This window comes from Bufo bufo, chromosome 8, assembly GCF_905171765.1.
Source record: "Bufo bufo chromosome 8, aBufBuf1.1, whole genome shotgun sequence".
In the NCBI taxonomy this organism is placed as follows: Eukaryota; Metazoa; Chordata; class Amphibia; order Anura; family Bufonidae; genus Bufo; species Bufo bufo.
Window position 1 is genome coordinate 19,136,560 of NC_053396.1, and position 72,089 is coordinate 19,208,648.

Consider the following 72,089-nt stretch of genomic DNA (forward strand, 5'->3'; position numbering starts at 1 on the left):
AACGTCCGTTTTTGACGCCGCTGCAGCAGTGACCTAGTCTCCTTGCACCAAGTGACCATTTGACATGATGGATGGGGGAGCAAGGTCACAAGTTTACATACTGGGAGCCCTATATTTACCGCCAATTGCACCACCGCCGCCGAATAGAGGCCAACTGCAAGGAGGACTATTCGGGACATTTTGATGAGGCGACATTTTAATTGCACCAATTAAAAGTGAAATGTCCATGGCGAGAATAAATTTAAATTTTCTGTCGAAAAATAAAAATCATCTGCAGAAAACAAACAGTTGAGGGGTCCTGATCCGGATGTGACGCAATCGAGCATCTAGCCGGCCTGTGTGCAAAGAAATAGGTTTGGCAAAGCGGACCCTCGAAGGCCATAGCCCTGCACGAGCCGCTTGGTAAAAGGGCGTTTAAAGCAACAGGGTCCATATCTCCGCGAAAAGACAAAAAAAAAAAACTTCTAGTGCAAAGCAAGAGGGAAGAGATAAGCAGGAAGGTATCTGCAGAGCACAATGTGGGCTGGCGCAGCGGGCACCCTACTATCTAGGACTTGCAGCTGAGCAGTTACTGGTCCGCAGATACAACCCAAGTCCTTAAAGGGGAAGTCCATTCAATGGTGAACGTAGTAGACTGCCTCTCATTTCCAGAATGGCAGGGCTCTATAGTGATCGGCACTGATCAGAGGTTTCTGCGCCTGGACTATTCTGGAGACTCTGATACCACCACAGAACCCTTTCAATCCAGATATCGGTGGTCCGAGATCACCAATATCACCTTCTCGCTTGGATCTATGAAACATGAGAAGATCATTAAGACTATAGAGTTCCCTTTCAAGTCAAAAAATGTAGCCTGGAACAAGGGCCCGCACCTATCTCTAGAAAGGGGGCCTCCAAAGTGAACGAGGGCGCACCCTGCAAGCATGGCCACCCTCCAGTCACTTCTCTAGAAGTTCTGAAAATGGAGAGGTGGGCGCTCGCCATTCACTGCTAAGGGAGTTCTGGAAATAGCCGAGCGCCCCTGCTTGGCTCTTTTTGGAACTGCCACAGAATTGCATGCAGGGTGCCCTCTCCTTCGCTTTGGGGGGGGGGGGGGGGGTCTCATTCTAGAGCCAGGTGCAGGTTTAGAGGTGGGACTCTTACCCATCAGACATAGGCGGTCCCATTTGGGACATTTATGGCCTCCTCCACAGCTCTGGGACCTGTTCCTATCTCCAGAGTGGTGCCCTGTCGTGGCCCCTCCGGGAATGAAGAGGTGGCTGCGCATGCGCGGTTCTCTTCAATAGCAATGGCCACATCTCCAGACCCAGCCAGGAGCTACAGGGTCCCGTTCTGGAGACAGGAGTGTGTCCTGGAGGTATCCCATGGATAGGCCACGAATGTCCCAGATGGGTCAACCCTTTTAGAGAGTACCTATCCTTTTCTTGAACTCTTTAACATGTCAGAGGTATGGATCAGTGGGGGTCAAGGTCCAACAAGCATTGCTCAGCCATGTCCTTTCAGCTTCGAGGGGAACCGAGCATGCGGTGCACAGACTTTCTATGGATCCCTGCACGGCTTGTTCACTTCTCCTAGCAAAGGAGAGCTGATCACTCAGCTTCTACCCCCTCGTTTTAGTAGTCATTGACCATCTGTCAGCAGTTTTTTACCTATGACTCTGGCTGACCTGTTACATGCGCGCTTGGCAGCTGAAGGCATCTGTGTTGGTCCCATGTTCATATGTGCCCGCATTGTGGAGAAAAACGATGTTTTAATATATGCAAATGAGCCTCTAGGAGCAATGGGGGCGTTACCGTTACTCCTAGAAGCTCTGCTCTCTGTGCAACTCCCGCGCCCTCTCCACTTTGACAGGGCTAGGCAGTGAAAACATGATCAAACCCGGTTCTGTCAAAGTGGAGAGTGCAGCAATGGCAGAGAGAGCAGAGCCTCTAGGTGCAATGGCAACGCCCCCGTTGCTCCTAGAGGCTCATTTGCATATAGTAAAACATAATTTTTCTCTGCAATGTGGGCGCATATGAACATGGGACCAACACAGATGCCTTCAGCTGCCAAGTGCAGATGTAACAGGTCATAGGTAAAAAATCTGCTGACAGATGCCCTTTAAGCCAGCCACAACATAAACGGGCAAAAAGTTGCAACTTTTTGCTGCCACCTTAATGAATTTCCCCCCCAGTGTCCCTCGATTCTCACGCAGCTAAAAGGCAATGTGCGTGTTGCGGCCTCTGCACTTGGGCAATATTCCCAGGCTTTGGCAAAGTGGTCCACGTTAACAAGCAGCTTGACAGGAGTGATGGTAACACTTAAGGCTCTGTAGGGATCGGGGGTCTGCCCCTTTGTCATGCTAAAAATAAAAATCCAAGATAATAAAATCTAAAGCAAATAAAAAGACTGATGGAGAAGATAAAAGCACATCAAAGAAATTCATTAGGAGTCCTCCCTAAAAATAGCAGAAGAGGAACAAGCACGGGACGACGTTCACGAAGCTGTCCGTCTGGAGATGGTCTGCACAACAGGAACGGGTGGCGGCCTTCCTTCCCTTCCAGGGTCCTCCAGTATGTGGACCTCATAGGAAAGGCCGGGAGAACGTCAGGGAATTTTGTTCGGCGCTCATTGGGACAATTCGTGGTCCACTTTTGGGAGTTTAGAATAAGCAGATGTTCCCCATGTTCTAGGAGAGGGGTCACCAATAGGAAATGACTTGCTCAGCAAGATTGAGTCTTCCTCACACTGGTTCCTTGTCCGCTCTGGTTAATTTCTCCTTAACTTCCAGAGGCAAAGTGTTAAACAAGTCCTCCTCCACCACTAGTCCGCTGCGTTTTAGGAGGTAACAATCCCCTAGCTCCACAGGGAGACACTCCAGTCTGTTGCCTCGCAGCTCCATTTGGGCCAGGTTGGTCAGCTCGCCCACTCTGGAAGGGAGAGACTGCAGGGCGTTGTTCCCTAGATTCAGAGTACGAAGTTTCTTGCACTGGAAAAGCTCCGGAGGCAGGTTCTCAATCTATGGAGAAGCAAAGACAACCGGATTAAAGGAGGTCCCCGTCTTGGACAATCCCTGCTTGCCACATGGGACCCTTGTTAATAATAAAGTGTCCCTGAGCTGGTACTCCCAGCTGTACTCTGTGGTAATACCCGGTAGTAGGTGTTCAGTTTGCCTGCAGCGCCCCTACGGGAGAGAAGTGGTATTACACAATTCAATGTATTGCCTGGGCAATACAGGACAAGACAGTCAAATGTTCTGAATATTATCGCCCTATTTCGGGGAAGGTCACATGGGACATGTAAAATAAAGTAACCTACTCTGCTTTAAAGGAATTGTCCCATTGCAAGAACTTATCCCCTATGCACAAGTGCCAAGTGTGTAACCGCTCGGCTCCTCACCGATCACAACAATGGGCGCCGGTGTTCCCCCCATCCACCACTTCATTCACCTCTAAGCGCAGGGCCGGCGTCATAACCCGGCATCCCCGGGCAAGTGCCGGGGCCCAATGCTCCTGGGGGGGCCCACTGAGCTGCTATGAGCACTTCCATCAATACAGATGGGAGCTCTCACTGCTGTCCTTTCACATACGCAGTACCCCTCTGGTGGGCCCTCTGAGCTGCAGAGACTCAGGACACGCCCCCTCTACACAGGACACGCCCCCTCTACACAGGACACACGCTGCCTGAGGAGACTGGAGAGAGACCGCACGGCTGGAGCTGGAGCAGAGAAGTGTGGAGACAGTCTGTGAGTCTGCACTGTGACTGTCTCTTCTCTGTGGGACAGAAGGAAAGGGGGGGACGCTGCTGCTTCATTCTATTTAGTTGTGTTACTGTTTTATTAAGCTGATTGTCTCCATGACACCTGCCCCCCCCCCATATCCTGTCCTATATCACCCTCATGTAGCCCCTGCTGTCTCCTTTCCTCCCTCATGTATCCAGAGCTCCTGTTTCACCCTCCTGTCTCCCATTGCTGCCCTGCACAGACCTCCTGCCACTACTTGTTGTATGAATCCCCCTCAGAGCCCCTTCAACCTACTTGCTGTGTCCACCCCTCCTGTCCATCCAGGGCCCCGGGCCCCTGTCTCACTCCTCTGCCTCTCATTATGGTGGCATCTGAACCGCATTCACCATAAGGACCTTCTAACATCACAGGGTCATGTGACTGTGCCCCCCACCCCGTACTGTGCCCCTTTATACCCTGCATTGTGCCCTCTTACCACACTCTGTGCAGTGCCCATAGTCATTCCCTGTACTATGCCCTCATATACCCTTTTATCCGGTCACTGTATGGTGGTTTTATCCTTGTATGGCGGTGTTATCACTATATGGCGGTGTTATCACTATATGGCGGTGTTATCACTATATGGCGGTGTTATCACTATATGGCGGTGGTATCCAATAACTGCATGGCCATAACTGTATCCCTTTCTGCCCACACCACTTTTTTTAGACCTGGCATGAGCGGGAAAAGATACAGATTGCGGTGTTAAGGACCTTTGCGCCACATCTGTGTCAGAAATACGCCTAATATAGACGTATTTCTATATAATAAATGACCCCCTAATCGTATGATTATTCGGGGGGTGGGGCTAATATCTTTATAGTATATAGATTCTAGTGTATTATACTGTGCCCTGTATTTTCCAGTAGAAAATGATCCTTGGGAAGCACAGTCCTCATCCCTGACCACCAGGACCAGGTAGCGCTCTGTCAGTACATGGCGGCCTCCCCTCTCCGCCATGCTGCTCCGCTGTGTACTGGGGCTTATTCTGACACTAGGGCTGGGTTCACATCACATTTTTGCCATCCATTTAATGCATACTGAAAATGTATGCGTTAACAGATGCCTCAGACTGATGCCGTACAGTGGCGTCCGTTCACCATACAGTTCCATGGTAAAAAAACATATACGTTAATGTATGCATTTTTTACTTGACTCTGCAGGATACAAAAACGTGGAGTGCTGCACATGTGTATACATCAAACCGATAGGAAAAACGTAATGTGAACACACATTGGGGGGGAGGGGGGCGTACTAAATTTCGCTGTGGGGCCCAGTCAGTTCTAGCTCCATCACTGCACATCTCCTTCTCTCCTCCAGGCCTGGCTCACTGCTGCAGCGGAGGAGAGAAGGAGCGCAGGGAGCTGCGGTTAGTGAATGACAGGACCACCAGCTCCCCTGCAATGATAGGTATGTGAGGGGGCCACTGGGGGGTCATTCATCACACTGTGAGGGTCCCTTACACAGTATAATGACTCCCAGTGCCCCCCATTTAGTATAATGATCCCCATTGACCCTCCATTTAGCATAATGACCACCAGATCCCCCATTAAATATAATAACCCCTCGTGCCCCCTCCATACAGTATAACCCCCAGTGTGGGGGCGACTGGGGGTCATCATTCAGGGCCGGCTCCAGGTTCATGTGGAGAGCTGGGAGCTGCGGTTAGTGAATGACAGGACCACCAGCTCCCCTGCAATGATAGGTATGTGAGGGGGCCACTGGGGGGTCATTCATCACACTGTGAGGGTCCCTTACACAGTATAATGACTCCCAGTGCCCCCCATTTAGCATAATGACCACCAGAGCCCCTATTAAATATAATAACCCCTCGTGCCCCCTCCATACAGTATAACCCCCAGTGTGGGGGCGACTGGGGGTCATTATTCTGAATGGAGGGCCACTGTGGGGTCATTATACTGTGAGGGCCCTTTACATAGTATAATGACCCCCAGTGTCCCCCATTTAGTAATGATCACCAATGACCCTCCATTCAGTATAAATACCCCCAGAGCCCCCTCCATACAGTATTCCCCCAGTGGGGGCTACTGGGGGTCATTATTCTAAATGGGGGCGACTGGGGGTTATTATTCTGAATGCAGGGCCACAAGTGGTCATTATACAGTGGGGGGGGGGAATTGGGGGTTCATTATACTGTGTGAAGGGCCACTAGTAGTCATTATACTGTATAGGGGCCACTGGGGGTCATTATACCGTGTAGGAGCCACAGGGGGACATGTCAATATAAAAAAATGCCTCATGGGGGCCCACTGGGATTTATCGCCCAAGGGCCCACATGAACCTGGAGCCGGCCCTGTCTAAGCGCTCTGCTACCTCCAGCAGTCCGATACAGTTGAATGGAGCATCCAACGGGGTAACATGGCTCCTTATGTTGCGATAGGGGATAAGCTCTTGTAATATAGGACAACCCCTATAGGGCCAATACTGTATTTTCAGCCAAACCCACCATTTTTGGAGGGATCGGCCAACAATCTAATAAGATTGGGGAGCTCCTGACAGATTACGTCGGGGGAGAGAAGGATCGGGTCTGATGAGCATTAGACTTATGTTATACACTGAATCTGCTATGAGGCTATTGGTGTGAATATGGGCCACGTAGACCACAGAAGGATAGGTCTACATCTAGGACAGGGGTCAGCAACCTTCGGCACTCCAGCTGCTGTAAAACTACAATTCCCAGCATGCTCCATTCATTTCTATGGGAGTTTGGAGAAAAGCAGAGTACGTATGCATGCTGGGAGTTGTAGTTTCACAACAGCTGGAGGTTGCCTACCTTTGATCTAGGAGGAAGTAGTCCTCAGCTAGTCTGATCCTTGGTCGAGCAGATCCGCTCCCCTAACTACTTACCAGTTAATTAGAAACTATTGTATAACCTGCAGTAAAGCAGCCTGCTGTAAAACGTTCAGCCTGCCTGTAGAGCAGCGGCCACCGACGTGCAGCTCTTTAGCTGCTGAAAAACTACAAGTCCAAGCATGCCCTGACCATGCTGGGAGTTGTAGTTTTCTAACAGCTGGAGAGCCCGACCGGAGTGCCCCCTTTGATTCACAAGCGGGACCCGCAGCTTCACGTCTCAATATAGAGAAAACAACCAGACAAAAAAAATAAATAATTAAACCTCCCTTTTCCGTCCATCTCCGGGAGAACAGGTTATCCATCGACTGCGGCTTCATTAGAAGTAACAAGATATTGAACGTCTTTAATAATTAAAAAGCCATTTACAGAAAACGCTCCAGCTCATAAAAATAGGCAAATAATGCAACGATGACAAAGCAGCAGCAGCAGCAGCGGTATTAACAGCTCATCCCGTTAAGCCGTTCGTGGCCGGGGGGGCACTCGGAAAGGCACCATGCCTTTCAGTGATGCTTAGATGAGCAGGTCCACATTTTTTGTCTGCATGTGATGGTGGGAGTTGTGGTTCTACAACAGGCATGCTCAACCTGCGGCCCTCCAGCTGTTGTAAAACTACAACTCCCACAATGCCCTGCTATAGGCTGTTCAGGCATGCTGGGAGTTGTAGTTTTGCAACAGCTGGAGGGCCGCAGGTTGAGCATGCCTGCACTACAAGAACTGGAGAGTCACAGGTCGTATATCAGCATGGATAAAACCAAGGCCTGCGATAAGCATCACTAAGGCCCTATTCACATCTCATTTTTGGCTACATGGGAGGGACAAATTGGGTCCGTCGTGTCCATAGGCCCCTTCGCGTCCACGGTAGGCCAAAAGATCTACAGTCACTGGACAGGAAAGTAATTGTATACCTCTTGGTATGCCTTTTTTTTTCTATGGCTGACATATGCCCATTGTGCAGCATCATACATGGAAGGCTTCTCTCCAAGGTATTCTTCCAACGTAGCCAAAAACAAGGTGTGAACAGAACCCAACGCGGGTCCCATCATGCCCTACTGTAGGCTGATAGCTGTGGACTGTCGAGGCATGCTGGGAGTTGTAATTTTGCAACAGCTGGAGGGGCCGCAGGTTGGGAATCTCCGACTATATAAGAGTATAGAACCTGTGACTTCATAGCGGTCTTGCAGCCTGCAAGTGATGGTGGGAGCCACAGGTCACATACCCCTGGTGAGTAGCATGGATAAGACCTGTAATAAGTAATTAGTACTGTGGAATATACTAGTACCACAGTAATAAACCTGTATGGCAAGAAGTGAGGAGCTAACCCCCACCCGCCTATCATATCAGCAGGGGGTCACATATTTATTCAACAGTAAGTAAAGTACTCACGTGATTGGCAGTTACAGCGAAATACTGCAAGTTCTGTAGTTGCCCGATCTCCGCTGGGATGCTAGTTAGGGTATTGTGGCTCAGGTCAAGATGGCGGAGCTTTCGACATAAGCATAGCTGGACTGGTATTTTGTCGATCTTGTTGCGGTTAAGATACAGGCGCTCCAGGCTGGCCAGATTGCCAATCTGAATTGGTATGTAGGCGATATGGTTGTACCAGAGCTTCAGGCAGGTCAGTCTGTGCAGGTGCTGGAAGCTAATAATCTCTTCGATGGTCTTCAAATTATTGTCCTTCAAATCTATCTCCTGAAGGTTGTGAAGACTGAAGATGGAGTGAGGGATCCTCTCCAGATCACAGCGCACCAGCTCCAGTTCTGTAAGGTTCAACATCTTTTTAAGACTGTTGAGGACCATCAGTTTGGTGCCCTCATTGTTGACGGAGAGCTTCTGTAGGTGAATGCCGACATCGGTCACCACCTGGGGCAGTTTAGTCAGGTTACTCTTCAGCCTCAACACTTTCAACCTCTTCAGCTCGCGTAGACCATCGATGACTATATATCTGTTGTTCTCCGCGCTCAGGTTACCGGTCAAGTGCAGCTCCTCCAAGTTTTTCAGACTGTAGATCCACAGAGGAATCTCCTTGATGTCTGTAAATTTGATGTGCAGCGACTTCAGATTCTCTCTGAGGAAGGCCAAAGCTGGTGCCTCGATTTTAGCTGCTGTGTGGTACAACCAGAGCTCCTTTAGACCTGTGAGCTGGGCAATGCTTGGAGGGATGGTGACATCTGGTATCAGTTCCAGTTTAAGGACTTCCAGCTCGACAAGGTCAAACACTGTGTCGGGGATACCGCTCAACATGAAGAGGTGCAGCTCGAGCTTGTCCTGAGAGTTCTTGGTGATCCTCTGGCGTAACTTGTCCAAGGTCCACTCGTGGTTGAGGTTAAGCTGTCTCAGTTTGTTCTCGCTGACTTCTGACAAAAAGACGGCGAATCGCTTGGAGTAGAGCGGATCGTACTGGTCTATGAGATGTAGCATGAACGCAAAGTCGTTCTTCACGTCTGGGATGTCGCTGTAGCTGCTTTCCTCTCGGATGGACTCGAAGGAATATTTTTTCAAGGATCTTCTCAGCATCCACCACAGAGTGTATACGCAGATGAGGCCGTAAAAGCCCACGAGGCTGATGTAGAAAGAAGCTAAGATTTTGAAGAGAGTGGCCAGCGGATGAGCACACCGATACATGCGATAGCCAGTCAGGCTTTCGATGTCCACCTTGCAGTCCACATCGAACGTAATGCTACTGACGTAATACACAGTGTAGCAGAGTATCAGGATGAACTTAATGACTTTGATGATTGTCTGGCGCATATAAAGCCTGTAGACTATATCTCCTTCTTCCACGTGAGTCCTGAACTTTTTCACCTTCTCGAACAAGGCCTTGGCTTGCTCGCCCTCCTTTTTATCCAGGACTCCGGTTTCAGACCTGTCGACGATCCCCTGCTCCACCCTGGACTTACTCCTCTGGAGCATGGGCACAGTTGCTTCCACATCGTCGCTAGCCGTAGAAGACTTCTTGTCCACCGAGCCGTTCATCTTTGCTCCAGTGGGCTTGGTGTCGCTTTCTTCCACCACAGTCTCAGACAAGGCTCGGGTAGTCCACGGTGAATCGAAGCACTTGAGCAGGATGGATACGAAATGCTCCAGTTTGGAGCTGGTGCGGGGAAACTTAAACCAGAAGTTACTACAGGCCAAGAAGATCAACGTGTGCAACAGGACGAGGTAAGGAAAGTACTTTGCGAACCAGTGCAGCCGGTTCTCATAGCACACTGCATCCACGTAGTTATACTGATGTCTGTCCAAGTCGTATTTTATACCCGTGGGACCAAGTCCAGGTGGAGGCCCCAGGCTATTGTTGGTGTACTCCATTTCTGCAGGTGTCCAGCCACGGTAGGAATCGTTACAGCTGTCATGGGTGACCCATTTACAAGGCAGGCAGATCATCTTGTCCTGTGTGACCTGCAGGGTGCCTCCAAACACCGCTATCATGAGCATGACAATGGAGATGTAGTCCGTGAAGACGTCCCACCATGGCTTCAAGATGCGATAAGCCGGTTGCGTGTCGGCAAAATAGCGCAGCTCTGTGACGGGAATCATGGCTCACCTGGAAACGAGCAAACAGAACAGGGTTTTAGTACAAAGCAAGATCCCAGAGCAGACACACTATTTATACCAACGGGGACAGGTAAGGACAGCCGCACAGAGATCAGACAGGAGGAAGGGATTAGAAATCATACAATGCAACTGCAATGCAAGGACTGGAGCGTAAAAACTGCTGCTTCCCACCCTTTAGGGAATTTTAGTGACGTCGGAGACCTTGACTTCATACTAAAAACGCGTCGAGGACTACTCTGATCTCATATAGCTCCTTCTATCAGGGACTTTAAACAAATTAAAATTCAAGCCTAGCGTCTCCACAAAGTAATAAAACGACACAGGCGGAGGGAATGGACAGTAAACCGCACACACCGGGGCTGGAGAATATTGTCAGGGGACGCTCGTCTTAACCGCTGCATTACCGGTGTGTCCTTGAAGACGCCCGCCCAATCTTAATGGAATACTACGAATGATCTGGGGGAAAATGGGCTAACCAGAAGTCTCAGCATGCAGATAGATCAAATCTCTATTCACTCGATTTAGGGCTCATGCACACGGGCGTTCTGGGAACTGCTGTCCCCAATGCGCAGGCAACATCCATGCGGATTCCGCAGACGGATCCGACACATTCGACTTTAAAGGGTCCGTGATCCGTCCGCACTGCAAAGAAGGAGGCACGGAGAGAAACTACGGAGTGCTTCCATGGGTTTCCGCACCGCACCTTCTGGATTGCAGACCCATTCAAGTGAGTACACGGACGCTGCCGGGGCCGCAGTATGGGCATGGCCGTGTGCATGAGCCCTTAAGGAAATCATGGATGCATCATGTTGTGTTCTACTGATGCTTGGTTCGCAAATAAAATAAAAAGTGAGCAAGTTAAAGGGGCACTCCCCATCTCCTGAGTTGATGGCGTATCGCTAGTGTATGCCACCATTTTACAATCGGTGTGGGTTCCACTTATGGGAAGCCTACTGATTCTGAGAATGGAGGGTCCACAGAGTTGTGTCCCCTTTCACAGTCTCTCCCTGCAGAGCAGCACCCCGACCACCCACAGTGCTGGGAAACTGCGGCACGTCAATGGGGCCAGCTGCAGCTCCCTGGGGTGGCCGGGGATGCCCATGTGTAAGGAAACAAAAGGCGGAGATCATTCTCAGGATCATGCTTGTCCCTAAAGCGACTGCATATTCCAGCGATGAGCCCCTTTAAATTTAAGGGGGTTATCCAATAGCAGGAGAGCGGATCTGCTTATTTTCTCCTTTCAAGTGAAATGTGCTGACCCGCAATACCAGAGACCGCCCATGGACAGATGGGGCGCTGTTTCTCAAAAAATAAAAATGGACAACCTCTTTACTAGTAAAGACATGCTTGTATTTGCAGTTCACCAGCTGAAAAGCCCGCTGCCAGAGGCAAGGTAATAGAAAACTCTGCACGTCGCTCATTAACCCTCGTGGGATCCATTGGCTCCAGATATCAGGATGATTCAGGAGCTCAGTAAAGTGCAGGCCTGGGTTAATAGGCACGCTTCCCACACGCCTGCTGAATCAGTCCATTACAGAAGGTCACCTTCCACAAGGCCACGCCACCGATGGCTGAAATAGTGCGGGCATCCTCAGAATACATTTACAAGCATCACCCATCACAGCGTCTACAAACACAAAATGGAAAATCCCCTTTAAGAAACTATTGCTCATTTATTGTTTGTTTGGATCAGTCTTAGGCGAACGATTGAGTCACAAATTGTTGCGACACAAAACCGTAAAACCGCCATCTACAGTATGCCATGGCCCCACCCTGCGAATTTGTAAGGAAAAATTAATTTTGTATTATGGAAGCAACAGACACTGGCACCATTCCTTCCAGGGGTGAACACAGAGTCTCGGGGAGGCACAAGGGGCGCCTGCAGGTCCTAAAACAGACCTATGCCCCCCATGTGCCAGGATTGCTGTGTGCATCAGGCCACCATAGCGCAGCAGCATCTGCTTGACTGCGCCCCCAAATTCCCTTCTAGGTGCTATCCTAAAATGCGTGTCGTAGCTCAACTATGGCGTCTCGGGCAAAAGGAAAAGTGTGGTTGTGGCATCAGAGTTTGTGCTGAACGAGAGAGGGGGGTCAGGGACGAGCCTCCCTAGCATTGCGGGTGACGATAGGGAGGCTCGTCCCCATCACCTTCACCACCTGCCATTGGCTGCTCCCCCCCGAAACCGGATGTTATCATTCTCACACAGGGAAAAGCAGCAGCGGCGGTGCGGGGACCAGGAGTGGGGTAAGTATATTCCCTGTGAGGGGCCCGGCACATGGAGGGGGGGCAGTTTATAATATTGAATAACCCCTTTAAAAGGGGGCATTCCCATCTGAAAATGTAAGGCATATATAGATGGGATACGCCGTAAAGACCTCTAGGACCCACTCCTGTGTCAAGAACAGGGCTCCCCATTTAAACGGACAGCAAGCCGCATGCGTGCATGTCTTTCCCCACTCACTGCCGTTCTTGAGACAGGAGTGAGTCCCAAAGGTGGGACCTGCACTATTCGGACATTTTTTACCTATTTTATTGGCCATTAAAATCCAGATGGGAATACCCCTTTAAAGGGGGTTTCCAGAATTTAAATTTTGAAGCTCTATCTATCCTTCGGACGGGCCATCAATATTGAATAGTTCAGGATCTGACTCTTGACACCAGTTCGACCAGCTACTTGGTGGGTGCGGAGAATTGGATCCCTAATAATCTAATAGGCCATACGTTTTAAAAACCTTTATAAAAAGTTGGACAGGGAACCAAAAAAAAAAAGAGATGGGGCTTCCTTATGGGTTATCGCAGCCGGTAGGTCATTGTGCCTGTGATAGATCCCAGATCTCTAATTTCGGGATGGGTATCTGGCTTCATTATTATACTCTTAGATGATGGAGTCAAACAATAATGCCGAGGTGGTAACATGGCAGAGCGCTAACAAGAACAGTATGGGCTCAGCTTTCTCAGACCTGAACCTTGGCAGCCAAAACTAGTCACAAAACACAACCTAAAGTGACGCAGGGTAAAAACACATCAAAGTCCACTCACAATAAGACGTCTTCCAGCCCTGGGCCGGCGGCCAAGAATTCTTCTCTCGTAAACCATTGCTTACAACACACCCTACGCTGAGGGCAGGAGGCTCCACGAGGAGACCAAAAATGGCATACATCTGACTGTGCAAACCAAGGGGAGTATGGACCTGTTAGCACAAACCCATAGGGTCCTGGGTAGGATGGAGTCCAAAAAGAACACACTTTTGGTCTCCGTCTATATATCATAAGGCTTCGTTCACATCACTGTTCGGCCTTTCCGTTCTCCTGCCCCGTTTAGGACGGAAAGGATGGATTTGGCACATAACTGTGCCGAACGGAGCCCTTAGGACCCCATAGACTATAATGGGGTCCGTTAGGTTTCCGCTCAGAAGAAGATTTTTGAAGCGGAGACAAAAGTCCTGCATGTACAACCAGTACATCATCTTTGAGCGGAAACCTAACGGACCCCATTATAGTCTAAGGGAGCCGTGGGCTCCGTTCGGCACAGTTATGTGCCGAATGCGTCCTTTCCGTTTTCCTGCCCCTACATGGGCCAGGAGAACGGAAGGGCTGATCGGTGATGTGAACGAAGCCTAATCCTATGGACATGATAAGTCTGAACGCCTAAAGCTTTCCCACCATACACGAATAACAAAAGCTGGGTAAAATGTAATGGCGGCCATTAGTGGTTGTCACCTTGGAAATCTAGCACACTGTGGTGTCTACAATGATATCGGCCCTCCACACAGGAATGAAACAAAACTGGGGCGTCTTTGAAGGGGGTTCTCCATTTTATTAACTCCTTCCCTTGTGTCTGAGGTAAACAAGAGCTGGGTGACAACTAAGTGGGAAATGTAAGAAATGTAATGGCAGCCATTAGAGGCCATCACCTTGGAAACCTAGTGTTTTTTAGCATCTACAATGATATCGGCCCTCCACACAGGCATTAAACACAACTGGGCCGTCCTTCAAGGAGGTTCTCCATTTTATTAACTTTCTTCCTTATGGCTGAGGTAAACCCCCTTCCCCCGCATCAGTTCCACATAGGTCCAGTGGAAAATATGTATCGCACCGTGTACGGTCACCTTCATTCATACTCTCCATTTTTGACTGGAATATTAGTGGGGACAGGACTTGGTGGAAGGCAGCCATCTCAAAGCAACCTATGCCTGATTCGGACGGCCATATTTGCTTTCTGTGTGCGCAACGGACTCCTAAACGTCAATAGTGCAATAGTCTTCTCTCTTCTTCCACATGGACCAGAACCTCTATACTATGGCCCCTGTCCTGTGCGGACGTACGGACCTCGCGGCCTAGTCCTGACTGGTTGCCATGGGCAACAAGGCCAGATTTTCTCTTCGACGGTGCTGAGAAAGGAGGCCCAATTGTACATAAAACTTGGTAGACAACCCCGTTGTCCATAGCAACCACTGAAATCACTTCTTTTCGTTGCGTTGGAAAAACAAAAGAAGGCATTTGATTGGTTGCCATGGACAATTCTGACAACTTTGCATTTTTTTTTTCCATTTCTCTAAGTGTGAGTGGGACACAACATAAATTCCTGTGGGGGCAAACAGGAGAGTCCCACCCCGCTGTATGTAGGAGTGGTGGTATGGCAGGAGAAGAGATGACCGATTTAAGTATCTGTGATCTGCCAGATGACAGCCTACTTAAAGGGGGAGTCCAGATCAGAAAAAAACATTGCTGCTTTCTTACAAAAACCGCGCCACAGGCTGTGCGTAATACTGAAGCTCAGCTCCACATACTTCAACCGAGTTGTAATACAAGATACAACCAATGGATAAGAGTGGCGCTGTTTCTGGCAGAAAGCAGCCAGGTTTTTCTAATCATGGACAACCCTTTTAAAATCGACTTTACCCTGGAACATGCCTTTAATTTTAATATCCCTTTAAAGAACCTGTAATCTCTTCTTCTCCTCCTTCATGTCTTGCATCCCCCATAGAATAAAAATTCTGCAGCATCTATTCTTATGACTCTAGGATGAGCCATTCCTTTATTATTCCTGCTAGAAGATATGTGTGAATTGCAGTTTTTTGACGTCAAGGTCCATCTGGGCGTGTCCCTGCGCAGACTATCCAATCAATGATTGCCAGGGTCAGACTGGGCAGGGACACACCCCCAAACTGGTAACAACCATCTGGACCTTCGTTGCAAACTGCTAGCCATTCATTGATAACCTTTTATGAGGAGGAATAATAGAGGAACTGCATAACAAAGTCATAAGAATAGATGCTCCAGCAGAATGGTCATTACATGACGGATGCAGTAGTTACTAAAGCAGACAAGTCAGGAGAGGTTAGAGGTCCTCTTAAAGCCCCTAAATTAAAAAAAAAAAAAAAAAAAAAAAAAAAAAGGGATCCGTTGTGTCCGGTCCTCCGCTTTGGTCAGTGATGCAGCCGTAAATACCCGACATTACCACATCAGCCAATTACTGGTCTCGGCAGTTTTGTGCTGTATACTGCCGAGCCCAGTAACTGGCTGTAGCAATGATGTAGGGTATACGGCACATCATCGCTGCGGGGAGGACCGGTGCTGGACATTAAGCGAGATCTTCTCTTATTTTATTGCATTTAAGCAATTTGGGGATAAATTTTAAGTCGCCGATAAAGCAAAAGAATATTTTGGACTAGCCCCCTCCTCACTCAGCGGCAGGTATACATCCGCCACGAGCTCCGGCGGCGGCGAGGAGGGACATTCCTCACGTCAGTGAGCAAAGCAAACATAGGATCCAAGGCGACGTGTTCTACCCACCACACAAGAAGCCACCGGAAAACTGCAAGAAAGGCAACGCCCTAAGGCAGTCTCAGTCTCCAGCTGCCAGAATGGCTGAAGTCCCCGTCGTAGGACGACACATTGTTCCTGAATGTTCATGGACTGATGTGTATAATGGGGTTCACCGCCGATATCAACCATGCAATGTATAAGGGGGGCCTCCGAAGGCAGATGTCGGAGGAGATGAGGATCAGGCTGTTGGGTTTTAACACATCCGATTCTATTGCTCTCAGGTGCCTATCAGCGGCTTATTCCCCTCCCCCCCCCATTTTAAAAAACATGCATGCTCGATCGAGCCGAGCATGCATGTACACGGCGGTTGGGAAAGATACCCGTTTGGCAATCTAAAACCTGCGGCCCCCCAGCTGCTGCAAAACTACAACTTCCATCATGCCTGGACAGCATACAGCTATTAGGGTATACTGGGAGTTGTAGTTTTTCAACAGCAGGGGGGCCGCAGGTTTGGCATCCCTGAGCGAGAGGGTCTGTGCAGGTTGGCACATATTTGCAGAATATCTAGTAGTGAATTGACTTGAAGGGGTCGTCCCATGTGCCCTATTAAATGGGTTTTCCAAGTGTCATCAGTATGTGAAAGGTGGGGGTCCGACACCCGCAGATCAGCTGGCTGAAGCGCCGTTGCCCCCTCACAGCTTACCAAGCATAGCGCCATCCGTTGTACAGTGGTGGTGCTTAGTATTGCAGCTCAGCCCCATTCACTGCGCTGCGGCTAGGCCACATGACTGATGAAGGTGACATCAGTGGCTTAGGGTCCATTCACACGTCCGCAAAATGGGTCAGCATCCGTTGCGCAATTTTGCGGAAAACAGGCGCGGACCCATTCATTTTCAATGGGGCCGGAATGTGCTGTCCGCATCCGCACTTCCGTTCAGCAAAAAAAAATAGAACATGTCCTATTCTTGTCCGCAATTTCGGACAAGAAAAGGCATTTTCTAGGAGAGGGCCGGCGATGTGCGGTCCGCTAAAATGCGGAACGCACATTGCCGGTACCCGTGTTTTGCGGATCTGCAAAACACATACGGACGTGTGAATGGACCCTTAGGGTAAGCTTCGAGGAGGCTGTGGAGCTCAGTGGCCACTTTAAAGTAACTGATCGGCGGGGGACACGGGCGTCGGACTCCCACCAATCGTATACCGATGATCCTGGGGATAGGTCACCAGTATAAAACACAACATATGCACCTTTATAGAAGAAAAGCAAATAACCTGCTGAGAACATTCCGTACAATTGTTAAATGTGCATGAAATGAGCAGCAATGGAAGGCGTGTGTGTGGGAGAGCTGGCAGCAGTACAAGGGCAGCCCAGCACTGGCACTGACCATGAGCGCGGGCGTGGCGGCACTACGCTGAGTCAGCTGGCAATGTACAGAAATACACAAGTCTATAAGAAGGCATATAGACTGTGCAACAGAAAAGAGGAGCAGCGTTTCAACCAATCAGGACGCTTCTCTCAATTTAAAGGGATTGTCCCATCACAACGTAACCCCTATCTACAGGATATGGGACGAGTTTAAAAGGGGCACCACCTGATTTCAAGAACGGGGGGGGGGGGGGGGGGGGGAGTGGTGGATACACGTGGGCGCTGCCAGAGACAGACCACCACTTGTCCTCTGCCATCTCCAGCAGCCCCATAAAGTTGAATGGAGCAGCGGGTACACATGCATGTCTGCGCGCCATCCAAACAGAGGATCATGGCCCCCCCCCCCCTTTTCTTGTGATCAGTAGTCGGACCCCCTTACATTAGGAATATAAGAGCTGGATTCTGATTGGCTGCTGTGTGCTATGAGGTCTAGTGGGTGCACTTACCCCGGGGTACTGTCTGGCGGTGCTATCTGTGCTCTGACGAAGTGTGAAACAACAGGCGCGATCTATCACGGATATAGCAGCAGTGGCGGGTGCCCAACTCCATGGGAGCAGCTACACCTGAAAGAAGAAGAGGACAACGTATTAAAGGGGCGATCCTGTATCCCCCCCAACGATGCCCCTGAAACAAGGGGTACAGGCACCCTTGTGCACACTCACCAAAACCCTTTTCGGGCCATTAAATCATGTGGTTTAGGGACTGAAAAGTTCTGGGCGCTGGGAAAGGTGTGGCTTGTTGGCCTTGGCACTGCACGCCCCCCCCCCAAAAAAAAATGTCCTAAAGGGGTAATCCACTAAGAACAACCCTGGTCCACAATTTTGCAACCAATACTTTGGTTTTACCAGAGTGGGGGTCGGTTGCATGTCGCAGCCATTGGGTGGACCATTATGGGGGTTTTGTAAGCACGTTCCCAGTCTAGTTCTGTCAATTTTTTGGTAAACTGGCATGGGCATTGACCATCGTGGGTGCATGGTATCAGCTAGAGGGTGTCCATCAGGCCCAAATCTGACTGGTGTCAATCTGGTCTATTATGGGGGTGCTGGCAGCTTGCCCTAGTTATGGGTGCCCAGTCCAGTCCTATCAATTTTGCGCTAAAACCGGGTGGCCATGGGTGTATAGGGGGGGGGTTAGCCATTTGAAGCAGCCGGAGGGTGTCAATCAGACCCATTATGGGCCCCAGTCTATTCCTGGCAATTTTGCGGTAAAATTGGGTGGTCACTGGCCAGTGCCACCATGAGTGCGCATGCAACAGCCAGAGGGTGTCAATCAGGCCCAATCAGGGGGCTTTGGCAGCTTCCCCCAGATATAGGGTCCTGGCAATTTTACCGGAAAAAAAAATAAAACGAACAGGCATATGGGCGTGGCCCCAATCTACCGTCCGCACCGGTTGGTCACGCCCAGATGGTGAGGCCGTGTCAGCAGGACGGCCCTTCTGTCGTTTTGTGCCCTGACAGCAAGCAGTGATCTTGAAATTGGAATGGAAACACCAAGTAGGTTAGAAACTTACTAAACTTTTTACCATAACGCACTTACTCGTTATACGTAACTGGAAAAGGCGAAATGACTGACATTGGCGCAGGTGGCACCTGATAAGGTGCCCAGGGATTTGGCGGTGGTCCGTGCCATTGTGGAGGGCACTTAATGTGACGCAAAAAAATCCGGTTTGCGCCCTATATATGACACTTGGGTTAACGCCAATTATTACTAAGGCAATATGGCCTAAAGCTGACATCAATACAAGCAAATGGGCCTTTAATGAGGATGGAGGGACGGCCAGGAGCCACTACCAGCACCTAGAGCACCCACACAGTCCCCCCCTCCCTTCATTCCCGAATGGTACGGTCCTCATCACCGTTTCCCAGAATCCTACCTGAACCCCCGGGACGCGGCCGGTCCCTCTTCTTCTACTCTCCGCTTTGTCCCTCGCCACCGCAGTGCCCCACATCCCCACCTCCGGAAGTGACGCTTTGTCCCGGAGTGGGTGGGTGGGGGACACCGGTATCCCGAGGGGTTGGCCTTGGAGCCGGTATCCGGCGTTGGGATAGGCGGGGCGGAGTTACAGCGATCCTAGGGGCGGGGCCTGAAAGTCTTCCGCCGCCATCTTTGTTGCGGGCAGGAGCACTCTATTCCGGGATACGTTACCGCCCACTCTGAGCTGACATCAGGGTTGGATCCCACCGTGCACCTGTATGTATTCCACGGCCTCTATGTCTTGTGTTTTAGGTGGGTTCAGGGTACAGTTGGCATTGCTGGTAGACAAGGCCTGCTGCGCCATGATAGGTGGCATAGAAAGTCACATGGTTGTTGATTCCTTAGGGGCGCTCAGAGTGGTCATTAAAAGAAATAGAAATTATTATTTTTTGTTACCATGACGACTGTGCGGCATTGACCTCTACGCAAGAAGAAGGTCTTGTGACGCGAATCATGGAAAGCGATACAGACCGGTGGAATGGACTGTCCGTTTTTTTATTAAAATTCAGTGCACAAACAAGAATAGAGAAAAGTTTTGCGGAAGTTGTGCCACAGTGGCATAGCATGGCACCGGACGCCATAGCGTCATTTACATAGTGCCAACGTATGCCGCTGCTCTGTGCGGAGCCCCTAGGTCCTGTGTGCTGTCAGATAGGTTCCGTGTACGGCCTAGAGGGGTTGACTGCTTTCATAATGAGACCAGACACACAAGTCGGTTTCTTGAAAGCCATCTTGCCAAAAACCCATAGGCATTTAAGAAGAAGTAAAAGCTTCCCGAAAAAGATTACACCTTCGGGGCCGATTCCAACTCAGAACCAGCATAGGCTGAAAGGGGAGCTTCTAAACTGCCGTTCTGCGGTTAAGGGCCCTTTCACACCTGCGTTGTTCTTTTCTTCCGGCATAGAGTTCCGTCGTCGGGGCTCTATGCCGGAAGAATCCTGATCAGGATTATCCTAATGCATTCTGAATGGAGAGAAATCCGTTCAGGATGCATCAGGATGTCTTCAGTTCCGGAACGGAACGTTTTTTGGCCGGAGAAAATACCGCAGCATGCTGCGCTTTTTGCTCCGGCCAAAAATCCTGAAGACTTGCCGCAAGGCCGGATCCGGAATTAATGCCCATTGAAAGGCATTGATCCGGATCCGGCCTTAAGCTAAACGTTGTTTCGGCGCATTGCCGGACCTGATGTTTAGCTTTTTCTGAATAGTTACCATGGCTGCCAGGACGCTAAAGTCCTGGCAGCCATGGTAAAGTGTAGCGGGGAGCGGGGGAGCAGCATACTTACCGTCTGTGCGGCTCCCGGGGCGCTCCACAGTGACGTCAGGGCGCCCCATGCGCATGGATCACGTCATTCATGCGCATGGGGCGCCCTGACGTCATTCTGGAGCGCCCCGGGAGCCGCACGGACTGTAAGTATACTGCTCCCCGCTCCGCCTCCTACTATGGCAACCAGGACTTTAATAGCGTCCTGGCTGCCATAGTAACACTGAAAGCATTTTGAAGACGGATCCGTCTTCAAATGCTTTCAGTACACTTGCGTTTTTCCGGATCCGGCGTGTAATTCCGGCAAGTGGAGTACACGCCAGATCCGGACAACGCAAGTGTGAAAGAGGCCTAGAATGCAGCCAACATTATCTAATAATCTAGACTATTTGTGCCTAACCGAAACGTGGTTTTCGGAGGGGGTGGATCCTATGTTGGATGAATTGGTCCCCAAAAAATGCATTTGCCCTGCGTGATTTAGCGCAGGGCAAAAGAGGGCATCGGCGCATGAACTGCTCCAATGCTCATGTCAGGGGGGCTGCCAGGGTGAAAATGGAGGTATGTCCGGGTTACAACCCCTTTAATGCACACATGGCTCATACATCTGGTTTGCAGCCATCTAGTGGACAAAAATATGTACTACAGAATGTTCACATTAAATACACTCACCTAAAGAATTATTAGTGCCACCATACTAATACGGTGTTGGACCCCCTTTTGCCTTCAGAACTGCCTTAATTCTACGTGGCATTGATTCCACAAGGTGCGGATAGCATTCTTTAGAAATGTTGGCCCATATTGATAGGATAGCATCTTGCAGTTGATGGAGATTTGAGGGATGCACATCCAGGGCACGAAGCTCCCGTTCCACCACATCCCAAAGATGCTCTATTGGGTTGAGATCTGGTGACTGTGGGGCCATTTTAGTACAGTGAACTCATTGTCATGTTCAAGAAACCAATTTGAAATGATTGGAGCTTTGTGACATGGTGCATTATCCTGCTGGAAGTAGCCATCAGAGGATGGGTACATGGTGGTCATGAAGGGATGGACATGGTCAGAAACAATGCTCAGGTTCCCGAGTCCTTAAGGACCCATGACGTACCGGTACGTCATGGGTTTAAACCACGATTGCGGCGTGGGTTAATCGGGACAGGATGCCCGCTGAAATCATTCAGCGGGCATCCTGTCACAACGCCGGGGGGCGGGTCATGTGACCCCACCGTCAATTCAGACCTGCAGTTTGCGGCTTTACCTGCGGTTGCGACGGCGATCGGGCGGTGCCATCAGGTCCCCATGCGGCTGTAGGAGGGGCCCGATGGCATGGAAGGCAGCGCGATGTCTAAGGAAGGCATCTGCGCTGCCTTCCGGTGAAGAGCCTGTGAGATCCAGCCCCCTGGATCTCACAGGCCCCGGAAGCTGTATGAGTAATACACACAGTATTATTCATACAGCCAATGCATTCCAATACAGAAGTATTGGGATGCATTGTAAAGGTATATACCCCCCAAAGTTCAAGTCCCAAAGTGGGACAAAAAATAAAGTGAAAAATAAAGTTGAAAAAATAAAGTTTTCCCCCCAAAAAATTAAAGTTTCAAGTAAAAATAAACAAAAACGTCATTTTCCCCAAATAAAGTAAAAAAAAAATAGGTAAAAAATAGGGGGGGGGGGGGAGTATACATATTAGGTATCGCCGCGTCCGTATCGACCGGCTCTATAAACATATCACATGACCTAACCCCTCAGATGAACACCGTAAAAAATTAAAAATAAAAACTGTGCTAAATAAACAATTTTTTTGTCACCTTACATCACAAAAAGTACAACAGCAAGCGATCAAAAAGGCGTTTGCCCACCAAAATAGTACCAATCTAACCGTCACCTCATCCCGCAAAAAATGAGCCCCTACCTGAGACAATCGCCCAAAAAAATAAAAAAACTATGGCTCAGAATATGGAGACACTAAAACATCATTTTTTTTGTTTGAAAAAAGCTGTTATTGTGTAAAACTTACATAAAAAAAAAAAGTATACATATTTGGTATCGCCGCGTTCGTATCGACCGGCTCTATAAAAATATTACATGACCTAACCTCTCAGATGAACACCGTAAAAAATAAAAAATAAAAACTGTGCTAAATAAACAATTTTTTGTCACCTTACATCACAAAAAGTGTAATAGCAAGCGATCAAAAAGTCACACGCACCCCAAAATAGTGCCAATAAAACCGTCATCTCATCCCGCAAAAATCATACCCTACCCAAGGTAATCGCCCAAAAACTGAAAAAATTATGGCTCTCAGACTATGGAAACACTAAAACATGATTTTTTTTTTGCTTCAAAAATGAAATCATTGTGTAAAACTTACATAAATAAAAAAAAAAGTATACATATTAGGTATCGCCGCGTCCGTGACAACCTGGTCTATAAAAATAGCACATGATCCAACCTGTCAGATGAATGTTGTAAATAACAAAAAATAAAAACGGTGCCAAACCAGCTATTTCTTGTTACCTTGCCTCACAAAAAGTGAAATATAGAGCAACCAAAAATCATATGTACCCTAAACTAGTACCAACAAAACTTCCACCCTATCCCGTAGTTTCTGAAATGGGGTCACTTTTTTGGAGTTTCTACTCTAGGGGTGCATCAGGGGGGCTTCAAATGGGACATGGTGTAAAAAAAAACAGTCCAGCAAAACCTGCCTTCCAAAAACCGCATGGCATTCCTTTCCTTCTGCGCCCTGCGGGGTGCAGTTTATAGAATGGGGTCATGTTTGGGTGGTTTCTATTATGTGAGCCTCGCAAAGTGACTTCAGACCTGAACTGGTCCCTAAAAATTAGGTTTTTGAAAATTTCAGAAAAATTTTAAGATTTGCTTCTAAACTTCTCAGCCTTGTAACATCCCCAAAAAATAAAATATCATTCTCAAAATGATCCAAACATGAAGTAGACATATGGGGAATGTAAAGTAATAACTATTTTTGGAGGTATTACTATGTATTATAGAAGTAGAGAAATTGAAACCTGGAAATTTGGTATTTTTTTATAAATAAAAATGTTTTTTTTTTTACTTCAATCTTACCAGTGTCATGAAGTACAATATGTGACGAAAAAACAATCTCAGAATGGCCTGGATAAGTCAAAGCGTTTTAAAGTTTTTAGCACTTAAAATGACACTGGTCAGATTTGCAAAAAATGTCCAAGTCCTTAGGCTGGTTTCACACGGGCGTTGCGGGAAAAGGTGCGGGTGCGTTGCGGGAACATGCGCGATTTTTCCGCACGAGTGCAAGACATTGTAATGCGTTTTGCACTCGCGTGAGAAAAATAGCGCATGTTTGGTACCCAAACCCGAACTTCTTCATAGAAGTTCGGGCTTGGGATCAGTGTTCTGCAGATTGTTTTATGTCATATATCTTCTATATGAAAGAATCTTCATATAAAAGAGGCGATAAAAAAAAAATATATAAAAATTATATTATCCTTCAGGCGGACATAAAAAACGCCTCTTTTTATCAAGTATCTTAATTTGATTTGTGCAAGCAGTGAAACAAAGGAACAATTGTATATGTAAAAATATATAATTGTTTATTATAAAAACAAAGAATATAAAAACAATACAATTGCAAAACAAATGATGAAGTTACAACGTAACATCCAAAATGTACCACACGGTGGTGTTCGCACACCCCTATCTGATCAGCACAGTATGATTTATTGATTTATGACAACCAGTGTCATACTTTTAACAAACGGACTCATATACCAAGAGAAACTTAGGATCTTCTGTTATCAAACAGGCTATAACAATAAAACACGGATTTACAGGAAAATAACTGTTATCCCTTGACTCTGTTTTCCTATGACCAATCAAAAATATATGATATTAATATGATAAAATATTCAGCTCGGCAATCAGACTAAGGAAAATAACTTTCCAAGGGTTTAGTCCTCTTTTCAAATAATGTCAGATCTTCCATTAACAATATGCATCTTTGCTAAGAGAATAATCAGCCTTATATATTCCCACAGTATGGGAACTCTTGGCTATATACCGAGAGAAATATCTTATTAATATCATGAGTAGTAAACAAAATATACGTTACCGGGTCAAAGGTAGACAGAGTTCAGATGGGACCAGTTCTGAAGAACTTTCCTAGTAATCCAAAAAGAATAATCCAAGTTTCTTCTGGTAAAGTTTTTCTTTTTGATTGAATGAATGGATGGATCAATGGATATATGGATCTTTATGGCTTTTTTTAGATCTTTGGATCTTTTGATCTCTAGCTAGCCTTATGCTACCCCGCACACGAGTAATTATTCCCCCCCTTATCTAAGAAGCATCCCTTTTAAATTAGGGATTCCCAATCAGGTAAGGTGGGTGTATTCGCATGCTAATAACATCATGATGTCATATCAACTCATAATATGGTATAGAACAAATAATGAAATAATATAATATTGTCCATCTGCCTCCAGATGGCACTGCGGTACTGTAGATGAACATCACAACTTTAAAGCATTAAAATTAAATATCTAATAATACTTTCACAGGACTTCGTTGACTTTTCTTACTATAAATCATTGAGGAAGGTCTTTTCCTGACACTTTTAATTACCTATATCCTGGACTTGTTGGAGTTGACTGTCTTCTCCTATCTTTTTGAAATATAGGTTGACTTGATGAAAATTTTATATAGCGGCTTTGATGCTTGGCATCGGAACTTGTACATTTCACTTATCTACATCCATGAATAACTATTGTTTTGAAATACCATTTTTATATCCCAGAAATCCAATTAACATAAACTCACTTGTTTCTGTACCTTCTACAATACCCTCTAAATGGTAAATACATGGTATGACATATATATAAATCGATACATTGTTACACATAGATAACACATTATATGAATTATTGATTAACATATGTTGTAAACTAAATATAATATGCAGAGATATATATATAATATAATTATGAATATATAAATTGAACCTCATACAGCAGGTGTGCCTCAAGGATATGAGTCCTTATCAAGTAACCTTGTTCCCTCCAGACAGACATGTCTTAGGGAGTTGACTTACTCCTTACAGATGGTCCCATATCTTTAGCAATAACTTTTAAATACAATGTCCGTTTATGTTCACATATATTTTTTTATATAAACTGAACTTGCCATGAACTCATCTTGGCTTCTTCAGCCACATAATAGAACTTTGGTTCAGGCTGATTTTATTCTTAAAGGCAATGAGATGAGCATTCATTTTGATTATAATGTCATTAGATAATATTGTATACGTATGAAAATGCACAACAATTATTTTCCCTTATAACATGGTTATAAGGGAAAATAATAGCATTCTGAATACAGAATGCATAGTACAATAGCGCTGGAGGGGTTAAAAAAATAAAATACATTTTTAACTCACCTTAATCCACTTGTTCGCGCAGCCGGCATCTCTTCTGTCTTTAACTGTGAACAATAGGACCTTTGATGATGTCACTGCATTCATCACATGGTCCACATAACCCCTCCAGCCCTATTGTACTATGCATTCTGTATTCAGAATGCTATTATTTTCCCTTATAACCATGTTATAAGGGGAAATAATAATGATCGGGTCCCCATCCCGATCGTCACCTAGCAACCGTGCGTGAAAATCGCACCGCATCCGCACTTGCTTGCGGATGCTTGCGATTTTAACGCAACCCCATTCACTTCTATGGGGCCTGCGTTGCTTGAAAAACGCAGAATATAGAACATGCTGCGATTTTCACGCAACGCACAATTGATGTGTGAAAATCACCACTCGTGTGCACAGCCCCATAGAAATGAATGGGTCAGGATTCAGTGCGGGTGCAATGCGTTCAACTCACGCATCGCATCCGCGCGGAATACTCGCCCGTGTGAAAGGGGCCTTAAGGTGAAATAGGGCTGAGTCCTTAAGGGGTTAAACCAATTTTTCTAAAACGGAGAACTATATAACAGCCTGTTAAAACCAAATGCTAAAAACATTGTAGCCGCTGAACCAGTTCCCAAAACATTGTTCTGGCCATGATGTGATTCATTTCAGAAGTATTCCCGTCAGTTCATTTGATAAAGTCCATCAGTTTCTTCAGATCCTTGGTGATCCTTCCATCGGGGGCAGTGTTGTCCGGAATGTAGATGCAGCAGGAACCTTCAACGATTTTGTAGCCCTCTTCTTTTTCCTGCTGTCAAGGACCAGTCGGTTTTGTAGAGTCATCACTGGAAAAGAGCTCAGTTGTTTCGCCATTCCCTTTGCAGCATCACAGATGTTAATCCTACTCGTCTCTGTAGGGATACACAATCTTAATAACTTCCAATCGAATTGGCGTTAATCCTACTCACTTCCCATCATGAGGACCCCTGGTCACTACTCATGAGTCTTCAAACTCTGGTCAGAGCTTGGTCCAAGACTCTCTCATCAGAGCTTGGCTGGGATCCAATTCTATGTCATGGATATCCGACTCAGCTATCTACCAGTTTCCGCTTCTTTTCAGTACGTCCTACCACACAAAGAAGGAATATTTAAACGGGTTCTTTCATTCTAAAGAACAGATCAGCTTTAATTTGAACCCTTCTATCGCGAGAACACCAATTCAACTCTTGAGAATCCACTTGGGGATGTTTACACCTTTTTGAGCGGAATTTTGGTGCGGACAGCAGCGCTGAAAACCTGCTGGCAGCCGCATCCTCTTTGCCTCTTGTACACCTTAAAGGGGTTGTCTCATCTCAGACAATGGGGGCACATCGCTAGGGTATGCCCCCATTGTCTTATAGGTGCGGGTCCCACCGCTCGGACCAGCACCTATATCGAGAACGGAGCCCCGACTGTGGGAGAGAGAGCACTGTGCATGCGCAACCTCCCTCCATTCATTTTCTATGTGGCCACCAAAAATAGCCGAGCACTGGCTGGGCTATTTCCGTCAGGCCCATAGAGGTGAATGGGAGTGGTGGCCGGTCATGCGCGGTGCGCTTCCATTCACTTCTATGGGGAGAGTGCTTGGTAGTGGCCGGACCGGAGTCCTCCAATCACCACTTTGCCCGATCCGTTCCCGATATTGGTGTGGGTCCCGGCGGTGGGACCTGCACCTATAAGACAACGGGGGTATATCCTAGCGATATGCCCCCATTGTCTTAGATGAGACAAACCCTGGAAGGGCTCATTAAGATGACCGTGCTGTGGTTTGGGATCCGCAAACACGGATACCGGCCATGTGCATTCCGCAATGCACAGGGCCGACGTTATTGCCTATTCTTGAATAGGACAGGCGCTATCTTTTTTGTGGGGCCGCGGAACGGAACAAAGGATGTGGACAGCACACAGTGTGCTGCCCGCATCTTTTGCAGTCCCATTGAAATTAATGTTTCCGCACCCGTTCCGCAACATTGCGGGCCCATTCATACGGTGGTGCGAATGAGCCCTAATGGGTTGCGATAGAGGTGCCTTTTCTGTGCCCATGTATGTCTCTGAATTCATATAGAGGAATCAAAAAGTTTTTCATTCTGATTCCGTACAAATCTTACAAAAATGAAATAATCCATTGTGCCTAGGACAACATTGGTGACCATATTAATGGCTGTATGTGTCATATGACCAGGTCGGGGGGCAATAAGTTCATGGTGGTCGTACACGCACGATGTGGCCACAATGCCGTTACAGTTGTATAGCCATGGTCTCAGCGTACCAATGTCTGATCGGTGGTAGACCAACCAATATGGATGAAGTAGTAGTGGAGCATGGTAAGCTTTGTGAAGCTTTGTTTACCGATTGGTTCTGCTTGGATTTCTTTGGAAGTTGGTCCATCCATTATATTCTATGGAGACCATGTAGCCAGGTGGAGCTGACTGGAGGCTCAATACTGGGAGGAACAATACTGGGTAAGCCACTACGTTCTAGCCAGTGGCCTCTGATGGGATAAGCCACCAATGTCTGTTCTGAGACAACCCCTATAATCAAAGCTAGAACCTTCAGTATAATTGCCCTGGGGTTAGGACATTCGTAACGTGTTCTCACGATGTTCCTCGCCAAAAAAAGAAATATTGATGCATGTGGCACCATGATGCCAGAGTTCTGTATGGCTTCTTAACCAGAAGATCTCTCCACGTCTAAAGTGCATGTGCACAACGTCAGTATATGAGCTACAGTGCACATTCCGTTTGACAACAATGGGGGTGTCACGAACTGTGGATGTGGGTCCACTTTTTCAACCGCCCATGAGTGGTAGGCTGCTGGCCCACAGGGATCAGGACCACCAGAGGAACTAGGCTAGCTCGTGGTCAGGAACTGTTTGAGGTCAGGTCCAGAAAGGAACGGATTATAGCTCAGATACCAAGGTAAAGCAGATGTTCAGAACCTAGTAGGACCTGTATTGATCAGGCAAAGAGTGAGACAGACGAGCAGGTATTTATAGGGGAGCTGATGAACTAGTCAGCAGTTGGACAGCAACGTAGAGCAAGGAGAGAAAGGCTAAACCTGAGGTGACATACACTGAACTAAGCTCCTGTTCACACATACACACCAGACAGACAGACACATACATAGCAAGTGGAGCGGTGGACACAGGCCGCCAGAGTAACAGAACCCCTCCTTTCTCTATCACTTCTTTGGTCTGGAGCCGACATTCCTTTACTCCGTACAAGCTGTTAGAGCAGATGGGAGAAACAATACAAGGAAAACATCTGGAATATTGGTTACAACAGACTGGTACAGCAACTCTGTCCATTCTGGCAGCAGAATCAGCCACTGGTACTCCAGAATAGGGAGGCTTTTTACTCTGGACAGATTTTTGCACAACACTCCTCGCCGAGACATGTTCAGACTTAGGCCTCATGCACACGACCGTTGTTGTGTTCCGTTACGCAAAATGGGGTTCCGTGATCCGTTTCCGTTTTTGTTTCCGTGTGTCTTCCTTTATTTTTGGAGGATCACCAGACATGAAGGAAAGTAAAAAAAAGTCTAAGTCAAGTTTGCCATGCAAATGATAGGAAAAAAACGGACGCGGATGACAATCTTGTGTGCCTCCGCATTTTTTCACGGTCCCTTTGACTTGAATGGGTCCGCGAACCGTTTTCCGTGAAAAAAATAGGGCAGGTTATATTTTTTTGACGACTGGAACCACGGACGCGGATGAAAAATGGTGCATTAGCTGAGTTTTCAACAGACCCATTGAAAGTCAATGGGTCCGCAGAAAATCACGAAAAACAGAACAACGGACACGGAATAAAACTGGTTTTTACTGGATCCGGCAGGGTTCAGCAAAAACGCTTCCATTACTGATAATACAACCGTCGGTTATGAACGGATCCGGTTGTGTTATCTTTAACATTGCCAATCCGTTTTCTATTGTGCCAGATAAAACGGATCCATCTCCATTTACTTGCATTGGGGGTCATGCCGAAACCGCATCCCAGGACGGAAAGCAAAATACAGCATGTTGCGGTTTGCTCTCCGGTATGGGAACGCAACTAAACGGAACGGAATGCATTTTGGAGCACTCTGTTCTGTTCAGTTCAGTTTTGTCCCCATTGACAATGAATCCATGTCCTTTCCTTTTTTTCGTTGCGGACCGTATGCGGAACCATTCATTTCAATGGGTCCGCAAAAAAAACAGAAGTTACTCCTCGTGCATTCTGTGTCCGTATGTCTGTTCCGCAAAAAAATAGAACATGTCCTATTATTGTCCGTATTACGGACCAGGATAGTACTGTTCTATTAGAGGCCAGCTGTTCTGCTCCACAAAATACAGAATGCACAAGGACCTCATCCGTATTTTTTGCGGATCCGTTTTTTGCAGACTGCAAAATACATACGTCGTGTGCATGAGGCCTTAGTTTGGGCTTTGGACACGTGGGGGGGTTACTCAGAAATGGCAACAGATCTCCAGAACTCTCCTTGATAAAGACATCTGTACAACAAACATACACTGAACAAAAATATAGAGGAAACACTTTCGGTTTTGCTCCCATTTTGCATGAGCTGAACTCAAAGATCTGAAACATTTTCTACAGACACAAAAGACCCATTACTCTCAAATATTGTTCACAAATCTGTCTAAATCGGTGTTACCCCGGGTTCACACCTGAGCGTTCTGAAAGGAGCGCTCTGTATGCGGGATTGTACGGGCAGTTACAAGCGCGCATACAGAGACAAGCGAACACACATTGTCGCGCGTTCCCGAAAGTCTATGTACGGGAACGCGCGACAAACGCCCAAAAAAACGCTCAAGTACTTGTTTGAGCGTCGGGCGTTTTACAGCGCGATCGTACGCGCTGTAAAACGCCCAGGTGAGAACCATTCCCATAGGGAAGCATTGGTTTCTCCTTGTTGTGCGTTTTAAAGCGCGTAGGAACGCGCTGTAAAACGCTCAGGTGTGAACTTAGGGTAAGTGAGCACTTCTCTTTTGCCGGAGATAATCCATCCCACCTCACAGGTGTGGCATATCAAGGTGCTGATTAGACAGCATGACAGAAACACCACGGAAGCACTCCGTAGGGCTTCCGTTCCGCATCTCCGTGATTGCGGACCCTTTCAAGTGAATGGGTTCCGCATCCGTGATGCGGAGTGCACACGGGCCGGTGCCCGTGTATTGCGGACAACGTTCGTGTGCAAGAGGCCTACAGCAGTGGTTAAGGCGTTTCAGGCGGATAGACACGCTGTGCACAAAATCCAGCAGTTGGTCATGGTGGTCACTTGGCGAAACTCATCCGTAGTGGATCAGCAGGATCCATGGCCTGATCAAACTATTACGATCTGTGGATGTGCATCCACTGTGCTAACAAGTAGTAGGCTGCTAACCCACAGGGATCAGGGACTCCAGAGCAGAGTACCAGAAGAACCAGGTTAGCTCGTGGTCAGGAACAGGGTGAGGTCAAAGTCTAGGAAGGCAACTGTCAGAATAACGACAGGTAAACGCATTATAGCTCAGATAGCAAGGTAGAACAGAACCTAGCAGGACCTGTATTGATCTGGTAAAGGCCTCATGCACACGACTGTATGTATTTTGCAGTCCGCAAAAAACAGATCCGCCAAAAATTCGGGTGACGTCTGTGTGCATTCCGTATTTTGCGGAACAGGACAGCTGGCCCCTAATAGAACAGTACTATCCTTATCCGTAATGCGGACAATAATAGGACAAGTTCTATTTTTTTGCGGAACGGAAATACAGACATATTAAGTAACTTCCGTGGGTTTTTTTTGCGGACCAATTAAAATGAATGGCTCCGTATACGGTCCACAAATAAAACACGGAAATAAAATACGTTTGTGTGCATGAGCCCAAAGAGTGAGGAAAAACAAGCAGGTATTTAAAGTGGAGCTGATGGACTAGATAGTCACCAGCTGGACAGCAACACAGATCAAGGAGAGAAAGGGCGTAACCTGAGGTGAGATACACTGATACATGCGAGTGGAGAGGCAGGCAGACATGTATTTCATTTAGGCTCCATTCACACGTCCGCAAATGGGTCCGCATTCGTTCCGCAATTTTTGCGGAACAGGTGCGGACCCATTCATTTTCTATGGGGACGGAATGGATGCGGACAGCCCACAGTGTACTGTCAGCATCCGCATTTGCGGAGCGCGGCCCCGATCTTCAGGTCCGCAGCTCCGCAAAAGATAGAACATGTCCTATTCTTGTCCGCAGCTTGCGAACAAGAATAGGCATTTCTATAGGGGTGCCGGGCGGGTGTGTTGCGGGTCCGCAACACACCACGGACGCGTGAATGGAGCCTTATTCAAGTGGTTCATGTACGCTATTAGTGAGCTCTTGCTTTGTCGGACGTTTAAGAGCAGCCATGTTGTCACTCACACGTTTGCCGGCCGGAGTGGAAGAGCAGGAGTTGTCCTCCAGCCTAGAGAACAGACAGGAGCGGTAGGTGAAACGTAGCTCATAGGGCTGCATTTTGTAATTTTTTTAGGCCGTCTGCAGCGTTTTATACTATTATTGCTGTCTTGTGGTAGATCTTGAAGGTGCGTATTATTGTGTTCATGTCCAAAATACATGCAAAGGTGTCCATACCCTTCCCTGTCGCCTGGGGAGGCAATGTAATGTATTATTACTATAAGTTCTTGCAAATAAGAAACCGCCATCAGCTTTGTGCGTCAGAGATGCAACTATTCTACATAATCGGTGTAGTTTAGGCGTCATTTTTAGGTGGTCTGATTGCTAAATTTTGCATTGCTCTGGAGCAGACCGCTATTTACAGGGGAACATACACTATTGTGTATCTCCAGCCTCCTTCCCCCTCCCCATCATGCTGTCAGTGACGGTCATATTCAGAGGCAGAGTGGCTGGATCCGTGGCGATTGCACATAGACCGTGGTACAAGCGACGCTATAGCTCCACTGCTAACTACGCTCATGTGAGTATCTCTTACTAAGTATTCTATAAGGGCGGGTCAGATAATCTCCCTCGAAAAGTATCATTGTGTATGTGGTTAGTATGTCCTTGTCATGTTATACTTTAAAGCGTACAGTACGCTCACCCATGAGCTCCATTTTGCAGGTATTATAGTCCAAAGCTGCGTTCACGAGGCTTCAGAGCTGGATTCTCCCAGCCTTCTAAGCCTTGTCACTCTCTATAGAGAGTTTTTTTCTGGTAAATGTTTGCTGTTATGGCTGACCGGCACTCAATACTGGGCAAAATATCTGCTAATGATAACATTTTATGAGTGGCCTTATTTTTTTACCTCAGCATGCAAACAGTTTGACATGCTGTTTTTACCAATCAGCACTTGATTCCAGGCAGAATAGTTGCAAATAATACCATGGGCTACTTGTTTTGCCCCTGAGAGTAATCACCTGAAGGAGATCTGGCCGCCCCTGACTTACATCCATCCATTTTATACAAGTGGCTTTATTTTTTACCTCAGCATGCGAACAATTCGATATGCTGTTATTGCTGACCGGCACCCGATACCATGCTATCTGCCAGTGATGGCATAGCTCACTTGTTTTGCCCATGAGAGTAGTCACCTGAAGAAGATCCGACAGCCCCTCGTGTATGTCCATCCATTATATACGAGTGGCTTCATTTTTTTACCTCAGCATGTGAACAATTCAATATGCTGTTATGGCCGACCAGCGCTCTATCTCTGGCAGAATATTTGCAAATGATAACAAAGCTTACTTGTTTTGCCCCTGAGAGTAATCACCTGTAGGAGATCCGGCAGCCCCTGACTTACATCCATCCATTTTATACAAGTGGCTTTATTTTTTTTACCTCATCATGCGAACAACTTGATATGCTGTTATGGCTGACCCAGACATCCCAACCTGCAAAAACTCATTTCAGGGAGGTTTTCTTTTTTTTTTTCTTTCACAAACTTTTTATTACATTTTCCAAACATATGCAGTATCTGCACACTCTGCTCTATGGTGTGGAGGACTGGGCTCATTACCCTGCCCCAAATTATCCTATTTATGTATATGATTAAAGGGATTCTGTTGCCACCTATAAGCCCTGTGAGCTAAACATATGCTCATGTCCAGGGCAGCATTCGGATTTCTAAGGTGGCCTTATAAAAGCTATTTGTGGCTTTATTCTGCGGAAAAACAGGTTTTACTAACCTGTCAATCATTGAATTAAGGTGCCCAAGCAGGGGAGGTCTGTGGATGCATGGTGCCCGGCCGCACGCATCGCCGTTCGTGCCCAGCGCCGCCTTCTACTCCTCAGTGCCGCTTCGCCCTCTCCCTCCCTCCCCCTCCTCCTGCTTTGAGATCCCGCGCGTGCGCACAGGCTCAGCCTGATGCGCCGTTGCGGACTGCTGGCATCTGCTTCTTCTTGCACTGTGCGCACGCGCCGAGAAGGGGACACTGCTACAGGTTGCCGGAAAGGTTTACTGCGAGTAAACTAGAGATGGGAAGTTCGGATCTTTCACATGAATCGGTTCATTCGCTGAGCTGACAAGAAGCAAGTGAACCGAAGCTTAGGTTGCACAATGCGCATGCGCGGATGCTTCGATTCACTTGCTGAGTCGGCTCTTGGTTTGAGTCAGGAAGTTTATTCTTTAAAACCCTGTGTGTAATTATCTACCCCACTGTAGGAAAAAAACAAGCATCCAGGGGGGTAAATTTAATACTGGGGTAAATAATATAATTAAAATGGAGGGTTAAATGTGTAAATGTATTTAAAAAAAATACATCTCTCTCAATAGTTCTATAGCTACTGAATGAGACAGAAGGAGGGATGCCTTTAACATATAGATCTCCTTGAGAAGCCAATTTGACCCTAAAGGGTTAATTCAACCTGTAATCTAAACTCTGTCCTGTCACTTCTCTTCTCTCTCTGCTCTGCTATCAGTAAACCTTTCCGGGATATATTGTTTCACATGCGGGTGTCAGGGAGCCGCTATCTAAAAGCGGGAGACTCCCTGAACATCCGGGAGACTTGAGATCCCTGCTGACGGCACCCAATCCCGGGCGTAATATCTACCAATGATCTACCACCACTACCAAAATCTCTGTAGTGCTTAAAACAATGGAAAGGTGGTTAGACTGATCCATTCACCAAAATACAGCTTATTATAGCCCATTGTCCTACAGGCCCTATATACTAGTAAGATGGCGGAGTGGCGTGTGATGGTGGAGGTCCCTGTGTGCGCCTCATGTGCTGTCCTGAAATGTCACATTGGACTCTGTTTACGACACTCCACTTTTAGCTTGTACTCGTGAACTATAAATTCTGTGGGATTAAGGTCTCTGGAGTAACAAAGCCCCGAGGAGACTGTAGACACATCCTGCACACATGCCGTCGGCGGCCATTTTACTAATCAGCCTGTCAGTGACATGGGAAAATATCTGTTCCCACAATTCTCATGTGTTATCCCGGCTCGGATGAACAGATGTTGATGTGCGTTGACGACACAATGTACATTTTGGGGGAATTTTGAGATAATAGAGGGGGGGGGGGGTAAAGTCCTCCGATTGGACGGTGTCTATTGAAATCAGTGGTCTAGTGGACCATTTATAGGTATAGTCACACAAGGCAGTGTGGTGCGGGAGACAGTATTTTGTGACTCGGGTGGGAGTACATTGTCAGAACGAAGGGAAATAAAGGGGTTCTCCAGGAATAATTTTAATTGACCGCTAGCTACCTGTCCTACAATGTAAGTAGGACTGGTTGCTTCCACTGGCCTCACTACACCCTAGGCTCTAGCACTTGCATATACTACATATTGGTGAACGTTCCTGTCAGGCTGCTCAGCCATGACGACATATGGTAGGCAGGATCACATCATTATCTGTACAGCAGTGTAGTGAGGCACCGCCCCCCAGACATCTCTGCAACTGGCGGCAACCAGTCACCCTCACAGTCTAGGACAGGTTGCTGGCGGCCATTTTAAATAATTTTTTGCATTAAAAAAATTATTAAACTGACAACAACAAAAAGAACATTCTGTTTGTAGTGCTTTATATACTTTACTATTGTGCCTGGAAAACCGCCACAAAAAAGCAGCGTTTGTCCTAAAATCGCTATACGTGACACCACTCTTAAAGGAGTGTTCCAGATTAATACTGGTGGCCTATTGTCACGGTCCCTCCAGCGAGAGAGGTGAGAAGATCGGATAGACTTGCTGTTTGACAGGCCTCTCTGTTTTCCTCTATGTATGTTGTTGTTTGACAGGATCTCACCTCTCCTCAGGTGCCGCTCGTTATCAGTGGTGAGGCTCTATTTAGATCCGCCTCACACTGCTGACCATGCGGTTGATAGTTTCTGCTTGGAGTTGCTAGTGCTGGTTTGTCTTAGATCTCCTGCTTCTCCATACATCTCTAAGCTAAGTACTTGTGGCCTTCACTGTTTCTTATTATCTGGAGTGTGTTGTTTCTAGGCCTCAGGGAGACGCAGGTTCCTTCATTCTGGAAGGAACCAGCTGTCTCATCCCCTGCTACCTATCCTAGGGCTCGTCAGTTTTAGCAGGGCTTTAGATATCCGGTGTATTTCCACCATCAGGCTCTGCTAATACTGGCAGGAGTTAGGGAAAGGCCTAGGGATTACTAGGAGGTCACCATCCCACTTCCTTAGCTTTTGAGGCCTAGTTTGTTGTCTATTCGTTGTGGTGTGTATTTGGTGTTTTCCCTTCCCCTTAACCTGTGACACCTATCTTCAGGATAGATGATCAGTGGGGGTTCCGACATTCAGCAGCCCCAGCCAATCAACTCTTTGAAGGGGCGCGGTGCTCGGCCATAAATGCTTAGGCCAGTGACATCATGTCCGTCGGGCACATGACCTAGGCGCATCTCAGTCCCATTCAAGAGAATGGTCCTGGGTTGCAATACCAAGCGCGGCCACTATACAATGTACAACGCTGTGCTTTGTAAGCAGTGAGGAGGATGGAGCGCAACAAATCACAGCGCAGCTTTCATTTCTAGCAGAGCTCTTGCAAAATGAAAGCTGCTCTGTGATTGGTTGCTGTGGGAAACAAGGCTGAGTCTACAGGGGGCGGCTGCCTGAATTAGTGCCACCTTTGGCCACCACAGGTGGGCTAGGTTGCTGCTGCTACATCATGACCACAGACGTGGAGCCCCAGACGGTTTTTATGATTGCCCCCCCCCCCCCCATGTGTTTTAAAGAGAAACTCTCCCTATATTATGGTATTTTAGATTATTTTTAAAAAAAAGCAGTGAATGTTTTTGTAATCATTTTATAGAAATTAATAATGTCCAGTTTTACTGTAGGCTGTAAAGCGAGATGATTTTTTTTTATATTTTTTTTCTCCAGCCTGCAGTTAGCTGTTTTGCCACCAGATGTCAGCACATGCAACAAACACATACTGCATGTAAAATGGATGTCAATTGTGTCCCTTTAAAACATAGGGCTGCTGGCCAATAATGGTAGAGGGCCAGGGGCGTAGCTATAGGGGGTGCAGAGGTAGCAGTCGCTACCGGGCCCAGGAGACTTAGGGGGCCCAAAGACCCTTGGGGTGCATAAGAAGACACCAGTATTACAGAAAGTGCATGCTGGTCAAGTTACACCTTTGGGTCAAGGGGGTGCCGTTTCAATTTTTGCCTCGGGCAGCACGAAGGCCTTGTGCTTCCTGCCCCTGGCCACAAAGCACTGAGGGAAGGGGGGCCCCAAGCTGAACTCTTGCACCATGAGCCATTAGCTACGCCCCTGTAGAGGGCCCATCTAAGAGCCATGTCCGCACTGGAAACGGCTCAGTAGCTGATATAGATGTGCCAGGAATCGCATTTGACTTGTGCCCAGTAGTTGTTTTGTCCCATGTTACTAATTAACCCTCCTTCAGGACTCGTTGCCCATCTGGGTCACGTTACCTCGGGGCGCATAGGGCACCATTTCATCAGCTCCAGTGTCCACCACCCTATGGCCCCCCTTCAAGAGGGCACGGAGTTGCACGGTCTAGTGCGTGCATCATAAAGCTCGTCTGCTCTGCCAGCCATGCCCTCACATTCTTTAGCTTTCGCAAAGCCCAAAGTCCAGAGTCTGCTTTTCCTGACTGGTTCCTTATGGAAAGGGTGGGGGGGCCGAATCTCTTCACAACCTCAGAGGAGGGGGATTCGGAGCTGCCTCTCACCGCTTTGTGCTTTTACTACCCATGTACAGGACAGAATGGCGAAGAGGATCCATGCCCGGAGACTGGAGGGAGTGGACGAAAACATCTGGTGAGTCCAGCTGAAAAAGTGATAACTAATTTCTTAGATATATCTGTTCCTGGGAAAGCTGGGTGACGCCCCCGCGTGAGTTACTGCAGCCATATTCATTCTTCCCCCAGGAAATTATATTGCTATGGAACAAGGACTCCTATTTACAATGATTTTCCTTTTATTATAGGGGGCGCTCTTGATTCACGTCGATCAGATTTGATCTTCCTGATCAAGACAGACGTCCTATGGGATCCTAAGATCCTTACCACCGTCAGAGATGCCTTGTATAGTACTGTATATTGTCAGGCACCCATTGCAGTAAGGAAAAAAAAAAAGGGCATCGGCCGTGGGTCAGCTGCATGCGGATTGCGGAACCATTCACTTGAATGGGGTCCGCGATCCATCCGTTCTGCAGAAAGATAGAACAAGTTCTATATTTTTGCGTAACGGAACACCACGGAAGCACTCCGTAGTGCTTCCATGGGGTTCCGTTTCATGCTTCCGTTCCGTTCTGCACTGCATCTCCGGATTTGCCGACCCATTCAAGTGAATGGGTCTGCATCCGTGATGTGGAATGCACACGGCTGGTGACCCGTGTATTGCGGAACCGCCGCAGAACGAATAAGAGGCCTTAGGCAAAGTAGGTGGCTGCCTAAGGTGTATGATGAGCGCTTCTGGAGAAATGCCATCTGAGGGGTGAGTGATGGAAAGGGAGGAGATAAAGGAATGGCACAAGGGCTTTGGGTGTTCCTTGGGCACCTAGAAGCACATCCCGCTATAGTCGCATGTTTGGGATAAGAGGCACGCCCTTTAAAAATTAGGATTATTGTAATGGTAATAATATGGGTCAACATCCAAGCTCTGGTCCCAACATCTCATGTCTCTTCCAGGGTGGAGTTCGTCAGCCTCGCTAACCAGTATAAAACTGTGAATCTGGGGCAAGGCTTCCCCGATTTTTCTCCTCCAAGTTACTTGAGAGAAGCGTTTTCCAAAGCCGTTACCGATGAGCACACCTTACTGAACCAGTATACCAGAGCCTTTGTGAGTATTACAACCGCCATCCTCCATGTCAGTCACTGCCTAGAAGTCGTCAGTCATCTCTTCAGGTGTCCTAATGAATGGACATTTCCATATTTATTTGGCAGTCTTCATTGCCGCCACTGGTTCTCTACGCTTCGGTGGTATGGTCATGTTACTCACTACAGAGCAGATGACAGCACACAACAAAAAAGATGGCTCCTATTATATCCTCCACCCCCAGTCTCAATCATGTTTCATTACAGGGACACCCTCCTCTGGTAAAGGCCCTCGCCCAGTTGTTTGGACCACTTTTTGGACAAGAGCTAAATCCTTTAACTAACATCATGGTGTCAGTGGGCGCATACGGTGCTCTTTTTTCTACCTTCCAAGCTCTGGTGGACAAAGGAGATGAGGTAACATGGCATAATATCACCCGGTATATTATATGGATTACCCTCAGTTCAAGGTTAGGTCTCACTGCAGCAAGTAGAGAAAGTTAATACAAGCCACTTACTAATGCATTGTGATTGTCCATATTGCTTCCTTCATTTTTCCGGTGTATTCAGCCGGAACTCTGTTCAGGAGGCGTGGTGCACGCGTCCGAGATAACAATCTCGTATATATTAGAATAAAAGACCGGCACTCACTAAATCTTCTTGCGAACTTGGGCTCGGATTGTGCGCCGAAACGCGCGCCACAGAATTGTACTTTATATGTGACGATTAAAGCCTAAGTTCGCAAGAAGATTTAGTGAGTGTTGTAACGGAACGCCTAGCACCCTGACCGGGTACCTCCATCGATAGATGCTCCTAGTGCTTCCAGAGGACTCCAAGCACTCCACTTGACACCGTCGGCGCTGCAGACCCCACGATCCGCCGAAGCTTGGTGGAGATCTCGCCGTCTCCTACCCACCCTGGACCTACGACAAGGCTCCAGGCTCCAGTGGGTGAACCTCTCCTAAATGCAGAGACAGGAACCAGGAACAAGCTCTTACAAGAGCTTATACTCAGGGGAGTATTATGATATAGCAATGCCCAAGAGTGTAGTTATCCCATTCCCCAAACATGAGCCAAAACTTCATGAAGGTATAAAAACAGGAACTCTCTTTATTTTAACACAAGCATTGATTTATACACATCTACCAACAAGGTTACCACCCACAGGGTTTTGTAAAAACAGCCAATAACCACGTACAATACACTCAGACACTCCCACACAAAATCCTCCCCTCTGCCCGCGATAGAATTACCTCACACTGGGTTGATTCAATCATCACAGGCAGGCGAATACACAATATCCTCTGTCCTGGAGACAACCGAGAAGTAATTCAATTATCTCTCAGGAAAAGGACATCGCCAGTACACACAGAGAGACAATGGAACAGACCTCCCTACTCAACGTATACAATGTCCCACCCTTTTCAATACACATAGACATTTCACATCCCAAAATGGCCCGAATTAGACCAGGGTTCAAGTTAGTCCAAGTCCTTTGTGAACAAATGAGGCCTGGCTGATGAGAGGGCCCATAATCCTGGGGCAAGAGGCTAGTAGCCAGGCCCCTCCAAAACCCAGTGGCGAGGTTGGTTTAGCCACAAGTGTTGACTCATTTTTCCATCACATTATACACTTCTCGTTTCTGTGGTTATTCGGACCACCCTGCAGTCCATCAGTGGTGGTCGTGCTTACACACTATAGGAAAAAGTGGCAGCCTCTCTGGTGGCCGGGACCATGGGAGCGCACATAGCCTGGTTCTTTTTCCTATACTGAGCAAGCATGACCACCTCTGCCGGATTGCAGGGTGGTCATAACCATAGAAACAAGAAGTGTATACTGCGATGGTAAAACGAATCCAGCCAGCAAAGGAGGCAATATGGACAATCACAATACATTAGTAAGTGACTTGTATTCACTTTCTCTACAAGATAAATGCCACTTGCTGAAGAAGTGGCCGACTCTTCAGAATGTATGCTTCTTCCTGGAGTATGTGTATCTGGCCTTGATTGAAGAATTCTAGGAGCACAGATGGGCGCGTCTATCTTTCCCCAGTTAGGCATATCATAAGCAGTATAAACTGCACCATTTCTTAACTTTTTAGCACTTTTCTGGTTTCTTTAGAGTCTTTTTTTTTCCTGCTGATGGCTGCTTCCCTCGATGCAGGGGCTGCACTTATACTACATTACGATTAGCTAATGTAACACGAGGGCATAGACTAATAATCGCCAAAATAACCCAACACATTAATATGTCAAAGCAGAAAGTACAAAAATAGCAAATGGCTCCTGATCATTGAAGGGGTTGCCCCAAGATGTAAACAAATGGAGCCTCAGATGAGCACCGGCAGTGGTGCTCCATTCATTCTCTAGGAGTACAGTGCATGGTGGTCTCGGGCAGGATGGGGTTTCACCACCTATGCTCTACCGCGACCCTCGTTCTTGTGATTGGTGGGGGTCCCAGTCGTCGGACTTCAGCCCCTTTAAGGAGGTAAAGTAACGAATATGCACCTTCTTCTTTCAGGTCATTATCATTGAACCCTTCTTCGACAGCTATGAACCAATGACATTAATGGCCGGCGGACAATGTGTATTTGTTTCCCTGAGACCTGTAAGTGGTTCCATTTTTCCATAAAATACCATCCCTTATACTCAGGGGAGTATTATATATACTATCATACTATAAATTATATGGTATCATATAAACAGATATTAATGGGGTTGTCCACTCCTTTACAAGTGATGGCCGATCCTCAGGATAGGTCATCATTATCTGATTCAGCCAGGGTCCTACACCCTGCCTAGCTGGGTGCCAGAACTGCACATCTCCATCTATTGTGCAGTAGACTGGACTGGTCCCATAGAAGTGAATGGAAGGAGCGCAGCAGAAACCAGCTCCATCCATTACACCACAGATGGAGCTTTGTAGTTCTGCTGCTGACTTCCAGCATCAGAACTACTGCAGAACAGCTGATCGGCGGGGATACAGTGTGTCGGACCCTAATATAGGCCATCACAGGAATTGTATAACCCTACATTGCGTCCTGTCATTTATACCTTTCTTATTGCCTCCTCTCGTACAGCAGAAGCCTGCAGATGGTGGGAAACCACTGAACAGCGGTGACTGGCGTTTGGACCTTGCTGAGCTGGAAGCGAAGATCAATAAAAATACTAAAATGCTGGTGTTAAACACCCCAAATAATCCACTGGGCAAAGTAAGTGAGAGTGAGGGGATCTTAGGCGTCGTTCACATCTATGTTGGAGGTTCCATTAGAGGCCTCCATCAGAGATTCGGTCAAAAATGGGGGTCAAAATAGAGCAGCGTGTAGCACTATGTCTGGTAAATGGTAGACACCATGATGGAGACCTGACAGACCACAGTGTAGTCAATGGGGTCCCTCAGGCACCATTGGTGTCCATCATGTGATGGATCCATCTTTGGCCTGCCTACAAGGGAACAGAGGAACAGAATGCCCGCACATGTATGTTATGGTATCTCAGCTTAGTATGATCTATTATAAAATATTTGTATTCGGTATGCCATGTAATATATAAAATGTCAATAGGTGATAATAATTATGATCCACAGTATAGGTGATAAATATCGGATCACAGGGGGGTCCAACTGCTGGGAACCCAGTGATCCCAAGAACAGAGAGTCCCTGAGGATTCTCCTCTCTGGATGGAGCAGTGGTGCTTATGTTTGTCCACCCCTCCATTCATTTCTATGGCACTGTATATGCCAGCCGCATAGGTGTGAATGGAGTGATGGATCAGCATGTGCACTACCACTCCATTCAGAGAGGGGACTCTGTGACCCCCTAGTTTTCGAGATCGTCGAAAGATTTCCAACAATCTGTGATGCCCCTATCCTTTTGTAGCACACTGAGGGGCGGATTGGCCATAGACCTCACAGGGAAATTTTCTGGTGGGCCGATACCCAGGGGGGCCGCCTGCCTCCTTACGGCCGACCAGTGGAAATTTTTGGGGATGTATTTTGTGCTGCTGGCGGCAGTATTTTGTGATGGACTGTGGTATTTGGCTCTGTTGGGGTGGTATAATGTGCCAACATATGGCATTGCTGGCCCTGCCTTTCATCAGTTTGGACCCAACTACAAAACGGGGCCACTTTTCGTATTTTTTCCAGGGCCACTTTAAGTTCCCAGTCCGCCCCTGAGCACGCTGCTCTCATTATTGCAATATATCATCCAGTTGACAATTGGACCCACGTCCTGTCTGGTTGGGCCTTTGAATGCCTAAATGAAAGGTGTTGTCCACTTTAGACAACGCCTTTTTGTCAGAAGGGTCTCATGCTATTAGGGTGTCCCACTGCTGGGATCTATAATCACTGGGAGAACTGAGCAGCTAGTGTTCAATCTCCCCACAGCGCAATCACAGGGGAAATGGAGCATTACACATTCCTTATCGAAACCCATAGGTTCATATTGGAAATTGTATGGACGTACTGGGTCCTCCAGTGCAAGAGACACTCTTCATAGCCGATTCCTACTGGACTTTGTCTAATATTTTCCTTGCTTGCTTTTTGTAGGTATTTAATAAAGAGGAATTGGAAGAAATTGCTAATATTTGCGTGAAATATGACCTACTGTGCGTCTCCGATGAAGTGTATGAATGGCTGGTGTATGACGGGAATCAACATGTACGGATTGGTGAGTATGAAAGTGGAAGTACAAGCATCAAAGGGGATGCAGCAGATGTAGGGTCCTAAAAGTGTGGAAGATCCGAATGATGGGACAATTTATGGTTGTATTGTGTTTCTGGCTCTACATTTAGAAATATTTAACCTTCTTATAGCTCCAAGTGCCATAAAGGAGTTACTCCCGACTGCAGCCCCTACAAAGAGCAGGAGGTGCACATCGCGTGATACTGGTGCCAAGTCAATGTACAATACCGAAAACCTCTCTTGCATAGGAGCTTTGCTGCAGAAGCTTCTGACGTTGTACAGCTGCCTAAGCAGCAGTACCACCCAGTCTACTGGCTGAGTATCTTGCTGTCATGGCTGGAGACATAGCCAGAAATAACTAGTGGGTGGTACTGTAGGTGCGTCTACTTTGCAGATCTTCCATGTCCTTAAAGGCTATGTACACCTTTTGGGGGTAAATTTTTTTTATTATTATTATTGCATTTTACTCATTTTTAGCTAATTTGGTCTTTATTAAAAATATGGCATCCTTTTTTCTGTACAGAGCTGAGATGCTCTAGTAGCACGCTTTGGATTTTCTGTCTTTTCCATCAGACCAGGAGCAGACAGGCTCCTTATCTCTGCTCTCTGACATTATAAACACTCATTATAGCTCAGCTATTACCTTACTGATAAAAATGTGGCTTAAATAAGTGTTTATGACCTCTTAGTAAATTAGAGATAAGGTGTATTAGATGACTGAACAAAGTGAAAGTACCAGTCACACAAACCGTTAACCCTTTGTGACAGAACAGCTCAATATTTTTAATAAAGGCCAATTGAAAAAATGAGTAAAATGCAATAAAATTGCCTCCGAAGGTGTACATGGCCTTTAAGGGGCTGCACACTGCTTTTGCTTACCAACTGAACTGGCCAAGAATATGATAGAGATGGATGCCTCATCTGTCTGCAGGGTCTACAGGCTTTAACCATGCCTCTGTTAATATCCCCAGCTAGCCTTCCAGGAATGTGGGAGAGGACCGTAACCATTGGAAGTGCCGGGAAGACATTTAGCGCCACTGGATGGAAGGTGAATTTATTGACTTCATGTCACACTTTTACAGCTGCTGCGATATATGTGGCCATTAAAGGGACACCAAACTTCTAATTTATGTTATCTAGGTGCATTACAGTGCAGTCTATTGTGTCTAGTGCTCTTCAGTGAAATGAAGGTGTTCATACACATTAGATGTATGTTGGCTGAAACAGTCTATCATCTACTGTGCATGCGGGGTGTCTACACTCTCCCCCGAAAGCTGATGTTGTATAACATATTGTATAACCACATAACTGATGCTTTGTGTTTTTTGGGATGTATGCTGACGCCAGGGGGGTCTGGCAACAGCTTTCTTGCCTCTCCCTGTTAAGAACATCTACAAGCTCTGGAGATAAGCTTCCTAAAGGGTGTAGGTGTTCGGAAGTAGCTGCCTAAAGGTGGATTTACACGGTTCGATATTCGGGCAAAGTATTGGGAACGAACACTCGTTCCTGACAATCGATCGGCCTATATAAATGTGCCACCGATCACCCGATGATTGAGCAAAACCCTCATTCATCAGGTGATCCTGTCGTTCTTGCAGGCACATCAATTACTGTGCCCGTAAATGTAGAGGTCTCCTTCACTGAACGAGCAGCCGACTGTTGGGAAACAACACTTTCTTCCCTACAATCAGCTGCCCCTCGGCCCGTGTAAACCCGCCTTAAGGTGTAAGGCCGTCTTTACTGTCCAGAGTAATCCCTGCTCCCCATAATCATTCCTTCAGAATTTCCTTTTTGTGTTCCTTTAAAGTCCTATTACATTCCTACTTCAGAGCAAAGCATATTCTCTGTTACAGGTTGGTTGGGCCTTGGGGCCGGATTGTCTTCTTAAACACCTGAGGACTGTGCATCAGAATTCTGTCTATCACTGTGCAACCGGCGCCCAGGTAAGAGGGAGAGCGGCTCTTCACAGGGGTTGTCCACTTTGGCTAGTCGAGGAAAGACAGGACCGACCTTCATACTTTCATACACACTAAAGCCTCATTCACACGTCAGTGATTTCCATCAGTCATTGTGAGACAAAACCAGGACTGGAGCCTCCACAGACATAGGGTGTAAAGAAGAGATCTGCTCCTGTTCTGTGTTTAGAGCCGCACCTGGTTTTGGCTCAAAATCGCTGATGGAAATCACTGACGCATGAATGAGGCATAAGCCACACGACCAAAACCATTCTGCGATCCACAGATCTGCAAAAACAGATACCACCCGTGTGCGTTCCGCATGTCCGACCCTATGTTAAAAATGTCTATTCTTATCTGCAAAACGGACAAGAATAGGAGTTTTTGTATTTTTTTATTTTTTTGCGGGACAGTGGAACGGTCATACTGATGCGGACAGCACACAGATGTGCTGTCCACATTTTTTGGCAGCCCCATTGAAATGATGAGGTCCACATCCGATCTGCAAAAGATACGGATTGTATGCAGACCAAAAATACGGTCATGTGCATGCATCATAACGGCGTTTTTAATTGAACAAGCCCTTTAAGAAAAGTCAGGCAATGGCAGCACAGCCCTTGACTATATCTGTGCAGAGGATGTCTTCCTCTTCCTTATCGATAAAGGCTCCTATAACAGCTGGGGACACCTTTGGGAGGGATTCATTGTATTATGGGATAAAAAAAAAAAAAAAAAGCATATTTGCAACGGTTTTATATTTTTGCCCCATTCCTCTTCTCACTGCTCAAAAGGGATGTCCGCCTTATGAGAGTTAAAGCTGAACAGCCCACGTCCAAACGATGCAGTAACCTGAATTTGTCCCATAGGAAGCAGTGGCCCAAGGATTTCAGAAGGAACTGGAGAGGCTAGGAAAGCCCGAGTGTTACTTTGTACAGTTGCGGGACGAGCTGCAGAAGAAGCGGGACCGGCTTTACGGCTGCCTTACAGAGGTGGGGATGAAACCCGTGATGTCCCAAGGCTCTTACTTTATGATCGCTGACATCTCTGTCTTCAGTAAGTTTGCCTGCTTCAGTCTAATAGGTTTCTTGTCAAGGTATCCGTCCATTCCTGGGGTTTGGGGACCACAGGAAATATTTTGGTTTTCATTCTCTTTTTTGCAGAATCTGAGGTTCCCCCTCCCACAGATCAAAACGTACCTTACGATCACTACTTTACAAAATGGATGATGAAACATAAAGTAAGTCATATGCAGGCAAGAACCAGACTAAATTAAAAGGACTTGGGACTTGGATGGGGACTCAGTTTTAAAGAGTAAATCCTCAAAAAGTACCCCAAAAAAATATAAATACCCCATGAAAACACAAGTTATAAGGTTTGGGGGTGGTGTGACACATTTGGTGCCCGTTGTAAAGGGGGAATATTAATTACCAATATTTATGCAAATATCAATAATTAATATTCATAAATGGGAGGAGTCGTCTAGTGATGACTCCGCCTATTTATACCTTAAATAAAGAATACTATACTTTCACCTTGCCTTCCGCTAATCACTAAACTAGCTGCATGCGCCTTACTGAACTAACTACCGCTAGTAACCACACGTTACACAGTAGGTACAAATAACACACGGTATTTATTATCACCCTACAGTACACAATACAGCACCATAAATACAGCACTAAATACACTATTCAATCCCAACTTCCACCCACAAACTAACTATACAGTACACACACACACATACATTAGCAGCTCACCCAACCTGGACTAAAAACGATCCCTACAGGGAAATGAAGGGTTAACGGTGGCGCTGCAAGGGTAAATGCAGGCCACAGACACAGGGTACTGGGGTACAGAATAGGGAGCAGGGATGCTCCTACAGGGTTAGGGTAGGGTATAGGGGTTGTAGGGGTACGTTGGTGGGATAATAGCAGCAGGGATAGGGGTGTAGCAGGGAGTGATGGTGGGATGGAGTATTGTAGGGGTTAATGTATAGGGGTGTAGCAGGGAGTGATGGTGGGAGGATTATAGGGGTATGTTGGTGGGATTGGGGTATGGTATAGGGAGGGTTAAATCGTTGGTGGTATAGGGTATAGGGAGGGTTAATGAATCAGAGGTACTATAGGGGTCCGTAGGGGCTACAGGTAATCGTTGGTGGGATAGGGTAATATGGGGAGGTAGTAGGGGTTAATCGTTGGTGGGGTAGTGGATACTCAGCCCATCCAGGGAATTGCTCGTTGTCCAAGGGGGGATCCTCCTCAGGGGGGGCGGCTCGGCTCTTCTTCAGTGCAGGGGCCGCCGGATATTTATGTCTGGCAGCCCGCACTGCCGCACCGCCCACACTGTGGCGCGCGCCACCATCAGGGACACGTGGGCCGGCGCACTGAGATAACATTACTGCGCCAGCCTGCGCGTCCCTGCACGAGCTCGTCGGGGCCACGCTGCTTCCTGACAGGCGGGAGAATCCTTTGATCTCCCGCCTGTAACACTTTCCATTCTGGACAGCGCGATAGTAATTGCGCTGCCGGAATGCACATAATAGAAGGAGGGGAGGTTTCTCCCCTCTTCCTATTATACATGATTATCTCCAGCGGCGCTGAAGAAAATTGATACAAAGGACTCTGATTCTATTGAATCTGAGTTCTTTGAAGGATACAGGATGACCGGACTCTCCGGTCATTCTGATGCAATTAACCAGATGGCATCAGTGTGAATGCTTGGGGCACATTCACACTGATACCTCTGGTTTTAGGTGACATTTATCCTATAAGGTGACATCATATATATATATATATATATATATATATATATATATATATATGTGTATATGGATGCTTGGGGCACATGTATACACCATATGGACAGGATTTTGGGCTATGAGGGGACACATAGAGGGATATATATTCACATAAAAGGAACATATAAGGGGGCACATATTCCCCACAGGGGCGAACAATGATCCCCCGTGGAATACTAAGGATAGATGGGCGCAGATGTTGGGCACATCTGCGCACATCATCCTGTAATGTGTATGCATATATATTATACATGCGCGCACGTTCACGTGTGTGTGTGTGTGTATGTATATATGTGTGTGTGTGTGTATATATGTGTGTATATATATATATATATATATATATATATATATATATATATATATATATATATATTTTTTCAACTTTTCCTCAACACCCGTGCTTATTTTTACTAAAAAATAAATAAAAAATGGCCCTTCCTGTTGCGAAGCAGCGGGTGACCCTGGCTGCATTCAGCAAAGGCTATAAGGATAGAAATAATGAGGCATGAATATAGTAAAGAAGGCGACAAAAAATACATCCCGAAAGCAAAAATATTTTTTTCATATTGAAGGCAGTCGGTGATCAGATGATCGCTGTGGGTCTGACCTCAGAAACCCGGAACTTCTGCTGGCCATGTAGTTTCACTACAGCGGCCACTGCAGGTGAAACTTAGTATTACATACTGGCCATTCAGAGCAGTAGCTCCGGGTAGTAGAGTGGGGTCCTGAGCTGATCTGTTTGGATGAGACATCTCCTTTGCTTTTCTGACTTTTGCACAGAGAAGACTGCTCAGAAGTGTGTCATAGTGTTTTCTTTTACGCTCCTACAGTAGATCCTAAAATTAGGTGTTTTTATGTGGGATACAGACAAAATGCCCTAGCTGCTAATTAGCATTATTACAGTCTTGAATTCTTGATGTTGGACCTGTGTTTCAAGTGGCGTGTTTTTGGCTTTTCCTCATTGCAGCAATTGGCCGCTATCCCGATGTCTGCCTTTTACAGCGGCCCACATAAGAAGCAGTTTGAGAACTACCTGAGGTTTTGCTTCGTAAAGGTAAGGTTTTTGCAATTTAAAGTGTTCTTCATCAATAAGATTGGGTTATTGGGTCTGGATTCTGGAATGTACACACTCCCCAAGGTGGCCAAACTCTTTAAAGGGGTCTTATTTTCACTGAGGCAGCCCCCCCTAGGCTAGCATTGGAGCATCTCATGCTCCGATGCGCTCCCTTGCCTTGCGCTAAATCGCGCAGGGCAAGGGCTCTTTTGTTTATCATAACACACCTGGCAGTGTGTTCGGTGACGTTACCGACTCTGATGGGCAGGCTTTAGCGCTGCCCTAGCCGTTTTACTGGCTAGGGCAGCGCTAAATCCCGCCCATCAGTGCCAGTGACGTCACCAGGCTTCCTGGCAGCCCCATGGAGAGCCCCGGTACGTCGCCAGATCTCAAAAAAATGCCTTTGCCCTGCGCGATTTAACGCAGGGCAAAGGAGAGCATCGGAGCATGAACTGCCCCGATGCTCAAGTCAGGGGGGCTGCCGGGGGGAAAATGGAGGTATGTCCGGGTTCAGCTCTGAACCCAGACAACCCCTTTAAAGGCGGTTGCTGAGATTTTGATATTGATGGCTAACCTCCGGCACTCTAGCTGTGGTGAAACTACGACTCCCAGCATGCTCCATTAATTTCTGTGGAGTTCTGAGAACAGCCAAGCAAGTGTGCATCTTGGGGGTTGTAGTTTTACCACAGCTTAGAGTGCCGGAGGTTATCCATCACAGGCCTAGCCGATCAGCCGTTTCAGGAGGCCACAGTGCTCCAGTGAACACTTCGGCTTCTTCCTAGGCCAGTGACATCATGTACATCGGTCACATGGCCTAGGCGCAGCTCAGTCTCATTCAAGCGAATGGGTCTGCCCTGCAATACCAAGCACAGCCACTATGCAATGTACAGCGCTGTGCTTCTTCAAACAGTCTATCAGCGGGAGTGTCGAGAGTTGGACCCAAACTGATCAGCTATTGATGACCTATCCTGAGGATAGGCCGTCAATATCAAAATCTCAGACAACCCCTTTAATATAGCATAGATTTACTCTAGAGAAGGTGTGCCCAGCCATTCCCAAGGGCTAAAAAAAAAAGCAGATTCCACTTCCAGGAGAATGGGGAGTGCCCACCTCCAAATCTGATCTACTCCTTCTTGGAGTGTCAGGAGACCACCATTTCTGTCTATCTATGGTGGTACCAGAGAGGACCTCACAGTGACCATTAGTACTTACCTGTCTACTCCCTAACAACGCCACTCGCCTCTGACATATAAAATACATGGAAGCAGCCACTAGACAGAGCAGATGGTTAGGGCCACACCGAATGGCATGTGACCCCCAAGGTGCAGGTTGTGCTTTCATGCTCTACAGCTGTCCTAAAGAATACTGCCTAAAGTAGCACAAGCTCCTAGATACTTTGCTTGCAGAGTGCGTACACTAGGGGGCAGTGTACACAGAGTACTGATGGGCGCTGTGCGTTTTCTTCTCAGGAGGATGCTACACTGGAAGCTGCAGAAAAGATTCTACAGAAGTGGAGCCGCGAGTCTTCTGGACGCCACTGACGAGTCCTGTATGAAATGATAGTGACGCTGACATGCACATAAAAATTACACTACTAGAATGTTTTTTTAGCTGCAATTTGGTTGTGATTTCTACAAAAACTTAATTTTATTTCACTTCAACTTCTTTTAAAAACTTCAATTCGAAGAAGCGGTTTTTAGATGAGCAGCATACAGGTACGGATGGGCCCAGGATCTCGTCAGGACTGAAGGACTCCACAACCAGCCAGGTTTAGGCCTCTTCTGGCCGTGCAGGATAAGGGTCCGTTCACATGACCGTATCCGTTTTGAGGTCCGCAAAACACGGATAGCGGCCGTGTGCTTCCCCCACTTTCTGTCCTGTGTTAGAAATGCCTAATCATTGTGGGACAAAAATAAGACATAATCGTTATTTGCGGGGCCGCGGAACTGACGTACGGTTGCGGACCAAAAATACGGTCATGTGAATGGACCCTTTAGAAAACGTGGTTGTTTTTTCTCCCAGAGAAAGCGCCACGGTCGTAGGTTGTGTTGGGTATTGCAGCTCAGCCGCATTAAAGTGAATGGAGTGGAGCTGCTATACCACACACAACCTGTTCACAGGAGTGGGCGCTGTTTTTAGAAGAAAGCAGCCATGATTTTTTTAAATCCTGTATCCAGAGATATATATATTTTTTTTAATCCAATTTCCAAAATGCGTAAACTGTTGTGTTCAGACAGAACCAAACATAAATACCCCCTATAGGACTTTGAGATGGCGGTGGTCACGCAGTTTGAGCAGGCACTAAACCAAGGATCAGCAACCTGCGGGACTTCAACTATGAATCCTAGCATGCACACCTTCCTTGGCTGTTCTTAGAACACCCATAGAAGTGAATGGAGCATACTGGGAGTTGTAGTTTCACAAAAGCTGGAGTGCTTAAGGTTGCTAAACAATGGCTGAACACATTTAGCATATGCACAGATGTTGAAGCTTCTACTGCCTGCATCTCCGCATCTGTCCCCTGCTGTCTTGAGTCCAGTCCACAGGGACACCGCCGTCATCCACAGCCGATCCTTGCGCAGCTGGGAGCCTTTGAATGCAGCGCTGGGATAGGAAGCGGCGATGTCAGAACACAACGGCTTAGGGCATTTGGAAATTTGACTACAAAGTGGACATCCCCTTTAAGCTCTCAGGCCCCATTGCACGCATCTCTGGGCTTACCACTGATGATCTGCTACAGAGGGGTCAGCTGGAATTGCAAACTTTAAGGCCCCTTTCACAGGGGCGAGAATTCTGCGCCAGTGCAATGCGTGAGGTGAACGCATTGCACCCGGACCCATTCACTTCAATGGGGGTGTGTACATGAGCAGTGATTTTCACGCATTACTTGTGCGTTGCATGAAAATTGCAGCAAGCTCTATATTGTGCGTTTTTCACGCAACGCAGGCCCCATAGAAGTGAATGCGCATGCGCGGCCACCGCCCTCCATTCATTTCTATTGGGCCGACGGAAATAGCCGAGCCAACGCTCTGCTATTTTCGGCGGCTCCATAGAAATGAATGGAGGGCGGCTGCGCATGCACGGTGCACCCTCCTCAACTTTCTCTGCTCTGTTCTCCTTGTAGATGCGGGTCCCAGAGGTGGGACCCGTACCTATCAGACAATGGGGGCATATCGCTAGGATATGCCCCCATTGTCTTATAAATTATATCATATAGATACTGTACATTATATATTCAACTGTCATTGCTTCTATTTTAATTGAAGCCCATGACACAATGCCCAACATCAGAGACCATGTAAATGCATACTGGCCAACTCTCCCAAAAAAGGGGAGACCTCCAAGACTCCCGTAGGAGTTGGCAAATCTCCCGAGCCAACGCTCGGCTATTTTCGGCGGCTCCATAGAAATGAATGGAGGGCGGCTGCGCATGCACGGTGTGCCCTCCTCAACTTTCTCTGCTCTCCTTGTAGGTGCTGGTCCCAGAGGTGGGACCCGTACCTATCAGACAATGGGGGCATATCCTAGCGATATGCCCCCATTGTCGAAGATGGGATAACCTCTTTTAAGGTGTGTTCATACGTAGCAGTTGAGGGGCGTTCAAAACTGCATCAAAACCGTTAATGAGGAGCTGTCTGCTCTCCTGTCCTGTCCATTTTAGTTGCCCCGTTTTTTTCTAAGAAATATGAATGGTGCCATTCCTCTGTTATTCCTCTTGAAAATGTATAAACAGATTAACAACTAGGCATCACCATTAGCCCTCATGCACACGACCGTATGTATTTTGCGGAATGGAACAGCTGGCCTCTAATAGAATAGTCCTATCCCTGTCCGTAATGCGGACAATAATAGGACATGTTCTATTTTTTTGCAGAACGGAAATACGGACATACGGAAACAGAATTCACACGGAGTACCTTCCGTTTTTTTTGCAAACCCATTGAAATGAATGGTTCCGCATACAGTCTGCAAAAAAAACATAACGGACACGGAAAGAAAATACGTTCGCGGGCATGAGGCCTTACTGTAGTCAATAGTACAACAGAGGAAGAAGAAAAGATGCTCCAGAATCATCTAATTGGAAATGCACGTATTTTAAAGATGACCTGTCACCTCTCCTTTATTTGACTGTTTTACTCATTAATTTTATTTCGGAATTTAACAAATCTGAAGCATTTTTTCATAAAGATCTATTATGTGCTGTTCCTCTATTATTGCTGCTAGAAGTCCATAAATAAAGGTGTTACCAGTTGGGGGTATGTCCTTGCACAGTCTGACACTGGCAGCACTACTTGGACATTGTGAAACATGTTCTATTAACAATCAGTTGTACATTCACACTTCTAGCAGGAATAATAGAGGAAAGGCACAACATAGAGTCATAAGAAAAGCTGCTCCACCATTGTCATTTCATGGGGAATACAGATATTTACCAAAACCAGACATTTTAGGAGACGTGAGAGGTTCTTTTTGAACAGAGATGTCAGGAGCTGGCAGATCCTCAGAGCACATTCTGCAGAGGTGCTGCCTGTTAGGCCTCATGCACACGACCGTTGTGTGCATCCGTGTCCGTTCCGTCATTTTTCACAGTTTAGCGGAGGTCCCATTCATTTCTATGGAGCTGTGAAAAAAACTGATAGTCCTCCGTTTTTTCTCCGCGTCCGTCCAAAAAATATAACCTATTCTTGTCAGTGGAAAACGGAGGACGGACAAGTCAATGGGTCCATCAAAAAAAAACTGATGCACAACTGGTATGTCATCCGTGTCCGCGTCCGTTTTTTTATACAAGACCTTTTTATACACTTTTCATTAACCTTCCTTTTTTTTTCCCCCCTGTCAGCCAAAAAAAAGGAAGACACAACTGAAGCCAAATCACTGACAGTGAAATAACATTGTCGTGTGCATGAGGCCTTAGGGTTGATCCTGCTGGTTAAAATGATGCCTGTCTGTATTCCTGAGAAACATGGTACTTTTTTTTTTATCTCTTGAGGGCCTCAGTGCATGGAGAGACGTGGCCAGGGGTAAGGGTAAAGGCCACGCCCGTCAAGGCACTGAAGCCATCACTTGCATAAAGTTCATGGGAACGCCACAACCAATTTTCACAAGTGAGGTATCATTTTAATCAGCAGGATCGACCCTACCAGGCATTATGTCTGGTTTAATAGAGTTTGGTCCTGCTTGCAGAAGCTCTTTAAGAGCAATCTTAGTGTGTGATGGATGTTAATGTGTCATGACCTGCGGTGAGATGTTTATTATCTAGGCCCATCAGACGTTACTGTTTTTGGGGCCCATTTTATGTGGACGTGGGAACGCTGCTGTGATCACTTACTGTATTATATAAAATACTGAGATTTAGACTTTGCACTTTCTCTGTGTACATTTCTTACAGTTAGGCCTCCTTCACACAAACGTGTGCGCCCCGTGGCCGTGCTGTGGCCCGCAAAATGCGGGCCACAATGCACGAACACCCACCGCGGGGCAGCCCCATTTACTTTAATGGGTCCGCGATCTGGCCGTTCCGCAAAAAGATAGGACATGTTCTATCTTTTTGCGGAACGAAAGTACGGGACGAAACCCTGCAGAAGCACTCCGTGCTTCCGTTCCGCATCTCTGGATTTGTGGACCCATTGAAGTGAATGGGTCCGCATCCGTGATGCGGAATGCACACGGAACGGTGCCCGTGTTTGCGGATCCGCAATATGGCAACGGGAAGCACACGTTCGTGTGCAGGAGGCCTTACTGTCTTGTACGTGACATGTCGTCGAATCCCTCGACATTTTATGGTGTCCAATCTCTAGGACCCCACCAGTCTCTAAAACTACAGGCCTGCTGGCCTCTTCCCGGTCGGCCGCCTTTTGCTTTGCTGCGATTCCTTGAATTTTCTCGGTTCGACTAAAACCTTCCATGACTTGTCTGTAATTAAAATCACGTTCTAATAACAGAACCTGCCAATTATACAGAGAAGAGCGGCACTAAATAGACGCTGATCATCTCATCCTGCCTAAGCAGTGTGTGTCGGAGAACACTTGTAGAAGGTTTCCTTTCCTGGACCACCTCTTATAGGCTGACATGTAATGCTGCCTTTGTCTTTAAAGGGGCTCTCCTAGGACTGATGTAAAAAATGAAAACCAGACATCATATAGTACATGACAAACTCTTTCTAACAAAGCTAGAACCAGCCCTGCACCTCACATATCTAATCATTCGTTGCTCCAATTGCTCTGCAGTCTGAGGTCAAGTCCAGAAAGGAACGGATTATAGCTCAGATACCAAGGTAAAGCAGATGTTCAGAACCTAGTAGGACCTGTATTGATCAGGCAAAGAGTGAGACAGACGAGCAGGTATTTATAGGGGAGCTGATTAAATAGTCAGCAGTTGGACAGCAACGTAGAGCAAGGAGAGAAAGGCTAAACCTGAGGTGACATACACTGAACTAAGCTCCTGTTCACACATGGTTGGCAGAGGACACATTTCCTAAGAAACCGTATAACTTTTACCAAATAAATAATTCAGACATGAGACAATTCAGTGTGGAATAAATAGGCCGTGTTGCTTTATTTGGGGTTTACCAAGATATCATACCAATTTATCCAAATACTTAATTAATAAATATCAATAAAATAATTCAACCATAAAAAATATAAATAATTGAATAAATACTTAAAATTCATTAACTTATGGATCATTAAGTCCACCCAGCAAGAGCTGGGTGACCGATCACCCCCAAAATATGCAACACGACATTAAATAGGGAGGGAGGGCGGGGCGCTGCTCCTTGAAGGGTGCTCCACTGGAACTGACAGCTGGGCACCTGTGAGCTGTCACTTTTATTTACAAAGGTTCCCGCTCAAAATGACAGCTGCCAATCAGCTGTCCAGCATTTCCCGCTTCTGAAAACAGCTGGCCAATCCTGACAGCTGTTCAAAGCGTCCTGTTACCAGGCAGATCACTAGGGGAACCAGACAGCTGGATTCCTGTCAGGAAAACCTATATTTGGAATAAAAGGGAAAAAGGGAGAGAAAACATACAGAACCAGAACCAAAACCTAACAAATTTACCTAAATAAACCCAGTGCCCCTGCCACCATGTGTCCCCCAAGCTATACGCTCTGGGGGGGCCCCTTCATGGTTGGCAGAGGACACATTTCCTAAGAAACCGTATAACTTTTACCAAATAAATAATTCAGACATGAGACAATTCAGTGTGGAATAAATAGGCCGTGTTGCTTTATTTGGGGTTTACCAAGATATCATACCAATTTATCCAAATACTTAATTAATAAATATCAATAAAATAATTCAACCATAAAAAATTATAAATAATTGAATAAATACTTAAAATTCATTAACTTATGGACCATTAAGTCCACCCAGCAAGAGCTCGGTGACCGATCACCCCACAAGCCAATGCCTAACAGGCATGCCCCCCCCAAACAAGCAACACAGACCAACTTCTATACTGCTTTGCAGCCCTAAATTGAAAATGTCCAGACCAATATCTGATAGGTGTACATTATCAGATCTGAATAACCCCGGGACGAAACCTTCCAAATCAATGTGGCGGTAGCTCTGACCCCCAATTGACGGCATGAATTTACTTAAAGCTCTGTTAATTCTTATCCTTATTTTTTCCAATTTCCGTTGTTCAGTACCAGCCCAAACCATCCTCTGAACAATTTCGGAGAAAATCAAGAATGCCTCGGGAAATATGCCTTTAATTAAGGCTAAGTCCTGCTTCATTCTTGATAACAAATCCACTGTCTTGGCTCTCCCAACATCATTGCCACCTAAATGAAAGACAATAATGTTAGGCAAAGGCCACTTTGAACATAACTTCTGCATAACCGTGAGTAAGTCGTTCCACTGTAAACCCCGTACACCAAACCATAAAACTAAACATTTATTAACATCAAAAGAGAGGTTTTCCGTGTACTGTCTCTTCAAAATCTCTTCCGAGCCCAATAAATAAAAGAATGTCCCACTAACCAAATAACCGTACGGGAACCTGCAAAACAAGATATCTTTAGCATGATAATAACTGTGGTCTAACATCTAGTCTAAACCTGTTAGAAGCCCATCTACCAATTCTTTTTATGACTGCATCCTCAAGGCCAAAATTTGCAGCCTCAGTGGCAGCCCCTATACGGAAAGAATGCGAGGATAAATGTAAATGATCCATCTTAATTGCCTTCAAGCATTTTTAAATATGGAATTAAATTGAAATTTTGTCAGTGGGCTGTGATCTTCATGGATTAGGAAAGCTCCCTTCACTTTTGGCCTGACTTCCAACCATGAAGACACTGCACCGACAGGACAAAGCGGAGAATTGAACCATTTGTTTAATGTTATCATCTGCCCACGACCCAATTGATCGGTTTTTGATTTACTAATTTGAATTCTAACATTCCCTTGTCCCAAGGACACATCAGAAAAAAGCAGACTTGGATCCGCTCTTTTTGATTCGGCCACTAACTCACCTATCCTAAAAGCTCCAAAAAAGGCAAGAATGAACGCAGTTTTAAATAATGACGATTCGAACGTATTCTTTGTAACCGTATTTAGCACATTGACTATTTCTAATAGAAGATTCAGAGATACTGGACCACGCTTATCCCTTTTTTGATTGCTCCTCTTCACACCCTTCAAAACCTGCTTGATAATAAAAGAATTTGCTAAATATTGCTGACCGTACAACTTTTGAAAGAAAGAGACCCCCGCAACTGTCTTTGAAATGTGAGAAAAAGAGCAATCATCCTCTAACATAGATGAAATGAAGGCTAAACCTTCATTTTCATTGTCGATATTCCGAATCCCACCTTTCCTTTGATTAAATGAAAGCCACCTATTCCATGCGGATGAATACGCATCCCATGTTCTAGGTGCCAAAGACCTTTGGAGACTTGCAACTATTAGATCAGAACTAGATCCCACAGATGCTCTGGGCACGGAACTCCTTCCAAGTCTGCTTCTGGCGCGAGCTCCCGGAATCTTTTCCACTGAAATCGAGATAATGCATCTGCAATATCATTCTTTTTACCTGGGATGTATCTAGCTTTCAACCAAATATTAAACTTCATACAACATAATACTAAATGTCTCAATAAACGCACCGTTTCCTCACACTTTGATGATAATGTATTTACTGCAAAAACAACACCTTGATTATCCGTGAACAAAAGAATCCGCCTATTATGAATATATGAACCCCATATAACAATAGCTACCACTACCGGGAATAACTCTAACAAAACTAAATTTGAAACAAACTTATTTGCAATCCAAGACTCGGGCCATGCCCCAGCACTCCACTTATTATTCCAAAAAGCCCCAAAACCAACACTACCCGCTGCATCTGTAAACAATTTTTACGCATCTGAATCAACAAACTCTTCCTGAAAACAAATTTTTCCATTAAATTTCTTCAAAAATTCTAACCACAACAATAAGTCGTCCTTTAAAGGTCTAGATAGTCTGATGTGAGCCTTAGGGGACTTTAAACCTCTTGTGGCAAAGTATAACCGTTTTGAAAATACTCTTCCCATAGGAATGATCCTACAAGCGAAATTTAAAGAACCCAAAAGAGACTGAAGCTCCCTCAACGTACATCTTTCCTTTGACAATAGCCTTGAAATACACAATCTGAGATCAAGCAACTTCTTTTCTGGTAAACGAAATTCCATACTGATGCTGTCCAATTCAATACCCAAAAATTCCAAACAACAGCATGGGTATATAGTCTTTTCTTGGGCTATTGGAATGCCAAATTTCAGACACATGCCTAGAAAACCCTGCAATAACTGCTCACAACAAACTGAATCCGAAAAACCTAAAAACAAGAAGTCATCTAAATAGTGCAAAATCCCACCATCAGGAAAAGATTCTTGAATCACCCAATGTAAAAAGGAAGAAAAAGCTTCAAAATATACACATGACTTAGAAAAACCCATCGGTAGGCATTTATCAAAGAAAAATTCACCTTCAAAGCTAAAACCAAGAGAATTAAAACCAGCCGGTTTTACTGGGAGCAATCTAAACGCAGCTTTAATATCTGCCTTAGCTAACAATGCTCTATTACCGAACCTCCTTAACAATTCTACCGCCTCATCAAAGGAGGCATACGAAACAACCGCCTCTTCCTTGGCAATTTCGTCATTCAAAGAAGAATCCTTAGGGTACGATAAGTGGTGAATCAACCTAAATTCCCCTGGATTCTTCTTTGGTACTATACCCAGAGGGGACAATCTGAAATTTTTAAAAGGTGGGTGCTGAAATGGACCCGCTACTCTACCATACTCTAATTCTTTACTAATCTTATCTCTAACTACCTCAGGAAAAACATAAACAGACTTCAAATTATCAACAAATTTACAACCAAAACCCTTAAACTGCGGAATATCAAAACCAGATAAAAAAAAACGTTAAAAAGCAAACTAGCTTTCTCCCTGTCTGGGTACTTGTTTAGCCATGGCACCAATTCTATTAGTCTCACTGGCGTCCATGCTTTTTGATAATTGCTCTTTGGTAGCAAGAAAGGAAGGCTGATTTTTTTTGAAACAGCGTGATAGTGGATGATTACCCCCACAAAGGGAGCATTCATGTTTATAGCGACAACTGGCAAGCCACATGCAAGAGGACTCGTTAAAAGCGAAACAAACTCCCTTCCTAAGAGATTGATTTGCAGGAGTCTGTCTTTGCTGCACAGTCCTCTGCGGCAGCATCAAATTTATCCATAAGCCTATATCCTTAAAACCAAAATTCAAGGACGGGTGGATTGCCAGTTTTTGCCTAAACGTCTCATCATACTGGAACCATGCAATACCACCAAAGTTCTTGTAAGCTTCCAGTATGATATCGAGGTGCTGGAAAAGGCCCGAGCACTTCTCAGGATGCCTTTCTCCCAGCACCGCAGCGTATATACAAAACGCCTGCAACCAATTGTTAAAAGATCTTGGCTGCAGGCGCTTTCTTACATCCTCACTTTTATCATCCTTTCTTTCAACATTTTGTTCCCTATTAGAAGGAAGCAAAGATAATAAATCAACAAATTCAAAATTCCATATCTTCTCTGACGTCATCAGAAGCGGACATCGCTTGCGGCCCGGCGCTTAGGTATGATGCGGCATCGGTGACGTCTTCAGGGGGCGGGGTGCCGGCGCGCGCATGTCTCTTAGCTCTTTTGCTGCGCGGCGCCGCCACCTCCGCTTCCCCACTGGCCACTTGCAAGACGGCATCTTCTTCTTCTCCTGGCTCCAGCGCTTCTTCCTCCTCCGGATCCGCCGCCGCTTCACCGCCGCCGGGTATGGGCTGAGCGAGACAGCTCCTCAGCCACTCTTCTCCTCCCGACGACTCCGCTCTCAGGATCAGGCACCGCAGTAAGTCTTCCATCTTCTTCTTGACATGCGCTGCTCCTTGAAGGGTGCTCCACTGGAACTGACAGCTGGGCACCTGTGAGCTGTCACTTTTATTTACAAAGGTTCCCGCTCAAAATGACAGCTGCCAATCAGCTGTCCAGCATTTCCCGCTTCTGAAAACAGCTGGCCAATCCTGACAGCTGTTCAAAGCGTCCTGTTACCAGGCAGATCACTAGGGGAACCAGACAGCTGGATTCCTGTCAGGAAAACCTATATTTGGAATAAAAGGGAAAAAGGGAGAGAAAACATACAGAACCAGAACCATAACCAAAACCTAACAAATTTACCTAAATAAACCCAGTGCCCCTGCCACCATGTGTCCCCCAAGCTATACGCTCTGGGGGGGCCCCTTCATACACACCAGACAGACAGACACATACATAGCAAGTGGAGCGGTGGACACAGGCCGCCAGAGTAACAGAACCCCTCCTTTCTCTATCACTTCTTTGGTCTGGAGCCGACATTCCTTTACTCCGTACAAGCTGTTAGAGCAGATGGGAGAAACAATACAAGGAAAACATCTGGAATATTGGTTGGTACAGCAACTCTGTCCATGCGAGCTGAAGCCTTAGGCTGGGTTCAGACCCGAGCGTATTCGATATGCGCTTTTTACAGGCGTTTTTATCGGGCGTTTTTAATAGGCGGAAACAAGCAAACGCCCATTTAGGCGCGTTCCCGCTGAAGTCTATGGGCGGGAACGCGCGACAATACGCCCAAAGAAGCTCCTGTACTTCTTGAGGCGTATGGCGTTTTACAGCGCGTTCGTACGCGCTGTAAAACGCTCAGTTGAGAACCATGCCCATAGGGAAACATTGGTTTTTGCCTGTTGAGCGTTTTACAGCGTGTAGGAACGCGCTGTAAAACGCTCAGGTCTGAACCCAGCCTTATTCACAGGCCGAATTTGGAAAAAATTTCTGGCAGCAGAATCAGCCACTGGTACTCCAGAATAGGGAGGCTTTTTACTCTGGACAGATTTTTGCACAACACTCATCGCCGAGACATGTTCAGACTTAGACTACTTTCACACTAGCATTTTTGCTGGATCCGGCAGGGTTCAGCAAAAACGCTTCCATTACTGATAATACAACCGTCTGCATCGGTTATGAACGGATCCGGTTGTGTTATCTTTAACATTGCCAATACGGATCCGTCAAGTTACTCCTCGTGCATTCTGTGTCCGTATGTCTGTTCCGCAAAAAAATAGAACATGTCCTATTATTGTCCGTATTATGGACCAGGATAGTACTGTTCTATTAGGGGCCAGCTGTTCCGCTCCACAAAATACGGAATGCACAAGGACGTCATCCGTATTTTTTGCGGATCCGTTTTTTGCAGACTGCAAAATACATACGTCGTGTGCATGAGCCCTTAGTTTGGGCTTTAGACACGTGGGGGGGTTACTCAGAAATGGCAACAGATCTCCAGAACTCTCCTTGATAAAGACATCTGTACAACAAACATACACTGAACAAAAATATAAACGCAACACTTTCGGTTTTGCTCTCATTTTGCATGAGCTGAACTCAAAGATCTGAAACATTTTCTACAGACACAAAAGACCCATTACTCTCAAATATTGTTCACAAATCTGTCTAAATCGGTGTTAGTGAGCACTTCTCCTTTGCCGAGATAATCCATCCCACCTCACAGGTGTGGCATATCAAGGTGCTGATTAGACAGCATGACAGAAACACCACGGAAGCACTCCGTAGTGCTTCTGTTCCGCATCTCCGTGATTGCGGACCCTTTCAAGTGAATGGGTTCCGCATCCGTGATGTGGAGTGCACACGGGCCGGTGCCCGTGTATTGCGGACAACGTTCGTATGCAAGAGGCCTACAGCAGTGGTTAAGGCGTTCAGGCGGATAGACACGCTGTGCACAAAATCCAGCAGTTGGTCATGGTGGTCACTTGGCGAAACTCATCCGTAGTGGATCAGCAGGATCCATGGCCTGATCAAACTATTACGATCTGTGGATGTGCATCCACTGTGCTAACAAGTAGTAGGCTGCTAACCCACAGGGATCAGGGACTCCAGAGCAGAGTACCAGAAGAACCAGGTTAGCTCGTGGTCAGGAACAGGGTGAGGTCAAAGTCTAGGAAGGCAACTGTCAGAATAACGACAGGTAAACGCATTATAGCTCAGATAGCAAGGTAGAACAGAACCTAGCAGGACCTGTATTGATCTGGTAAAGGCCTCATGCACACGACCGTATGTATTTTGCAGTCCGCAAAAAACAGATCCGCAAAAAATTCGGGTGACGTCTGTGTGCATTCAGTGTTTTGCGGAACAGAACAGCTGGCCCCTAATAGAACAGTCCTATCCTTGTCCGTAATGCGGACAATAATAGGACATGTTCTATTTTTTTGCGGAACGGAAATACAGACATAGGAAGTAACTTCCGTGGGTTTTTTTTGCGGACCAATTAAAATGAATGGCTCAGTATAAGGTCCGCAAAAAAAAACGGAACGGACACAGAAATAAAATACGTTCATGTGCATGAGCCCAAAGAGTGAGGAAAAACAAGCAGGTATTTAAAGTGGAGCTGATGGACTAGATAGTCACCAGCTGGACAGCAACACAGATCAAGGAGAGAAAGGGCGTAACCTGAGGTGAGATACACTGAACTAAGGTCCTGTTCACACATACGCACCAGACAGATACATGCGAGTGGAGAGGCAGGCAGACATGTATTTCAATTATTCAAGTGGTCGATATAAGCTATTAGTGAGCTCTTGCTTTGTCGGACGTTTAAGAGCAGCCATGTTGTCACTCAAACGTTTGCCGGCCGGAGTGGAAGAGCAGGAGTTGTCCTCCAGCCTAGAGAACAGACATGGAGGACATAGGACACATAATGACCCAACCATAACTATAACCAGTAAATAAGACACCAAACACTTAGTTGGATAAAATAGGCCGTGTTGCTTTATTATGGGGTTACTGAAATGTAATGAACCAGTGAATATTTAATAAAACCATGAACCAAGGTCAAGTAATAGACCAATAAAACCAATGACAACCAAGCCCACCCAGCATTAGCTGGGTGACTTTTACCCAATGACAACCAAGCCCAACCAGCATTAGCTGGGTGACTTTTTTCCCCCTAATAAGCAACACGACGTAAAAAAGGGAAGGGAGGGCGGGGCTCAGGTCCAGATCTTCTTAACACTGCAGCAGCTGATAGCGATGTCCCGTCTTTTATTCTCACAGTGATCCAAGCTACAGGACTGCTTCTCCAATCAGCTGATGAGGATTTCCCGCCGCTTGTGCAACTGGCCAATCATCTTCTAGACATCTGACAGCTGTCAATATCCAACTTCTGACAGGACCAGATGGATCCGGATAAAACCAGGTAAGACCTGTCAACATAAGAGAGGGGGGGAGCAACCACACAGCAACACTGAAACTGCCAGAACATTAAAACCACCTGACAGGAAAAGTGCCCATGTCCCCATGTGTCCCCCAAGCGATCCGCTCTGGGGGGCCCCTGCAGGAGCGGTAGGTGAAACGTAGCTTATAGGGCTGCATTGTGTAATGTTTTTAGGCCGTCTGCAGCGTTTTATATTAATTTTGCTGTCTTGTGGTAGATCTTGAAGGTGCGTATTATTGTGTTCATGTCCAAAATACATGCAAAGGTGTCCATACCCTTCCCTGTCGCCTGGGGAGGCAATGTAATGTATTATTACTATAAGTTCTTGCAAATAAGAAACCGCCATCAGCTTTGTGCGTCAGAGATGCAACTATTCTAGATAATCGGTGTAGTTTAGGCGTCATTTTTAGGTGGTCTGATTGCTAAATTTTGCATTGCTCTGGAGCAGACCGCTATTTACAGGGGAACATACACTATTGTGTATCTCCAGCCTCCTTCCCCCTCCCCATCATGCTGTCAGTGACGGTCATATTCAGAGGCAGAGTGGCTGGATCCGTGGCGATTGCACATAGACCGTGGTACAAGCGACGCTATAGCTCCACTGCTAACTACGCTCATGTGAGTATCTCTTACTAAGTATTCTATAAGGGCGGGTCAGATAATCTCCCTCGAAAAGTATCATTGTGTATGTGGTTAGTATGTCCTTGTCATGTTATACTTTAAAGCGTACAGTACGCTCACCCATGAGCTCCATTTTGCAGGTATTATAGTCCAAAGCTGCGTTCACGAGGCTTCAGAGCTGGATTCTCCCAGCCTTCTAAGCCTTGTCACTCTCTATAGAGAGTTTTTTTCTGGTAAATGTTTGCTGTTATGGCTGACCGGCACTCAATACTGGGCAAAATATCTGCTAATGATAACATTTTATGAGTGGCCTTATTTTTTTACCTCAGCATGCAAACAGTTTGACATGCTGTTTTTACCAATCAGCGCTTGATTCCAGGCAGAATAGTTGCAAATAATACCATGGGCTACTTGTTTTGCCCCGAGAGTAATCACCTGAAGGAGATCCGGCCGCCCCTGACTTACATCCATCCATTTTATACAAGTGGCTTTATTTTTTACCTCAGCATGCAAACAATTCGATATGCTGTTATTGCTGACCGGCACCCGATACCATGCTATCTGCCAGTGATGGCATAGCTCACTTGTTTTGCCCATGAGAGTAGTCACCTGAAGAAGATCCGACAGCCCCTCGTGTATGTCCATCCATTATATACGAGTGGCTTCATTTTTTTACCTCAGCATGTGAACAATTCAATATGCTGTTATGGCCGACCAGCGCTCTATCTCGGGCAGAATATTTGCAAATGATAACAAAGCTTACTTGTTTTGCCCCTGAGAGTAATCACCTGTAGGAGATCCGGCAGCCCCTGACTTACATCCATCCATTTTATACAAGTGGCTTTATTTTTTTTACCTCATCATGCGAACAACTTGATATGCTGTTATGGCGGACCGGCACCCAATCCCGGGCGGAATATCTACCAATGATCTACCACCACTACCAAAATCTCTGTAGTGGTTAAAACAATGGAAAGGTAGTTAGACTGATCCATTCACCAAAATACAGCTTATTATAGCCCATTGTCCTACAGGCCCTATATACTAGTAAAAGTGGAGTAAGATGGCGGAGTGGCGTGTAATGGTGGAGGTCCCTGTGTGCGCCTCATGTGCTGTCCTGAAATGTCACATTGGACTCTGTTTACGACACTCCACTTTTAGCTTGTACTCATGAACTATAATTTCTGTTGGATTAATGTCTCTGGAGGAACAAAGCCTAGACTAAAGGAGACTGTAGACACATCCTGCACACATGCCGTCGGCGGCCATTTTACTAATCAGCCTGTCAGTGACATGGGAAAATGTCTGTTCCCACAATTCTCATGTGTTATTCCGGCTCAGATGTTGATGTGCGTTGACGACACAATGTACATTTTTGGGGAATTTTGAGATAATAGAGGGGGGGGGGGTAAAGTCCTCCGATTGGACGGTGTCTATTGAAATCAATAGCCACTCTTTGATGTTGGTGGACCATTTATAGGTATATTCACACAAGGCAGTGTGGTGCGGGAGACAGTATTTTGTGACTCGGGTGGGAGTACATTGTCAGAACGAAGGGAAATAAAGGGGTTCTCCAGGAATAATTTAAATTGACCGCTAGCCACCTGTCCTACAATGTAAGTAGGACTGGTTGCTTCCACTGGCCTCACTACACCCTAGGCTCTAGCACTTGCATATACTACATATTGGTGAACGTTCCTGTCAGGCTGCTCAGCCATGATGACATATAGTAGGCAGGATCACATCATTATCTGTACAGCAGTGTAGTGAGGCACCGCCCCCCAGACATCTCTGCAACTGGCGGCAACCAGCCAACCTCACAGTCTAGGACAGGTTGCTGGCGGCCATTTTAAATAATTTTGCATTAAAAAAATTATTAAACTGACAACAACAAAAAGAACGCTTAAAAGACATTCTGTTTGTAGTGCTTTATATACTTTACTATTGTGCCTGGAAAACCGGTCCCTCCCGCGAGAGAGGTGAGAAGATCGGATAGACTTGCTGCACGTGAGGCTGTTTGACAGGTCTCTCTGTTTTCCTCTATGTATGTTGTTTGACGGGATCTCACCTCTCCTCAGGTGACGCTCGTTATCAGCGATGAGGCTCTATTTAGATCCGCCTCACACTGCTGACCATGCGGTTGATAGTTTCTGCTTGGAGTTGCTAGTGCTGGTTTGTCTTGGATCTCCTGCTTCTCCATACATCTCTAAGCTAAGTACTTATTGCCTTCACTGTTTCTTATTATCTGGAGTGTGTTGTTTCTAGGCCTCGGGGAGACGCAGGTTCCTTCATGGGTGGCAGAGGACACTTCTCATGAAACCATATAACCTTGCCAAATAAATAATTAAAAGACACTAAGAGACACTTTAGTGTGGAATAAATAGGCCGTGTTGCTTTATTTTGGGGTTTTACCAAGTTATCATACCAATTTAGCAAAAATATTGAATTAATAAATATCAATAAATAATCCAACCTTAAAATATAAATAACTGAATAAATACTTAAATCTCATTAACTTTAGGGACCATTAAGTCCACCCAGCACGAGCTGGGTGACCGATCACCCCCAAATAGGCAACACGACAATAAAATGGGAGGGAGGGCGGGGCGCTGCTCCTTGAAGGGTGCTCCACTGGAACTGACAGCTGATGACCGTGTGCTGTCACTTTTATCCACACAGATTTCCCGCTGAAAATGACAGCTGCCAATCAGCTGTCCAGCATTTTTTCCCGCTTCAGAACAGCTGGCCAATCCTACAGCTGTTCCAAGCTTCACGTCTCCAGGCAGATAACCAGGAGAACCGGCCAAAACCATTCCTGTCAGGTAACCCTAAAATTGAAGGAAAAAGAAGTGTGGGGGGGGGGGGGGGGGGGAGAAAATCCTACAAAACAGCATCATTAACAAAAACCTTACAATTGAAATAAAATAAAATCCAGTGCCCCTGCCACCATGTGTCCCCCAAGCTATATGCTCTGGGGGGGCCCCTTCATTCTGGAAGGAACCAGCTGTCTCACCCCCTGCTACCTATCCTAGGGCTTGTCAGTTTTAGCAGGGCTTTAGGTATCCGGTGTATGAGTATTTCCACCATCAGGATCTGCTCATACTGGCAGGAGTTAGGGAAAGGCCTAGGGATTACTAGGAGGTCACCATCCCACTTCCTTAGCTTTTGAGGCCTAGATTGTTGTGGTGTGTATTTGGTGTTTTCCCTTCCCCTTAACCTGTGACACCTATCTTCAGGATAGATCATCAGTATCTGATCAGTGGGGGTTCCGACATTCAGCAACCCCAGCCAATCAACTCTTTGAAGGGGCGCGGTGCTCGGCCGTAAATGCTGTGGCCTCTCCTTAGGCCAGTGACGTCATGTCAAGAGAATGGTCCTGGGTTGCAATACCAAGCGCGGCCACTATACAATGTACAACGCTGTGCTTTGTAAGCCATGAGGAGGATGGAGCGCAACAAATCACAGCGCAGCTTTCATTTTTAGCAGAGCTCTTGCAAAATGAAAGCTGCTCTGTGATTGGTTGCTGTGGGAAACAAGGCTGAGTCTACAGGGGGCGGCTGCCTGAATTAGTGCCACCTTTGGCCACCACAGGTGGGCTAGGTTGCTGCTGCTACATCATGACCACAGACCACCCCATGGAGCCCCAGACGGTTTTTATGATTGGAGAGAGGTATGTCACCCGTAGGTGATATAGGACAGATAGCGCTGGAGCGCACGGTCAAGACAGCTAATCCCGTAGATGGTAATGTCAGTCAGTGCTGGCCTGAGACAATACACGGCTGGCTCTGAAATTGAGTGCTATGAAGGTATATTTATATTTATATATTTATATATTTGTTGACATTTGGACAAAAACAAAACAAAACTAAAACTGGTATGAGAAATAATAGCGCTGTAGCTACCTTATTGTTCATCCGAAGTTGGTCCTTCAGTTAGTGGTCCGGTGTGGTAATCAATATAGGTTGATTGCTGTAAAGTTGTTATAGTGGTCCTGTTCTTTTAAATCGCGGCTTCCTCCTGGCTCACCTACCAGCAGCAGCGCGGCCCCGGCCGGAAGCACGCGCAGCGCGAGGGAGCTTGTTGGTCTGTTGCCCGGGAAACCGCTTGTGGTGACGTCACCGTTCAGAGTACAGGAGCCTCCGTAGGACAAAAACTACCATTTTTTATGATTGCCCCTCCCTATGTGTTTTAAAGAAAAACTCTCCCCATATTATGGTATTTTAGCTTATTTTTAAAGAAAGCAGTGAATGTTTTTGTAATCATTTTATATAAATTAATAATCTCCAGTTTTACTGTAGGCTGTAAAGCAAGATGATTTTTTATTTTATTTTTTTCTCCAGCTTGCAGTTACCTGTTTTGCCACCAGATGTCAGCACATGCAACAAACACATACTGCATGTAAAATGGATGTCAATTGTGTCCCTTTAAAACATAGGGCTGCTGGCCAATAATGTTAGAGGGCCCATCTAATTCAACACCAAATTATTACCAGGCGCCAAGAGCCATGCCCGCACTGGAAACGGCTCAGTAGCTGATATAGACGTGCCAGAAATTGCATTCGACTTGTGTCCAGTAGTTGTTTTGTCCCATGTTACTAATTAACCCTCCTTTAGGGCTCGTTGCCCTCTGGGTCATGCTACCTCGGGGCGCATAGGGCACTATTTCATAAGCTCCAGTGTCCACCACCCTATGGCCCCCCTTGAAGAGTGCACGGAGTTGCACTGTCTACAGGTTCTTCTAAAAAAATTAGCATATTGTGATAAAGTTCATTATTTTCTGTAATGTACTGATAAACATTAGACTTTCATATATTTTAGATTCATTACACACAACTGAAGTAGTTCAAGCCTTTTCTTGTTTTAATATTGATGATTTTGGCATACAGCTCATGAAAACCCAAAATTCCTATCTAAAAAAATTAGCATATTTTATCCGACCAATAAAAGAGAAGTGTTTTTAATACAAAAAAAGTCAACCTTCAAATAATTAAGTTCAGTTATGCACTCAATACTTGGTCGGGAATCCTTTTGCAGAAATGACTGCTTCAATGCGGCAATGTGGCATGGAGGCAATCAGCCTGTGGCACTGCTGAGGTGTTATGGAGGCCCAGGATGCTTCGATAGCGGCCTTAAGCTCATCCAGAGTGTTGGGTCTTGCGTCTCTCAACTTTCTCTTCCACTGTGAGCAGGTGCCAGGTCGTGCTGAAAAAATGAAATCTTCATCTCCATAAAGCTTTTAAGCAGATGGAAGCATGAAGTGCTCCAAAATCTCCTGATAGCTAGCTGCATTGACCCTGCCCTTGATAAAACACAGTGGACCAACACCAGCAGCTGACATGGCACCCCAGGCCATCACTGACTGTGGGTACTTGACACTGGACTTCAGGCATTTTGGCATTTCCCTCTCCCCAGTCTTCCTCCAGACTCTGGCACCTTGATTTCCGAATGACATGCAAAATTTGCTTTCATCCGAAAAAAGTACTTTGGACCACTGAGCAACAGTCCAGTGCTGCTTCTCTGTAGCCCAGGTCAGGCGCTTCTGCCGCTGTTTCTGGTTCAAAAGTGGCTTGACCTGGGGAATGCGGCACCTGTAGCCCATTTCCTGCACACGCCTGTACACGGTGGCTCTGGATGTTTCTACTCCAGACTCAGTCCACTGCTTCCGCAGGTCCCCCAAGGTCTGGAATCGGTCCTTCTCCACAATCTTCCTCAGGGTCCGGTCACCTCTTCTCGTTGTGCAGCGTTTTCTGCCACACTTTTTCCTTCCCACAGACTTCCCACTGAGGTGCCTTGATACAGCACTCTGGGAACAGCCTATTCGTTCAGAAATTTCTTTCTGTGTCTTACCCTCTTGCTTGAGGGTGTCAATGATGGCCTTCTGGACAGCAGTCAGGTCGGCAGTCTTACCCATGATTGCGGTTTTGAGTAATGAACCAGGCTGGGAGTTTTTAAAAGCCTCAGGAATCTTTTGCAGGTGTTTAGAGTTAATTAGTTGATTCAGATGATTAGGTTAATAGCTCGTTTAGAGAACCTTTTCATGATATGCTAATTTTTTGAGATAGGAATTTTGGTTTTTTATGAGCTGTATGCCAAAATCATCAATATTAAAACAAGAAAAGGCTTAAACTACTTCAGTTGTGTGTAATGAATCTAAAATATATGAAAGTCTAATGTTTATCAGTACATTACAGAAAATAATGAACTTTATCACAATATGCAAATTTTTTGAGAAGAACCTGTAGTGCGTGCATTATCCCTTACATTCTTTAGCTTTCGCAAAGCCCAAAGTCCAGAGTCTGCTTTTCCTGACTGGTTCCCTATGGAAAGGGTGGGGGGGCCGAATCTCTTCACAACCTCAGAGGAGGGGGATTCGGAGCTGCCTCTCACCGCTCTGTGCTTTTACTACCCATGTACAGGACAGAATGGCGAAGAGGATCCATGCCCGGAGACTGGAGGGAGTGGACGAAAACCTCTGGTGAGTCCAGCTGAAGAAGTGATAACTAATTTCTTAGATATATCTGTTCCTGGGAAAGCTGGGTGACGCCCCCTGCGTGAGTTACTGCAGCCATATTCATTCTTCCCCCAGGAAATTATATATTGCTATGGAACAAGGACTCCTATTTACAATGATTTTCCTTTTATTATAGGGGGCGCTCTTGATTCACGTCGATCAGATTTGATCTTCCTGATCAAGACAGACGTCCTATGGGATCCTAAGATCCTTACCACCGTCAGAGATGCCTTGTATAGTACTGTATATTGTCAGGCACCCATTGCAGTAAGAAAAAAACAAACAAAAAGGGATAGGCCTCTTTCACACGGCCGTGTGCTGGCCGGGCCCGTGCTGCGGACTGCAAATTGCAGTCCGCAATGCACGGGCACCGCCCGTGGGTCAGCTGCATGCGGCATCGCGGAACCATTCACTTGAATGGGGTCCGCGATCC

General features: G+C 46.4%; 3 protein-coding genes across 6 annotated transcripts in view; 2 read left to right on the top strand and 1 right to left on the bottom strand.

Annotated features, from left to right (window-relative positions):
* Positions 1-2,404: 2,404 nt before the first annotated feature.
* Positions 2,405-19,393, bottom strand: LRRC8A (leucine rich repeat containing 8 VRAC subunit A). The gene is made up of 4 exons (XM_040405988.1): positions 19,255-19,393; positions 17,828-17,944; positions 8,018-10,175; positions 2,405-2,998 (listed from the first exon to the last, which is right to left on the bottom strand). Exons 3-4 carry the CDS (start codon positions 10,166-10,168, stop codon positions 2,723-2,725), a joined length of 2,427 nt encoding a protein of 808 aa, XP_040261922.1. The 5' UTR covers positions 10,169-10,175; positions 17,828-17,944; positions 19,255-19,393; the 3' UTR covers positions 2,405-2,722.
* Positions 19,394-19,486: 93 nt separating this feature from the next.
* On the top strand, positions 19,487-51,350 carry KYAT1 (kynurenine aminotransferase 1). 4 transcript variants are annotated; one of them, XM_040404937.1, is made up of 13 exons: positions 19,487-19,571; positions 38,204-38,262; positions 39,135-39,285; positions 39,528-39,677; positions 41,781-41,867; positions 42,340-42,471; positions 43,806-43,926; positions 44,912-44,988; positions 45,794-45,883; positions 46,762-46,948; positions 47,056-47,132; positions 49,660-49,746; positions 51,216-51,350. In XM_040404937.1, the coding sequence occupies exons 2-13, from the start codon at positions 38,210-38,212 to the stop codon at positions 51,285-51,287; spliced, it is 1,284 nt and encodes a 427-aa protein (XP_040260871.1). In that variant the 5' UTR covers positions 19,487-19,571; positions 38,204-38,209; the 3' UTR covers positions 51,288-51,350. The 4 variants fall into 4 exon arrangements, with proteins under 4 accessions (XP_040260871.1, XP_040260870.1, XP_040260869.1 ...); XM_040404936.1 differs by lacking the exon at positions 19,487-19,571 and adding an exon at positions 32,880-33,002; XM_040404935.1 differs by lacking the exon at positions 19,487-19,571 and having other exon boundaries at positions 37,947-38,262; positions 42,343-42,471.
* A 20,056-nt stretch (positions 51,351-71,406) lies between these two features.
* LOC120977156 (kynurenine--oxoglutarate transaminase 1-like) overlaps positions 71,407-72,089 on the top strand; it is a 17,672-nt gene continuing 16,989 nt past the window's right edge. The window contains exon 1 of the mRNA XM_040404938.1: positions 71,407-71,620. Coding sequence (XP_040260872.1) covers positions 71,568-71,620 — 53 coding nt within the window. The 5' untranslated portion in view covers positions 71,407-71,567. The remainder of the gene's footprint in view (positions 71,621-72,089) is intronic.

Coding starts and splice junctions, on each gene's coding strand:
- LRRC8A (XM_040405988.1), bottom strand. CDS start 10,168: ATGATTCCCGTCACAGAGCTGCGCTATTTTGCCGACACGCAACCGGCT. Junction 2,999..8,017: donor TCGCTGTAACTGCCAATCAC/GTGAGTACTTTA, acceptor GCTTCTCCATAG/ATTGAGAACCTGCCTCCGGA.
- KYAT1 (XM_040404934.1), top strand. CDS start 38,039: ATGCCCTCACATTCTTTAGCTTTCGCAAAGCCCAAAGTCCAGAGTCTG. Junction 43,927..44,911: donor GAATCAACATGTACGGATTG/GTGAGTATGAAA, acceptor TAATATCCCCAG/CTAGCCTTCCAGGAATGTGG. Junction 44,989..45,793: donor TTAGCGCCACTGGATGGAAG/GTGAATTTATTG, acceptor TCTCTGTTACAG/GTTGGTTGGGCCTTGGGGCC.